Genomic DNA, 72089 nt, shown 5'->3' with positions numbered 1-72089 from the left:
AGTAATGTAATGGCTCCCCACCACTTTCTCAATGGCAATTAGAGATGGGCAATAAACAGTGACCTTGCTGGTTACGACCCAGAACCTAAAAGTACAGAAACTTGCCAAGATTGCCTGACTGGATTCATAATTTAGCTGAGATACCAGAGGCAACAAGGCTCATGGAACTCTAGTCCAACCAGGAGTCACTATCTATAGAGGACAAGTATCTTTAAGGACAGCATGCTCCTTGGCATTTCATGGATGAGTTTTGATCAATTACTGGGACTTTCCACTGCAGATTTCATTGTCATTTTTCTGTCTCTGTTAAGTGTTGGGAAATGGAGAGGATGGGGGAGCATCTCTAATCAAGAGAGTCAGTAGAAGGTAATGCTTGATGCATCAGCCCATTCTTCTTTGCTTGTCATGTTAGTACAGTATCTTATTACTATGAGTTCAAAACTCAAAGTGAATTTTATGATCAAAGTACATATATGTCACCATATACAACCCTGAGATTCGTTTTCTTGTGGACAAACTCAACAAATCTATAGAATAATAAATATAACAGGATCAATGAAAGACCATCCAACTAGAGCGTTCAACCAGAGTGCAGAAGACAACAAACTGCAAATATAAATAAATAGTAATAAATAGAGGACATGAGATGAAGAGCCCTTGAAAGTGAGTCCATTGGTTGTGGGAACAGTTCAATGTCAGGGCCAAGTGAATATGAGTGTAGCTATCCCCTTTTGTTCAAGATCCTGATGGTTGAGGGGTAATAACTGTTCACGAAGCTGGTGGTGTGAGTCCTAAAGCTCTGGTACCTTCTACCTGATGGCAGCAGTGAGAAGATAGCATGGTCTGAGTAGTTGTGATCCCTAATGATAGACCAGAGAAGTGTTGAGATTAATAATTTGGGCAGAGAGGTATTGCAGGCACCAGGCTACATTCCAGTGCCCAATAGCATTTTCCATCAAGAGACACAAACAGCCAAAAGTCCTCTTCATGACAAACACCTGAGGTAGTAGAGCAAACACCTCCTTTACATAATCCTTTTGGGAAGCCACTTGCAAAATGGATTACAAGAGCCAAAACTGGTAAGGTGTTTATGAGCTCTGTGCTGCTGGCCCATTGCCAAGTTCAAAACCACCATGAAAATATACTAAATAAGTGTTTGAAACAAATGCATCTGGAAGTGCAATTAATGGCAACAGGAAAATAATTGATAATACTGTAGATAAGAGATGAAGATTTGATAGGGTGTATGATTCATGGCTCGTTGGTAATTGGACAGCAGACAATGCATTCCAGAACCATCCCTATAAAAAATGGAAGCAGAAACTACAGTAACCTCTCACAAAAAAAAGAGGGTAATTTCTCCAAAGTTCATTAAATGGTTGTTAATTATCTCTAAATTATGTACAGAAAAATTCATCCTAGTCACAAATGGCAGTGGAGTGATTGACAACTGTAACGTCCAATCATCTCATTTTCACTATATGAGTGGAACAAGGGAAGGGATGACCAATTTAGTGGGATTATATTATATAAAGGGCTTGATGGGAATTAGTTTGTCAAATGTTTTCAAGAAAGTTTCTTCGCAAGTACATTGAGGTCCCAACTAGTGAGATTGGGATACAAGATCTCCTATTAGGGAATGAGAAATGGCAGGTGACAGAAATTTGTGTAGGCAAATCTAGCAATCACACTGCCACTAGTTTCAAGATAATTAGGGAGAAGGATAGGTCTGCTACTCAGGCTGAGATTCTAAATTGGAGAAAGGCTAATTTCAATAGTCTTAGAAAGGATCTGGCAAGTGAGGACTGGGACAGGTTATTTTCTGGCAAAGGTGTACTTGGTATGTGGGAGGCCTTCAAAAGTGAAATTTTGACAGTACAGTGTTTGCACTGTACGTTCTTGTCAGAATAAAAGGCAAGGATACTGAGGCCCTCCATTGGTCAGTATCGAGCATGAACATTGCTGTGGGGTGTAAGAGTGTTGGAGGATAGTTAATGATGTTCTATTTTTCAAGAAAGGCTCTAAAAATAAACCAGGAAATTTTACGCTGGTGAGCCTGACATCAGTCGTGGGTAAGTTAATGGAAGGTATTCTAAGGGACCAAATCTATAATATTTGGATAGACAGGAAGTAATTAGGGATATTCTACATGGCTTTGTGCATGATAGATCTTGTCTAACCAATCTTAAGAGTTTTTCGATGAAGTTACCAGGGAAGTTGATGAAGACAACACAGTGGATAACTGACTACAGAAGCTTTGCAACTGGTTATCAAATCTATCTATACTGTCCTTTGGCCTTAACAGTCACATTATTTACAGGTACAGTAAACCAGCTATCTTCCTCAGGCGCAAGTTAGTCAAGTAACATGTCCCCCTAGAGACACCTCCCTATATACCCTCTCGAGTGAGCAGGGCATGGGCGGGGTTTAATGCTCAATCTTGATTGGTTTGATCTGCATCGCCCATTCCTGTTTGGCTAGTTTGAATTGGCCTTGTTTTGATTGGTTGATTTTTAGGCCATACCCTCTTTAGGAATGGTGGTCCCAGACTGGAGCTACCTCTACACTCTTAGATCCTACACTGAAGCCCCCCCCCCCCACCTGCTCCATCTCTAGTGATTCACTAATCTTTCCCTTGTAGGTATTCTCTTCCCTGCCAAGATCGTTGGCCTCATCAAACCTTGGTCCACATGAGCATGATAGGCAGTGTTCAGTGATCCCACTTCATTCTGCTCTCAAGTTTTTTAAGGCACTCTTATGTTCTGCTGTACTGGTCTTCAATAGCCTTCCAGTCTCACCAACATAAACTTTTAGCCATGGTGATAGAAGTGAGAGTACACAACACCCTGACACAGCTCTATAGGTCTTCCACGTGCCACTTTGCTTAGCCTTCTTCTAATTGTGTCCTCTCTTTTTGCTATTAATTAGGCACCATTTTTGACAAATTCGTCTTACCTTTTCAGTTAAGCTGTATGGCACAATAACCATTCTATCTGGTGGTTGTCTTGGTTGTGGTGCTGTGATGCACTCTATTCCTTTCTCAAGTATGTGGATAGAGTAGCCATTTTTCTTGAATGCTTATCTAATCTTCTTGTCCTCTTCCTCCTTTGTAGCTCTGGTTGTGCACAAGATATTTGCTCTTAGACATGCCTTGAACAATGCCAAGCGTTGTCTTCTTTGGATGAGTAGACTGGAAATTCAAGTACTGGTCTGTGTGAGTCTTCTCACGCCATGGATGTTGTCAACATGGACTTCAGCAAGGTTTTTGACAAGATCCCACATGGGATGCATTGGTCAAGAAGGTTCAGTCACTTGGCATTCAAGATGAGGTAGTAAATTGGATTAGACATTGACTCCGCGGGAGAAGCCAGAGAGTGGTAGTAGAGTGGTTGCACTTTGACAGGACCAATCAGGGTAGATCTTGCACTGTGAACGGTAGGGCATTAAGGAGTGTGGTAGAAGAAAGGGATCCGGAAATTAAAGTTTAAAGTCTGTCCCGAGCCTTGTGGCCCATCAGGCCAGTGCTTATGCCGGTTTCTGTGGCGTGAAGTGACTGAGAGTACGAGACTCCCCCAGGATAGGACGCCAGTCTATCATGAGATTAACCCCCAGCATTTGCTGGTACCCGTTCTCAGCTGGGTGGACTGGAGCAGTGTGTGGTTAAGTGCCTTGCTCAAAGACACAACACGCTGACTTGGCCAAGACTCGAACCCATGACCTTCAGATCGTGAGCCCAATGCCCTAAGCACACAGGACCATAATTCATTGAAGCTGGCATCACCATTAGATAGGGTTGTAAAGAAAGCTTTTGGCACAATGTCCTTCATAAATCAAAGTATTGAATGCAGGATTTGGGCCGTTATGTTGAAGTTGAATAAGACTCGGGGGCCTAATATGGAGTATTGTATGCAGGTTCAGTCACCTACCTACAGGAAAGATGTAAATAAGATTGAAAGAGTACAAAGAAAATTTACCAGGATATTGCCGGGACTGAGTTCTAAGGAAAAGTTAAAGAGCTTAGAAGATTGAGAGGAGATTTGATGGAGTATACAACATTATGAGGGGCATAGATCGGGTAAAATCAAATAGACTTTTTCCACTGAGGTTGGGTGAGACTATGACTAGAGGTCATAGGTTAAAGGTAAAAGGCAAAATGTTTACGGGAAACATGAAGGGAAACTTCTTCACTCAGACGGTGGTGAGGTGTGGAACGAACTGCAAGTGGAGTTGGTGGATGTGGGTTCGAGTTCAACACAAGAGAAATTTGGAAAATACATGGATGGGAGGGGCATAGAAGGCTGTGGTCTGGGTGCAGGTCGATGGAACTAGGTAGATTAAAGTTTGGTACAAACTAGATGAGCCAAAAGGCCTGTTTCCGTGCTGTAGTGTTGAATGAATCTATGATTCTATGACCGCCATTGGGCAGGAGGGACAGCAACCTTATGTCCCATACCACCAGGATAAGGAGCACTTATTATCTTATAACCATCAGACTTCTGAACTAGCACCACCACTCTGAACTGATTCTATGATCTACAGACCCGCTTTCAAGGATTCATTACAACTCATCATCTGCATTAAATTCCATCTGTGATTCTTCAGCCTATTTTTCTAGATGGTATTATTTTTTATTTGTGTAGTTTGTCTTCTTTTGCACATTTATTATTCTAGTTTTTCATAAATTGTACTGTTCTGTTTTTTCTGTAAATGCTTGTTAGAAAATGAATCCTGGGCAATTATATGGTATCATATATGTACTTATAAATTTGTACATATATATATATGTGTGTGTGTGTGTGTGTGTGTGTGTGTGTGTGTACATATAAAAAATATATATATATGTACATATAAAAATATGTACATATATAATAAATTTACTTTGAACTTTGATTACTTCACATGGGAGTCCGTTACTGAGATGAACTAAATGACAGAGGATATATGGTCCGTCGCCTTGGAATATTCAGACTGAACTTCATTTAAAACTACAAATGAATCAGTAGACTTCAAAGAGGCATTAACGCTGTAGAATTTAATTAGAAAATAGCGCGTTGTGTAGACTGGAGCTATGTTCTGGTGGACCTGTCAATGTGTAATGTTTCAACACTGATTCTCAAAGGCATTAATTCAACTTCAAATCCTATGTTGGAGAATTATAATTACTATGTGCATTATCTGTGGTTAAGGGAATAACCACTGGCACATATGAACAGATGTTCAGAAGCACTCAACATTTCTCACAGAGTAAGGTGATACCAAGAAGATGACAGCAGCAGAGTATCACAAAACGACGAATATTGCCTGCTCTGGAGTGGAAAACGCACTATTTCCCTTGCTTACAAGTAGAAGTGACTGAGAGTGCAAGTGAAAGTGACTGCAAATATTGCCCCTTTGTCATCCAAGCCTCAAATGTCCTTCAGGAGAACAGAGCCTGCCATCTCTAATCTGGTATGGCTGGTGACACAATTACATTGATAAATGGAATTCAAGCAATCAGATAATGGCCACATTTGTAAAGTCAAACATGTCAAGGGATCTGCATCAAATGGAAATTGAGAGACATGTACATTGGGGTACACTTTCACAACAATAGATAATAAACAAGGATATATTATCAGCGAGAGGGAATTAATATATAAAAGCAGAGAGCATAACCTCTGAAACTGTTTAAGAGACTATAATGGGCACACAAAGTGTAAAGCAAATTTATTATCAAGGTACATATCTGTCACCTGAGATTCATTTTCTTGCAGGCATTCAGGGAAGATGCAAGGAAACACAATAAAATCAATGAAAAACTACACACAGAGATGGACAAACAGCCGATGAGAAAACAGACCAAGTGCATAGAAATGAATGGGGGTTGTTCACTTTGGAATTGCAACTGAAGATAAGTTCTAAAATACTCTTCCCAAACTTAGGAAGAAATATCGGTCCCTTCCAGTCTTAGCTTACACCCTAAATATCATGTTAGTTTTCATATTTGAACCACCTCCTGTCTTAATAGGGAATACCAATGATCCCACTTAAGACCTTGCCTGTAAAATAACTGGACAGAACAAATGTACAGATCCCATCAACAATAGTTTATCTTTCAGATATCATATGTACAGTAATTTAAACCTCACGTTTCCCTTTACTACAATCCACCCACTAAACTTTGTCCTGGTGGCAAATGTACCACTATTTTCAATATCTGTTCTATCAGCTACTTACAACCACTGAAACTCAATGTCGTACAACTCCTTTAAGAAATAAGAGAAAACAAGATGATTCACATGGCTATTACAAGTAATAGTTTGACCAAGCCACAAAAAGAGAGGGTAGAATTAAGAATCAAAGTATTGGTCGCAAACAGATTCAAGAAGTACTTTAAAAGGAGGATAAAGGGATATAGAGAAAGGGTCAGAAAAGGTTTTGCAAATCAGAAGATGTAGCAATCATCAGTAATGGAGCAAAGGAAATGGAAGATGAGAAATTGTAATGAAGCAAAAATCTCAGAATCTCAATCAAATTTATTATCTCTTAACACTGCTCACAGCAGGATCCGGACCATCTAGTAAAGTGGGCTGAGAAACTGCAGATGGCATTTAATGCAGGCATATGTGGGGTGTTATACTTTAGGAAGACAAACTAGAGTAGGACTTACAAAGTAAATGGTAGGGCACCGAGCAGTGTGTTAGAACGGAGAGATCTGGAAATACAGATCCATTGTTCCTTGAAAGCAGCACCACAGGTAGATAAGGTTGTAAAGAGAGCTTTTGGCATATTTGCCTTCATAAGTCAAAGTATTGAGTACAGGAGCTGGGATGTTATGTTGAAGTTGCACAAGACTTTGGTGAGGCTTAATTTCAAAGTTCAAATAAATTAATTATCAGAGTTCTTTTACATATATGTCACCATATACAACCTTGACATTCATTTTCTTGCAGGCATTCACAGTGAATACAAGTAAACACAGTAGGAAAGGAAAGGTACGTGGCATCCGGAGTTTCTCCAGTTAGTGGACGATTTCCCTCCACGCCTCTCTGACGTAGTGGGGAACCGCATATGAGGCAAGTTACAGCAGTGGTTTGCCATTGCCTTCTGCCGAGTGAGTTTCCAGAGAGATCACCAGCTCGTAACCCAGTACGGATGGAAAGCATACAGGGGAGCCAGCTGGATTCGAACTCGGGACCTTTCGTACCAAAGTCTGGCACTGATGTCACTACGCCACCAGCCGGGTCAAACACAATAGGAATCAGTGGAAAAACTGCACACATCAGGATGGGCAAACAACCAATGTGCAAATACAGAAATAAAATAATAATAATAAATAAGTAAGCAATAAATATTGAGAACGTGAGATGAAGTGTCCTGGAAAGTGAGTCCATAGGTTGTGGGAACAGTTCATTGATGGTGCAAGTGAAGTTGAGTGAAGTTATCCCCTCTGATTCAAGAACCTGATGGTTGAGGGCTAATAACTGTTCCTGAAGCAGGTGGTGTGAATCCTGAGGCTCCTGTCAGATTTATTGTCATTTCACTATATACATGTATATCATCAAAGACGGCAATGTTTCTCCAAACAAGGGTGTAAAACACAATAGTACACATAACACTCACTAACTTATGAAAGTAAGGATAGAATCTACAGATGGATTACACATAAATAAACAAATTAAAGTGCATAAATTAAATATTGTCAGGTACAGAACAGATTAACCAGTGACACTTCAAACAATGCAGCAGGGAGTTCAGGAAGCCTAATGGCCTGAGGGAAGAAACTGTTTCCCACCTTGACCATTCTTGTTGTTATGCTTCAGAGTCTTCTGCCTGATAGTAGAAAGTCAAAAAGGATGTTGGATGGATGGGTGGGATCCTTAATAACACTGAGGGCCTTGCGTTGATGCACTCCTGATAAATGTCCCTGATAGATGGTAGGGAGATCCCTATGTCCTCTCAGTAGTTCTTCCAGTCCTTTGTTGGGATTTCTGGTCTGATGCTCTGCTGCTCCCATACCAGATGGAGATGAAACTTGTGAGGACACTCTCAATGATGGCATCAGCGAGAAGAGAGCGTGGCTTGGATGGTGGGAGTCTTTGATGATGGAAGCTGCTTTCCTGCAACAGCACTCCTTGTAAATCTGCACAGTGGTGGGGAGGACTTTACCCGTGATGGACTGGGGTACATCCACTATTTTTTGTAGGCTTTTCCATTCAAGCTTATTGGTATTTCCATACTAGGTCACAATACAACCAATCAGAGAACTCTCCACCGCACATCTAGAATAGTTTGTTAAAGTTTTGGATGACGTACTGAATCTTCAAAAACTTCTAGGAAAGTAGGGACACTGCCAGTGTTCCCCCTGAGGTCCATGCACGTGCGTGTGCACATACCTTTTGCTACTAGAGCATAAAGGAATTTAAACTGCGCACAAAAAAGGTTGTTACCCTCTACCTCGTTAGCGTTTAAGAATATTTCACGATCATACACAATCACATTTCCTTTTCCAGTTTCTGATGGTGATGGTGTTGACAACATGGAGTTTGCTATCATTTTCTGTAGATTTTGGAACTGGCTTATTTATGCTGTTTTTTATTGAAGAAATTATTCAGTACGCAAGTGTTGTTGTCACTGGGCAAAAAAATTGCACAGCACAAGATTTTTGTGCACACTGGTCATTACAAGTTAAAGGGAACGTTGGGCACTGTCATGCTTTCTTCGAATTGACACTTAGGTGCTGAGCCCATTACAGTTCCTCTGAAATGATAACACTGAGGAATTTAAAGTTGCTGATCTTCTCCACCACTCATCCTCCAATGAGGACTTGTTCATGTATCTCCAATTTCCTCCTCCTGTAGTCAATAATAAGTTCTTGGTTTTGCTGACATTGAGTGAGGGGTTATTGTTGTGGCACAACTCAGCCAGATTTTCAATCTCCCTCACATTTTCTGATTCACCACCACCTTTGATTTGGCCAATGACAGCGGTGTCATCAATATACTTGAGTATGGCATTGGAGCTGTGGTTATTATAAACTGACTAGAGCAGGGGGGGTAAGCACACAGCCTTGTGGTGTACCTGTGCTGATGGAGACGGTGGAGGAGATGATGTTGCCAATCTGAACTGACTGGGGTCTACAAGAGAAGTAATTGAGGATCCAGTTGCACAAGGAGGTAATGAGGCCTAAGTCTTGGAGCTCATTGACTAGTTTTGAGGAGATGATAGTATTGAATACAAAGCTGATGTCAACTAAGAGCATCTTGATGTATGCATCATCAACGCCCAGATGTTCCAGGGTTGAGTGAAGAGCCAATGAAATAGCATTTGTTGTGGACCTGTTGTGCCGGTAGGCAAATTGGGGTGGATCCAAGTCACTTCTCAGGCAGGAATTGACATGTTTCATCACCATCCTCTCAAAGCTCTTCATCACAGTGGATGTACATGAGTGCTACTGGATTATAGTCACTGAGGCAGGTTATTACATTCTTCTATGGCACCGGTATAATTGGAGCAGGTGGGTACCTCACACTGCCAAAGCGAAAAGTTAAAGGTATGGGAGAACTTTCCAGCCAGTTGACCAGCACAGGTCTTTATTCTTTTTAAATCTTTTTATTGAATAAGTATACAAAAAGGTAAAGCATATAAACATTAATACAATGTTAAAATATAATAAAATTCCAGAAGGTATCAATACCAAAAAAAAACTACAAACAATGTAATTTAAACATAAAAAACCAAGATAACATAATAGTATACTAAATTTTATATATATATCAATAGAAAAAAAGAAAAAAAAACAAAAAAAAACCCACCGTGCAACTAACTAAAAGCAAAGCAAAGCAATGGGCTAACTTGAAACCAAACAGAGTTAAACTTAAAATCACGTCCTCAATCCCGACCTCCATTAAAAACAGTGAAAAAAAACAAGAAGGGTATGTATTACATTAAATGAAAATATCGAATAAAAGGTCCCCAAATCTGTTCAAATTTAAATGAAGAATCATAAAGGTTGCTTCTAATTTTCTCCAGATTCAAACATAAAATCGTCTGAGAGAACCAAAAAAAGGTAGTTGGAGCATTAAGCTCTTTCCAATGTTGTAAAATACATCTTTTCGCCATTAAAGTAAGAAATGCGATCATTCTACGGGCTGAAGGGGAAAGATTACTAGAAATTTTAGGAAGTCCAAAGATAGCAGTAATAGGATGAGGAGAGATATCTATATTTAATACCTTAGAAATAATATTAAAAATATCTCTCCAAAAAGTTTCCAAAGTAGGACAAGACCAAAACATATGAGTTAAAGAGGCTATCTGCCCCGAACATCTATCACAAAAAGGATTAATATGCGAGTAAAAACGTGCTAACTTATCTTTGGACATATGTGCTCTATGAACCACTTTAAATTGAATTAGGGAATGTTTAGCACAAATAGAGGAAGTATTAACTAATTGTAAAATCTGCCCCCAATCATCCACAGAAATGGTGAGCCCCAATTCCTGTTCCCAATCTACCCTAATCTTATCAAATGGAGCTTTCCTAAGTTTCATAATAATATTATAAATCATAGCCGATGCACCTTTCTGACATGGATTGAGGTTAATTATCGAATCTAAAATATATGTAGGAGGAAGCATTGGAAAGGAAGAAAGTATAGTACTTAGGAAATTTCTAACTTGTAAATATCTAAAAAAATGTATTCTTGATAAATTATATTTATTAGATAATTGTTCAAAAGACATAAGGGAACCATCTAAAAATAAATCCAAAAACCGTAAAATACCCTTAGTCTTCCAGGTTTGAAAAGCGCGATCCGTAAAACAGGGAGGAAAAAATATGTTACCTAAAATAGGAATCGCTAACCCGAATTGATTAAGATCAAAAAATTTTCTGAATTGAAACCAAATGCGCAAAGCATATTTAACTATCGGGTTAGAGACCTGCTTAAGGCATTTCGAATCAAAAGGGAGAGAGGAGCCTAAAATAGAGCCAAGTGTATAACCCTGAACAGATTGTAGTTCCAATGCTACCCATTTAGGAATAGATAGTATATCCTGATCAAGTAACCAAAATTTCATATGTTGAATATTAATAGCCCAATAATAGAATCTAAAGTTAGGTAATGCTAAACCTCCATCTCTCTTAGCTTTCTGTAAATGTATTTTACCCAGTCTCGGATTCTTATTCTGCCAAATAAATGAAGAAATTTTAGAGTCAACTTTATCAAAGAAAGATTTTGGAACAAAAATTGGTAATGCCTGAAACACATATAAAAATTTTGGCAAAAAAAACATCTTAACTGCATTAATACGACCAATCAAAGTTAAATATAAGGGAAACCATTTAGATGAAAGTTGAGTAATATGGTCTATTAATGGTAAAAAGTTAATCTTAAATAAATCTTTATATTTACAAGTAATTTTAATCCCAAGATAAGAAAAATAATTATCAATCAATTTAAATGGAAATTTATAATATAAGGGAAGATGTTTATTAATCGGAAAGAGTTCACTCTTACTAAGATTTAATTTATAACCTGAAAAAAAACCAAATTGTGCTAATAACTCTAAAACAGCAGGAATGGATTTCTCAGGATTAGAAATATATAACAGTAAATCATCAGCATAGAGTGATAATTTATGGGACTTTAATCCCCGAGTTATCCCAGTAATATTTGAAGATTCTCGAATGGCAATTGCAAGAGGTTCTAATGCAATATCAAATAATAGGGGACTGAGAGGACAGCCTTGTCGAGTACCTCGAAACAGAGGAAAAAAAGGTGAGTTTAAAGAGTTAGTACGGACTGAGGCTACAGGGGAATGATATAACAGTTTAATCCAGGATATAAATTTCAAGCTAAAATTAAACATTTCAAGCACCTTAAATAAATAGGGCCATTCTACTCTATCAAAAGCTTTCTCGGCGTCTAAAGAAATAACACACTCAGGAACATTTTGTGAGGGAGTATAAACAATATTTAACAATGTACGAATATTATAAAAAGAGTAACGACCTTTAATAAAACCCGTTTGGTCTTCCGAAATAATAGAAGGAAGTACTTTTTCTAGTCTATTTGCTAATAGCTTAGAAAAAAACTTTAGAATCAACATTTAATAAAGATATTGGTCTATAAGATGCACATTGAGCAGGGTCTTTATCCTTCTTTAGTATTAAAGAAATTGACGCTCTATTAAAAGATTCAGGAAGTTTACCAAGTTTCAGAGAAGCCTCAAAGACCCTACAGAGCCAAGGGATCAATAAAGAAGCAAAACATTTATAAAATTCAACGGTAAACCCATCCGGGCCAGGAGCTTTCCCCAGATTCATAGAAAAAATAACATTCTTAATCTCATCCATAGTAATGGAAGTATCTAATATAGAAGACATATCCTGTGAAATCTTAGGGAAGTCTAACTTATCTAAAAAATCATTCATATATTTAGAATCTCGAGGAGACTCTGATTGATATAAAGAAGAATAAAAATCACAAAAGGTTTGATTAATCCCCACATGATCCAGTATCAATCGATCATTTTGGTCATAAATCTGATTGATTTGAGATTTAACATAATTAGATTTCAATTGATTAGCCAGCAGTTTGCCAATTTTGTCACTGTGAACATAAAATTCACTTCTTGTTTTCTTTAATTGGTTTACAATCGAGGACGACAGTAATAAACTGTGTTCCATTTGAAGTTCAGTTCTTTGTTTGTATAACTCCTCAGAAGGAGCCATAACATATTTCTTATCAATTTCTTTAATCTTGTCCACAATTGCCATCTCCTCCTGCTTCTGTTTCTTCCTCAAAGCAGCAGAATACGAAATAATCTGACCACGAATATAGGCTTTAAAAGTGTCCCAAAGAGTGTTAACCGAGATATCCTCTGTATGATTAATTGTAAAAAAAAGCTCAATCTGTTCATTCATAAAGTTAACAAAGTCCGAATCCTGAAGCAACAGCGAATTAAAACGCCATTGTCTATTATTTTGTATATTGGCCATAATTTTAATAGAAAGCTTAAGTGGAGCATGATCCGAAATGGTTATAGAATCATAATCACATTTAATCACTGAAGGAATAAGACGAGAATCAATAAAAAAAATAATCAATTCTTGAATAGGAATGATGAACATGTGAAAAGAAGGAAAAATCTTTTTCCTGAGGATGCAGAAAACGCCAAATGTCCGTCGACCCAGAATCAGAAAGGAAAAAGTTAATCAAAGTTGCAGATTTATTAGGTAAGGTCCGTAAAGGAGCCAAACGGTCCAAAGCTGGAACAAACAGGTATTAAGATCTCCGCCCCAGATCAATGAAAACTCGTTCAAATTCGGAAACTGATTAAACAATGATTTATAAAATTCCGGACAATCCATATTAGGAGCATAAACATTAACCAAAACTAGTTTTTTATTAAATAGTAAACCACTAACCAATAAAAATCTACCATTCGGATCAGAAATAATATCCTGTTGATAAAAGTAACTGAGGAATCTATAAAAATAGAGACGCCTCGAATCTTAGCATTGGAGTTCGAATGAAATTGTTGTCCCTTCCAGAATTTAAAAAAACGTAGTCTGTCCCCCCTCTGTACATGGGTCTCTTGTAAAAATAAAATTTGTGCTTTAAGTCTCCGGAACACTTTAAAAACTTTTTTCCTTTTAATAGGATGATTAAGACCGTTAGTATTCCAGGAGACAAAATTAATAATAGACTCCATAAATCCTAAAGTCAACCCACATCGAGGGGGATTGACGATAGGCTCGACCCACGAACCCAGAGAGGAAACAGAACATACAAAAGATACCGGGAAAAAGGACGCAACCAGTACTTCAGTAATGTATACAGCCCAAAGAGAAAAAAACTAAAACGTGAAGCCCCTCCCACCACCCTCCGCCCCAAGACCCCAGGGCAAAATCTAAAGCAGACCCGCCGGAAAGAAGCAAGCGCTAAAACTACCCCCATGACTTCCGGTATACGCTCCCTAAAAAAAAGGTATAAATATGAAAAAGATCAGCTAATTGTAAAACAGTAAAAAAGTAAAAAAAAGGTAACTCAATTAAAATACACACACAACAGAACAAAAGCCAGAAAATATATATTAAAAAAAAACCACAATAGACCCCAAACCCATGAATAAACAAAAAAACAACAAGAAAAAATAAGATTATTAACATAAACTAGTTATAAAAAGCAAAACAAAATAAAATTTTTAAAAAACTACAAAATTTAAGGCCACACAGGAAATACGTAAGATGACAAACAGGAAGTAACCACCCAAAATCCCCTGGGAAAAGAAAGAAATGACGCAGTTAAAAAGAAAGTTTAGCAACCATATTAAGAAATCAAAAAAATAAACTTTTCTGCCCAAATAGGGCACGAAAAAGTTAAAACCAACCAATTCACAGCCTCCGATCGACGGAGATAATTTAAAAAAATAGCAATTAAGATGTTGAAGGTGACAATTGATCCAGATAACTCTGGGCATCCGATGGAGAATCAAAAAAACGAAGGACTCCATCTGACATGCGAATCCTTAGACGTGCAGGGTACAGCAGCGCTGGTCTTAAATCCATCTTATAGAATTCCGACATCACAGATCTGTAGCGAACCCGTTGGTCCCAGATTGGTTTACTGAAATCTTCCACGAATCGGAACTTAAGATCCGAAAAATCAATAAAACCTTTAGATCGAGCGAATCGAAACAGTCTCTCCTTATCTTGAAAGTAATGAAAACGCAAAATAACCTGCCTAGGTCTATCTGACCTAGACGAGTGTGATGGGATTCTGTGAACACGATCCAGTAGCGGTGGTTGGTCAGGAAATACAGTAGGGAATGCATCTTTTAAAAGTTGAGAAAAAAACTTCATGGGGTTGTTAGATTCAACAGCTTCACGCACCCTAATCATTCGTAAATTCTGCCATCGCATCCTAGATTCCAAGTCAGAGTTTTTAAAAGTCAGAAAGTCAAGTTTCTTCTTCATTACATTAACTATTTCTTCAATTTTCCCCATCTTAAGCTCACTTTGTTGCGCAGATTTTTGAAGATCAGATATAGCCGACTGATGTTCCGCAATGGATGTTTGCATCTTATCGATTGAATCGGCAATTTTCTGGAGATTAATTGAGATTTCCGTATGAATCAGGTCTTTAACAGAACCTGCAATTTCCGTACGAATCATCTCCCTAACAGAGGTTGAAATTTCCCTCTGAATTAACTCCGATATCGCTTTCAAAGTCACCGGTGATTCAGTCGGAGGAAAATCCATGCCTTTCGGTTTAACCGGAGGTTTACCATCCTTGCCGTTTTTCCCGTTCTTAGACATAGCAGATCTAAGTTCCATCCAGTTATCAGAGAGTTCAATTTAATTCAAAGTATTGTAAGAGTTGATACCTTAATGGTTAATTAAAGTATAGCTGATCATAGAAAAAAAAACTCAGAGGTAATGGAGCGAGTCAAGAACGCGACTTCACTCCATGAGCGCTACCGGAAGTCCCCTCTAGCAGCACAGGTCTTTAGTACTCAGCCAGATACCCTATCTGGACCAGATGCTTTCCATGGATTTTCCCTCCTGAAGGATGCTCTCATGTTGGCCTCAGAGACTGAAATCACAGGGCCATTAAAGGCCGTGGGAGTTCATGAAGAGCCTCCATGTTTTATTGATCAAAGTGAGCATCAAAAGCCTTGAGCTCATCTGGGAGTGAAACCTTGTTTCACATACGTTGCCTGCTTCCCCATTTTAATAGTGGGGTCACATTTCTACCTTTCATGACACAGGAACCATTCTAAAATATATGATTTGGATGAAAAACACCCACCATCTTTTTCACAAACTCTTGGATTTTGTTTTGCAATTTTAGGTTCCTTAACTACACGATGATGTTTCCTTTTTAAACTGATATCAATTTCTTCTACTTCCTTAATTGTACTAGTCCTTTGCTTTCCAGTATTCCTGTGAGGACTTTTGTTTCTTCTATAAAGACAAACAGAATGTATTTGTTCAATTCCTCTGTCATTTTCTTATCCCTCAGTCTGTCTCTAAAGGACTAATGTAATGGCCACGGGAGTGCAGTATCAGAGTGGAGGCAGTTTAGGAAGCCTGCAATAGGGGCAAATGTTTGTGGTTGGTTAAATTAGATTAGATGAAATTAGTTTACTGGCATATACACCAGGGTGCAATGAAATTCCTTGCTCACATGAAACTCACCCAGTAAACAGAATACATGATAATAATCATAACAATAAATGCAATGATAAGCACTAAACAGAAGGCTGGTTCAAAGATCATATACATTCTGAAGTAGTGCAAAAATAAATGCTAAAGTGACAACAACAGGATAATGGAGAGGCAGAGTTAAGAAGTGATTGATTTAGAATCAGAATCAACAACATATGTTGTGAAATTTGTGGCAGCAGTACATTGCAATGCATAATATAAAAAACTGTAAATAACAGTAAATATATATATACTTAAAAAGTGAAATTAAATCAATAGTGCAGAAAGAGAGCAAAAAAGTAGTGAGGTATTTTTCATGGGTTCAATGTCCATTCAGAAATCTGATGGCAGAGGGGAAGAAGCTGTTCCTAAATCATTGAGTGTGCGCCTTCAGGCTCTCTAGTCTGATAGCAGTGAGGAAGACGACTCAAGTCTGGCACTCCATCCCCTGTACTTTATCCCAAATAGCAGAGGAGAGAAAAGGAAATAGTCAAGGAGGCAGGCAGCTGTACTAGGTTTCCTGAAGCAACGTACCACAATAAGGGCTGAATGGATGGTCTGTCATGTACTGAGCTGTGTTTACCACTCCTTGCAGGTTCTGTCCGTCAAGAATAGTCTGCCTACTCATGTGGGCTAATTAAAAACTAGATGAAGTCTGAGCCTATTGTCTGTTTCAATGACTTTCCTAATGCTGCAGCAATCAGCAAACTGATTGTGGCATCCACCAGCTGTGTGCTGATATGATCTTGAGCCAATGGAGTCCAAGTATGGCCTCGGCAGTGCAGGTAACTATCTTGTTTCTTTAATAACATTTTTACATTGGTTTGATTTACATTTGAAAAATTAAAGGGATCATACCTCGCTGAATCTGTACTTCAATTCAATTCAAATGGTTTAGCAGGAATGGTAGAGTGGTGGGGTAAAAAGCTCAATGTAACAAGAGCTTATTCCCCTGTCACTAAAGGATACATACACACAGATTAACAAAACTTGAGCACTAAGTATGTGAGAACTAAAAAATTCTAGCAGTTGCATTTGATTCTGTTAACCTTTTCGATTCTTTCACAGGTGTAATATGCCCACATGGCCAATAGGTGGCAATGTCCATCACACAGGGCTTTCTTGCTCTATCAGGTGTCCAAAAGCAAAATGAAGCAAGATATTTATTTATTTATTTATTGTTTGGAGATATAGCACGGAACAGGCCTTTCTGGCCCAACAAGGCATGCCGCCCAACAGATTTGGAAAGAGGAATTAACACTCTGAGATTAACATAAGGAAAGGCTTTGGATCATCAGGGAGAAAATAATGCAACCAGTGGGGTAATGTGGATGGTAAGGAGAATATAAAGGGGAAAAAAATCAGCTTTCCAACGGACAAAGGAATTACAACACTGCTGAGTTATAAAACCAATAACAGAAATGTGATCCAAAAAGTATCAAGCAAGAGCAGCAAAAAAAAACAATTCATTTAAAAAGTCATCTATTTATTGTAGAAGTTACTCTGCATAATCTATATACTACTAAACCTCTCGTGCTTTGTCTGTCTGTGACCTCTAATTAGCACAAACGGTGCATTACAGCGGCACTTTTTTTGGCTAAATCAAATTTAAATACGCCATGTTTAGCCGACTGCTGAAGCTGTCAAGAAATTCTAAGTTACTCAACAGTAAAAACAAGTTTCAACACGAAAAGACCTTTAAATAATGAAATGTATTAAGTTTCTATTAAACCAGAGAAAGTATCCCACATAATTTAGGAGCCAAGAGGTAATGTGGCAGCTATATAGGACCCTGGCCAGGAGTACTGTGCTCAGTTCTGGTCGCCTCACTACAGGAAGGATGTGGAAACCATAGAAAGGGTGCAGAGGAGATTTACAAGGATGTTGCCTGGACTGGGGAGCATATCTTATGAGAATAGGTCAAGTGAACTCAGTCTTTTCTCCTTGGAGTGACAGAGGATGAGAGGTGACCTGACAGAGGTGTATAAGATGATGAGAGGCATTGATCATGTGGATAGTAAGAGGCTTTTTCTCAGGGCTGAAATGGTTGTCACAAGAGGACACAGGTTTAAGGTGCTGGGGAGTAGGTACAGAGGAGATGTCGGGGGTTAGTTTTTTACGCAGAGGGTGGTGAGTGCGTGGAATGGGCTGCCGGCAACGGTGGTGGAGGCGGATACGATAGGACCTTTTAAGAGACTTTTGGATAGGTACATGGAGCTTAGAAAAATAGAGAGCTACAGGTAAGCCTAGTAATTTCAAAGGTAGGGACATGTTCAGCACAACTTTGTGGGCCGAAGGGCCTGTATTGTGCCGTAGGTTTTCGATGTTTCTATAATACCTACCCCAATATTTCACAACCACAATTTTCATTTGAATTGTAAAGGTTTAAGGAAGAGATTAGCTTTGTCACAGGTACATTGCAACATGCAGTGAATTATGTGAAATCAGCTCAGTAAGGATTGTGCTGGAGCAACCCACAAATGCACCAACATAACAAGCTCACAATTTACTTCCCGTCAAACAAGGTGGTGCCAGTAAACCATGGCGACATTCTGCCGGCTACTTACAATACTTCTAAATATATGTCATTTGAATTACTCACTCAGCAATCCGCAGCATGCAATTTCCTTTTAAGCAATCTACTTTTAAATTGCCTGAATGATCTACAGATTCTATGATCTTATGAAGGACTTGGTGGACTTAACTCTCAAGCAAGCAGGAACGGCACCTTTAAACAGACTACGGTTCATCACCATGGCAGAAGCGAGGCAGGAAAGGCAGGGGGAGTGGGGAACTCCAAGCCGGGCTGAAACAGAGGAATGAGGCCCCCGATACCCAGCATCTTGTTAGCAAAATTGAAAACCTGAGGGGCAAGTTGCTGCATCAGAGGGAAATGAGAGCTTGTTGTGTTCTATGTTTGGCCAAAACATGTCTTACTTCCAGCACGCTAGATTCGGCGATTAGACCCAAAAGCTTCCCGATTCACAGGATGGACCAAACGGCTGATTCAGAAAAGGCAAAAGGTGGAGATGTGTGTTTCATGATTAACGCTCGGTGGTATTCTGACGTGGCAATTTTGTTGAACTCGAGTTCTCCGACCTTGAACACCTCATGATCAACTCCTATCTGATCTATTTACCTTGGGAGTTCTCCTCCATAATCCTGACTGCATTTTACATACCTCCATTGGCCAACTATAATCTCCTACCTGCATACAGAGCCAAAGAGCAAAAGCTCCTGAGATTAGGACAACAAAGGGGTGGTCACAGGAGGCAGAGGAGTGGCTAGGGGATTGCTTCAGGTCAGTGGATTGGGCCATGTTTAAGGACTCATCTGCAGATCTGACTATATACACCACGGTTGTCACGGACTTAATTAAAACAGCTGTAGACAAATGTGTCCCCACAAAATCATTCAGACCCTTCCCCAACCAGAATTCCTGGACGAAACATGAGATCCACAATCTGCTGAGGACCATATCAGAGGCATTCAAGTCTGGTGACCAAGAAAGTTACAAGAGGTCCAGGTACAATCTCCGGAAAGCCATCTCATGGGAGAAGTGGCATTTCCAGACTTAACTTGAATCAACAAAGGATTCTGGACAGCTGTGGTAGCGCTTGAATGCTATCACCTCTTATAAAGTAAAATCAAGTGATATAGGCTACAACAGGGCTTTACTTCCAGATGAGACCATCAAAGCATGGAAGAAGTATCACAAACTCAAACATGATTACAGTCTCTAAGGCTGATGTGCGAACATCCTTTAGGAAGGTGTACCTACGTAAAGCATCTGGCCCAGACAAGGTACCTGACCAAGACGGGTTTCAGAACCCACTTGGGGTACTGTGCTCAGTTCTGGTTGCTTCACTATAGGAAGGATGTGGAAACCATAGAAAGGGTGCAGAGGAGATTTACAAGGATGTTGCCTGGATCGGAGAGCATGCCTTATGAGAATAGGTTGAATGAACTCGGCCTTTTCTCCTTGGAGCGATGGAGGATGAGAGGTGACCTGATAGAGGTGTATAAGATGATGAGAGACATTGATCGTGTGGATAGTCAGAGGATTTTTCCCAGGGCTGAAATGGCTAGCACGGGAGGGTACAGTTTTAAGGTGCTTGGAAGGAGGTACAGAGGAGATGTCAGGGGTAAGTTTTTTCACTCAGAACGTGGTGAGTGCTTGGAATGGGCTGCCAGCAACGGTGGTGGAGATGGATACGATAGGGTCTTTTAAGAGACTCCTGGACAGGTACATGGAGCTCAGAGAAATAGAGGGCTATGGGTAACCCTAGGTCATTTCTAAGGTAAGGCACAGCTTTGTAGGCCGGAGGGCCTGTATTGTGCTGTAGGTTTTCTATGTTTCTATGTTTCTGCTAAAGACATTTGCTGATCAACTCATTGTAGTGTTTCCTGACATCGTTAATCTCTCGCTTCGGCAGTCTGAGGTAACTACCTGCTTCACGCAGACTTCAGTTATACCGGTGCCTAAGAAGAATGTGGTAATCTGCCTGAATGACTATTGTCCAGTAGCACTTACATCCGCAGCGATGAAGTGTTTTCAGAGGTTAGTGATGAAGCATATCAACTCCCGCTTGAGATGCAACTTGGATCTGCTCCAATCTGCCTACTGGAGCAACATGTACCACGTCATTGGCACAGTAAAGCAATTGCACCAACCACTACCAAGCCACAGGAGATTTGCTGCTCCTGCAGCCTTTAGCAGGTTCACTAGGTACATTAACAACCGTCAGACAGCAAATTAGCACTCCAGCCTGTGGAATATGAAGTCCAAAACCAGAGCACCATGCACAAAACCCCAAAAAGAAGGCAACCAACCAGTTCTTGATTGAGTGGAAAATACACCCAGGGCACAGGCTGTTCAGCACACCTCTCGGCAACTTCTGGGCCAGAAACTATTTTAAAGTTATAGCACAGAATGAAGCCAATCAGCCTGACATACTGATACTAGCTCTATAAAAGAGTTATCCCATTAGTTCCACAGTCTTTCTTTTACTACAATCCTGTCAAGCTTTTTACTCCAATTACTTATCCAATTCCCATTCAGAAGTCAACAAACCATATGCAACCAATGCAGTCATCCTGGCATATTGCAATATATATATATATATAAAAAGCTATGTTCCATCGCAAATTCATTTTAATTATCTGCTGCAACAGAAGAGAGTTTTTAAAAGTTATTTTATTTAAGAGGAGAGAAAGGATAAACTGCGACAACTTTAAGAACCCACACAAAAACTGCTGGTGAACACAGCAGGCCAGGCAGCACCTATAGGAAGAGGTACAGTCGACGCTTCGGGCTAGGACCCTTCGTCAGGACTAACTGAAAGAAGAGATAGTAAGAGATTTGGAAATGGAAAGGGGAGGGAGAGATCCGAAATGATAGGTTAAGACTCCAGCAGGAACCCTTGGCCTACTCACGTAATGCAATGCTGTTGAAGATAGAGAGCGACTGCTTGCCTTCCAGGAAGAGACAATATTGCAGAGAAAGAGGTACATGGATTAGTCACATTGCCTGCTCCTGTCGCCCTCCCCTGATTGCCGAAAGGAGTGGCCCACAGAGCGAAGACGCCCGTGTGTGTATTTGTTCAGCGTGTACTTGATGTTGCACTCCAAGAAGCACACAATACTTTACAAATTAACCATCTGATTCCAGTGGCATGGAAACCATGACGATTGGAGCTGATGGATTTGTTGCAGCTTTCATCCGACTTCACAGCCATTGAGTTCAAAGTAACTTACTTTACTTTATACTTTATTCTCGCCAAACAATTGATACTAGAACGTACAATCATCGCAGCGATATTTGATTCTGCGCTTTCTGCTCCCTGGATTACAAGTATTAAATATTTAAAAATATTTAAAATAGTAAAAATTAGTAAGTATTAAAAATTTAAATTATAAATCATAAATAGAAAATAGAAAAGGGGAAGTAAGGTAGTGCAAAAAAAAACGAGAGGCAGGTCTGGATATTTGGAGGGTACGAGCCACATCCGGGTCAGGATCCGTTCAGCAGTCTTATCACAGTTGGAAAGAAGCTGTTCCCAAATCTGGCCGTACGAGTCTTCAAGTTCCTGAGCCTTCTCCCGGAGGGAAGAGGGACGAAAAGTTTGTTGGCTGGGTGGGTCGTGTCCTTGATTATCCTGGCAGCACTGCTCTGACTTCGTCCGCCTGTTCCACCGTTGAGGTCTTGGCCACTTGAGAGCCCATAAGTAGATCAACAGAATGAAAAGTGTCATCCTCGACCTCGAGGGATAGCCACAGCAATGGATTAGTGATTCATCTTCCTTCATAGAAATTAAATGCAAGCAGGCAGTTTGGAATTGCCTATAACACCCACTACGGCTTCGGCCTTCGCCAAAGGAATCCTACCATGAAGCATATCTTTGCTTCCCCACCCCACTACTGATCCATTCCCCGGGATCACTCCCTCTGTCATTCCCTCGTCCATTCATCCCTCCCCACTGGTCTCCCTCCTGGCACTTATCCCTGCGAGTTGCCTAACTGCTACACCTGCCCATTTCTCTCCTCCCTCGCCTCCATTTGGGGCCCTAAACAGTCCTTCCAGGTGAGGCAACACTTCACCTGCAAATCCGCTGGGGTCGTCTATTGCGTCTGGTGCTCCCAATGTGGCCTCCTCTGCATTGTTGAGACTGGTCGAAAATTGGTGGGCCGCTTCGTCAAGCACCTCTGATCCATCCACCTGGGGTGGGACTTCCCAGTAGCCAAACATTTTAATTCCGATTCCAAATCCCGATCTGACACGTCGGTCCATGGCCTTGTCTTGTGCCAAGATGGAGCCATCCTCAGGGTGGGTGACCAATACTTATATTCTGTCTGGGTAACCTCCAACCTGATGGCATAAATATCGATTTCTCCTTCCAGTAAAAAGAAATTTTCCTCTTTCTCTATTGCCCGCTCTGCCCTTTACCACTTCTCTCCTGCCTATCACTCTGCCCGGATCCCATCCTCCTTCCCTTTCTCCTACGGTCCACTCTCCTCTCCTATCAGCTTCCTTTTTCTCCAGCCCCTTTACCTTTCCTACCCACCTGGCTTTACCTATCACCTTCCAGCTATCTTCTTTCCCCTCCCCCCTTCCTTTTTATTCCGGAGTCAGCCCCCTTCCTTTTCAGTCCTGATGAAGGGTCTCAGCCTGAAACATCGACTGTTTATTCATTTCCATAGATGCTGCCTGACCTGCTGAGTTCCTCCAGCATTTTGTGTGTGTTGCTTTGAATTTCCAACTTTCTTGTGTCTATAGCATACTTCCCTTCTGGGTGCCTGTATCAACAGCAATGTCAAGTGCTCTGATAGTCGGGCAACATAAGGCATGGTAGGGGAGGTGTATCTGGGGGCATCGTGATTAAAACTTGCACTGTGTCGTTTTAAACTACAATAGAATCACAGAGAGAAACAACAGAGAAACAGGCCCTTCAGCCCACTGAATCCATACTGACCATCAACCACGCAATTACGCTAAACATACATCAATCCCATTTTTTATTCTCAGCAAAAAGATTTATTTTTATTCTCAACAGTGGCTATTAAACAACCTGCATGCCTTGGGATGTGGAAGTAAACAGGAGAATCTGTGGAAAACCATGCAGATGCAAGGAGAATGAAGAACATGAAATGTTGTATTTACCCCACTGCCTGTTTAACCTAACCCTTCCCTTCTACATAGACCATAGCCTTCCAAATTTCCTTCATCCATTTGCCTGTCGAAGTGTTTCCTACATGTCCCTCTCACCACCCCTGGCAGTGCCTTACCAGTCCGTGTAAAAACCTTCCTCTGATCTCTCCACTCAGCTTTCCTGTACTCACCTTAAAAGAATGTCCTCTAGCATTAGCTGTTGTTGCCCTAAGGAAAAGGCACTGTCTACCCACCTCCATTCCTCTTATAATCGTATACACCCTCTATCAAGTTGCCTCTCATCCTCCTTCGCTTCAAAGAGAAAATCCCTACTTTTTGCACAAACGTACAAACTCTACACTGTTAGAGCCTGAGGTCTGGATTGAACCCAGGTCTCAAGCACTGAGAGGCAGTAGTTCCATTAACATCACCACTGTTCTACCCTTAGTTTGTGAGTGTCACTGGCAAGGCGACATTCATTACCCGTCACTAATTGTCCTTCAACTGCGTAACCTGATAACCCGATTCAAAGGACAGTTAATAATAAACAATTACTGTTAGACTCATGTTACATTAAAGGCCAATCTGTGACAGGGTGGCAGGTTTCTTTCCTCCAAAGAACTTCTGTGTAAACTGATGGATTTTTACAATATCCACTAGTTTCACAGCCATTACTACTGATAACTGATAATAGTTAGTGATTTGAAAAGTTTTTTTAAATTAGCTTTATTTGTCACATGTACATCAAAACTCACAGTGAAAGGAACTGATTACATCCAATCAAATCTGAGGATTGTGCCCACAAATGTCACTATGTATCTGGGTGGCATCAACATAGCATGCCCACAACTCACTTACCCTAACCGTACACCTTTGGACTGTGGAAGGAAACCGGAGCACCCAGAGGAAACCCACGCAGTCACAGGGAGAACGTAGAACCTCCTTACAGACAGTGGTGGGAATCGAACCCCGATCTGACAGCTAGCATTATAAAGCATTTGTGCTAACCGCTACACTACCATGCCACCCCCGAAACCCAAATTTAAATTTCACAGCTCCCATTACAGGACCTGAACATTTGACTGAGGGAGGGTCTCGATTCAAAAGCGCTGGTGGTTCATTTCTCTCCGTAGATGCTGCCTGACCCATTCAGTTCTTCCAGCAGTTTGCTTGTGTTTTTGAATCTTTCATTACACCTCTGAGCTGCTCCTACAGTAATTTGTCAGCTATCCCACCAACTACACAGTTACAATGCGCAGCAAAAATACCTTTAGTCTTTATTTATTCATTTCCAGGATGTGGCACTGCCAGCTAAGCCTGCATTTATTGCCCATCCCTAGTTGCCCTTGAAAAGGTGGTAATGAGCTGCCTTCTTGAAGGCCATGAGGTGTAGGTACACCTGCAGTGCTCTTAGGAGGGAATTCCATGATTCTGAACCAGCGGCAATGAAGGAATGGCGATATGTTTCCAAATCAGGATGGTGAGTGACTTGGAGCGGAAATAGTAGGGGACCGAGGGTCTAGTGAGATGGAGGAACTGAGGGAAATACATGTTAGTAGGGAAGTGGTGTTAAGTAAATTGAAGGGATTAAAGGCAGATAAATCCCCAGGGCCAGATGGTCTGCATCCCAGAGTGCTTAAGGAAGTAGCCCAAGAAATAGTGGATGCCTTAGTGATAATTTTTCAAAACTCTTTAGATTCTGGATTAGTTCCTGACGATTGGAGGGTGGCTAATGTAACCCCGCTTTTTAAAAAAGGAGTGAGAGAGAAACCAGGGAATTATAGACCGGTTAGCCTGACATTGGTGGTGGGGAAAGTGCTAGAGTCAGTTATCAAAGATGTGATAACAGCACATTTGGAAAGCGATGAAATCATCGGACAAAGTTAGCATGGATCTGTGAAAGGAAAATCATGTCTGACGAATCTCATAGAATTTTTTGAGGATGTAACTAGTAGAGTGGATCGAGAAGAACCAGTGGATGTGGTATATTTGGATTTTCAAAAGGCTTTTGACAAGGTCCCACACAGGAGATTAGTGTGCAAACTTAAAGCACACAGTATTGGGGGTATGGTATTGATATGGATAGAGAATTGGTTGGCAGATAGGAAACAAAGAGTGGGAATAAACGGGTCCTTTTCAGAATGGCAGGCAGTGACTAGTGGGGTACTGCAAGGCTCAGTTCTGGGACCCCAGTTGTTTACAATATATATCAATGACTTAGACGAGGCAATTAAATGCAGCATCTCCAAGTTTGCGGATGACACGAAGCTGGGCGGCAGTGTTAGCTGTGAGGAGGATGCTAAGAGGATGCAGGGTGACTTGGATAGATTAGGTGAGTGGGCAAATTCATGGCAGATGCAATTTAATGTGGATAAATGTGAGGTTATCCGCTTTGGTGGCAAGAACAGGAAAACAGATTATTATCTGAATGGTGGCCAATTAGGAAAAGGGGAGGTGCAACGAGACCTTAGTGTCATTGTACACCAGTCATTGAAAGTGGGCATGCAGGTACAGCAGGCTGTGAAAAAGGCGAATGGTATGCTGGCATTCATAACAAGAGGATTCGAGTACAGGAGCAGGGAGGTACTACTGCAGTTGTACAAGGCCTTGGTGAGACCACACTGGAATATTGTGTGCAGTTTTGGTCCCCTAATCTGAGGAAAGACATCCTTGCCATAGAGGGAGTACAAAGAAGGTTCACCAGATTGATTCCTGGGATGGTAGGACTTTCATATGATGAAAGACTGGATTGACTAGGCTTATATTCACTGGAATTTATAAGATTGAGGGGGGATCTTATTGAAACATATAAAATCCTAAAGGGATTGGACAGACTAGATGCAGGAAGATTGTCCCCGATGTTGGGGAAGTTCAGAACGAGGGATCACAGTTTAAGGATAAAGGGGAAGCCTTTTAGGACCGAGATGAGGAAAAACTTCTTCACACAGAGAGTGGTGAATCTGTGGAATTCTCTGCCACAGGAAACAGTTGAGGCCAGTTCATTGGCTATATTTAAGATGGAGTTAGATATGGCCCTTGTGGCTAAAGGGATCGGGGGTATGGAGGGAAGGCAGGTACAGGGTTCTGAGTTGGATGATCAGCCATGATCATACTGAATGGCGGTGCAGGTTCGAAGGGCTGAATGGCTTACTCCTGCACCTATTTTCTATGTTTCTATTTCCAAGTGGTGGTGTTCCCAGGTATTTGATGTTCTCGTCCATATGATTGTAGTTGTCGTGGGTCTGGAAGGTGCTGTCTTAGGAAATTTGGTGTGTGGTGGCAGGACCACAGAGCTTAGATTTGATCCATTGATTGTGGGACCACTTAGCTCTGTCTATAATTTGCGGCTTATGGTGCTTAATGAGAAGACAGCAATTCTGGCTGACAACATTACCAAGCTTGCAAAAATTACTGGTGGACTTCAATTATCCTTTAACTCTCCTATCATTAATACAGTTAATAATCAACTTTTGTCTCCTCAGCAATGCACACTTGGTTTCACAATCTCTCTCTAACTTGTGGACCAGCCAGACCTAATACTGGACCGTGGTGTTCATCGAAAAGAATCTGAAGTGATAATTGCAGACCAGATTACACTAGGTCTGGCAATGTCACTCTACAGGTCATGAACACAAACATTTTAGTGCACATCTCAGCACAACTATATCAGCTCAGCTGATGAAATAAATAAATATCAGGCAGAAAAGTCTGAAATAGTTCTCACAACATCAATACTGAAGTGGAATAAACCAAGATCCAATCAATTACATGCATATACAATACCTGCATCTTTTTCAATTCCATCATTGATACAAACATTTATTTTTTTCCAAATATAGGCCTTCATTTTATGCTGGACCCTGTAAGTTTTCCTTAGTTTTCATTCCTCCCAAGTGAATAAGGAGCTACAATCGCGGCAAATTCTACCACTGGAAATATGTAAAATTCCAAACATCACATGTATGTTCCAGATTATCTGTGGATAAACTATTGGCCATAAATAAATACTAATTCTGTTTTCCTGCCTTAGACCCATAACCCTCATTGCCTTCCCTATCTAAGGAATTGTATCTGCCTCTTTCACCTCCACCGGCAGCTCATTCCAGATGACCACCACGCTTCTGTATGAAAAACATGCCCTTCAGATCTTCTTCAAACTTCCGTCGTGTGTTAAATGTGTGCTCTCTAGTTCTACACCCTCCTGCCCTGGGAAAAGGCTCAAACAATCTGTGCTTCTCCTGACTTTACAGATCTCGCTTGTTAGGATACGCACCCAACCGCGCCAGCTTCCGGAATTCCGACATTCTAACTCTCCAGAGAATGGATAGCTGGCATGGCTCAAGGATTTAGGACCATCCCGCTAATTGGCTGCCATGTTTTGGCACCTTTTTTCCGGTATTTTAGGAGCACCTGAATGGAGGTTCAATGCTCAGTCGTAAACTCACTTGGGTTATTGCCTCATGTCTTGTGTTGCACTTAGTTCTAGTTTCAGTCTCGTATCATGTCTTGATCCGAGTCTTGGACACTCCAGCACTTGGGACCTAACAATCCTCGTCAAGGTCTCTCATCAAATTGCTAGGATCAACCCTCAGTCTCCTACATTCCAGTTAGAATAAACCCAGCTAATCCGATCTCTCCTTATAACCATGTTCCAGGCAACACTCTGGTGAGTCTCTTCTGCACTTTCTCTATTGTCAGCTCAGAATTCCCAGAGTGTAGTGAACCAAATTGTGCACCAGAATCCTAAATATGGTCAAACCAATGTTCTGTATGGCTGCAAAGATTCGAAGTACTTTTATTAACAAAGTGCGTATGCAGTATACAACCCCAAGATTGTGCTCCCCACATCAGCCAAGGAACAAAGCATCATGAAACCCATCCGAAGAAGACATTCAACACAAAGCAAAAGGAACAAATCATGCAATTGGCAAAAAAAAGTGAAAAACACTCAGGATATGAAACATCAAAATGACAGGGTCTTTGAAACTGTCTGGGAATGTTCAGTTCAGTTCAGTTTAGCACTGTGTTGCTCGTTGACTGCAGGCTGCAGACCTAGCTTGCCCTGATCATGATCATGAAATGTTGGGACATGACGTTCCAAAGTTTATTCTCAATACCTTAACCTATGCAGGTAAGCATACCAAATGCCTTCTTCACTACTTTATACATTGGTATCTCCATTTTCTGGGAGATTTTGACTTGCAACCCATGATGTTTTCTTTTTAGATCAACAATCCTAGAGTCCCTGCTAATTACTCTATATGCCTCTCGCAATTTGACTTTGCAAATTGCATTACTCATACTAATTTATAGTAAATTGTGGCTTCCAGCTGATTTATGCCCTGCCATATCCTTGGACAACATTCTACATTATCTATAACTCCACCGCACAGTACAGTAGCGTTGCAGTTAGCTCAATCACTTTACCCCGCCAGAGATCACCAGTTATGGTTTGATTCCCACCACACTCTGTAAGGAGTTTGTACCTTCTCCCCGAGAGTACGTGGTTTCCTCCTTTCCTCCGGGTGTCCCAGTTTCCTCCCACATTCCAAAGAAGTACAGTGAGTGCTCGTGAGTTGTGAGTGTGTTATGTTGGCATCAGAAGTGGGGCAGCACGCAAGTCGTCAGACGGTGTTAGTCATTGACGCAATACAGTGCATTTCACTGTACGTTTCGATGTACCTGTGAGACATAAAGTTCATTTTTATCTTTACCCATTTTTGTATTTTCACACAATTAATAAACTGATAACCTGTATTCTCATTCAAGTAATTTAAATACAGTGCATTACAAACAACATTGGTCCCAACACCAATATCTGCAGTGCACCACTTGCTACAGATTTCTAGTCAGTAAAACACCCATCTGCTATTACCCTCTTCCTCATATCACTCAGTTATTTTGGGATTCAATTTACCAACACACTCCCAAACCATTGCACCTTAATCTTCTGGAGCAGCCTCACTAACATCTAAATAAGCCAACCCTACCATTCCTCTGTCTTCAATTAAAATCAAAAACCATTAATAAAAATAGAAAATGCGAAGTAGGTCAGGCTGGTTCATCTTCGTCGAGTTTTTTTAAGTTCGTAGGGATGGTTTTGGAGGGAGAAAGGGGAATTGGGGAACAGGGTCAGGTTTAGAGACAGTAATGTTGGTAAATTAGCAGTCAGATTAGGATTTTGGGATAGGGATGTAAAAGAGTTAGAGGTCAGGCTGGAGTCTAAGCCCTCACCTCATGTTTGAAGAATAGGGCATAGATGAGTAACAAAGGACATTCAGAATCCAGGCTTCTGCTCCGCACTCGAAGGCCCAGTGATGTGAATGAGTAACAAAGGATATCTGGAATCCAAACCTTCACTCTATGCTCGAAGGCCAGCGATGTGCATAATTGGAAAAGGACATTCAGAGTGCTGGCCTCTGCTCCACGCTCAAAGCCCAATCATTTGGATGTGAGGTGAAAGACATCCATGGATGTCCAACTGTCCCAGGTCAGTGGATCCTGGGATCAGATGCCAGTGCAAGCAGGAGACACAAGGGCTACTAAGTCTGTGAGTCTGGAGCTCGAGCCTAGAGTTCGGGGCCCGTCGTCAGCTAGATTGTTGTTCACCGTTGTTGCATTGTTATTGTCCTTACATGTGTTTGTTGTTAAGGTAAATGATGCACTTCACTGTATGTTTCTAAGCGTACCTGAAAAATAAATGACTCTGAATATGAGCTCTTGATGAAAGTAAAGGGAAGTAGCTTTTATTGGAGAGATGGTGCAGATACATTACAAATCATGAATCCATCTGGCTCTTCACTCTTGCTCAGTGATTCATAAACTTGACAAGCACCCTTGGCTGTATCAAAGCATGTATTGAATAAACTAACTCCAGCTAACCTCTTTGACTCACAGCACATTTAGAATAATGTCATAAACTTAGGGGTCTTGCTTCTCTGCTGACCGCCAGCATTGAACATCCTTGGAAACCACAATGATCAGTGAGGCTTTGGGCTTCCAAGGGCACTATTGCCCAGACAACTGTTTCATAAATAAAAAAAGTTTGAAATTTAGTACTTAGAGAAATCCGTACAAAATGATACCCTTTCTGCCCTTTGGGAAATGCACTCACCCTTTTCTATGTGTTTAAGCACATTCAGTTTTTATTTTAATGAACAGTTTCTGATCTGTATTAGGTCACTTCCTGTGCGGTCAGGAAGAAGTAGTAAGTAGGAAAGCACGCTGGCTGGTAGAAGGGCAGAGATTTATGTTTGGAGTGAAAGAAGTTTCTATCTAAAGCCATCGTGTTGTTTCCCCAGCAGAAGCATTGTTTGTAAGTTGATGTTATATTGTTTAGAAGTTAATCAAAAGGTATCAGTAAGATTTTGCTGAAATACAAAGTTATTTTTTAAGTTTATTAGACACTAATCTAGATACTAATGGTTTACACATATTATTTATTTGTAGTATTTATTTGTCAGAATTTTAAAATATTTACCTTCAGGAAATTTAATGAAGTTCTTATTTAGGTGTGTATATTTATTTGGTGTGAATAGGCATGGAATAAGATCATGGATTTGCACCTTGGAAGGTTTCCAGGGCGCAGGCCTGGGCAAAGTTGTATGGAAGTCCAGGAGTTGCCCATACTGCAAGTCTCCCCTCTCCATGCCACCGATGTTGTCCAAGGGAAGGGCATTAGGACCCATACAGCTTGGTACCAGTGTCATTGCAGAGCAATGTGTGGTTAAGTGCCTTGCTCAAGGACACAAACGCTGCCTCAGTCAAGGCTCGAACCAGAGACCTTCAGATCACTAGATGAATGTCTTAACCACTTGGCCACGCACCAACACAATGTGAATAGAACAATGTGGAAATTGCACTGTATTTTGGCGTTTTTCAGTTTCATTGTGTCATGACATTGAGTCTGCAATAAAACCAGGAGCTAGGGTGCTATATCCTGACTCTCATATCATTTTTAAACAGAGTTTGGCTGACTGTCTAGTTGATGTTACAACACCTTGGCGAGGGAAGTACAATAACACATTAATCAAGTTCAACTAAACAAAAATTGCACCGCCACATTTAAGACCCTGGAAATGCTTTAATTATGCCTTTGTGATGTACTTTAAACACTTCCAACAAAGTCAGTAAGAAGATATATGATCTAAGGAGCAATGCACGCATACATAAAGAGGCTGTGAGGAGATCAGGGAGAATTTCGAGAATTGTCAGGGGTAAGTATATCCTGAACAAATAGCAAGCGGCAGGACCATTCATCCCCAGTTGCTGTATCTCTGCAACTAAATGAATCACCAAAATATGTGGGCACGTTCCAGATTACAACAGTTAATGATTAAAAACACAATATTGCTGAAATGAAATGTATTAATCAGCATGGCCCTGAAATAATTCAGTGAGTATATTAGCCATCACTCATGAAGGATTACTATTTTTACTCCACTACAGCGGAGGTGATGACCAGTTTAACATAAATAGGTTAATGATTCCTTGAAAACAACAGAAAATATTAAATAAAAGAGGGGTATAAATAGGGTAAAGGCAAGCAGGCTTTTTCCCCTGAGGCTGGGTGAGGCTACAACTAGAGGTCATGGGTTAAGGGTGAAAGGTGAAATTTTAAGAGGAACAGGAGGGGAAATTTCTTCACTCAGAGAGAGGTGAGAGTGTGAAGCGAACTGCCAATGCAGGTGGTGCACGTGATTTCAATTTCAATGTTTAACAGAAGTTAGGATAGGTACATCGATGGGAGGGGTATGGAGGGCTGTGGTCCTCGTGCAGGTTGATGGGACTAGGCAGCTTAAATGGTTCGACATGGACTAGATGGGCCAAAGGGTCTGTTTGTGTTTTAATTTCCTATGACTCTAAAGAATAACAGAAATACGAAATAGTTTGTTACCTATCCTGCTTCCAAGATTCATACAGCTTAATATTCAAATGGAAGCAAGTCAAAACATGATATTTTAATCCGTGCAATGCACACAAAATGCTGGAGGAACTCAGCAGGCCAGGCATCTATGGAAAAGTGTACAGTTGTCATTTTAGGCCGAGACCCTTCAGCAGAACTGGAGAAAAAAAAAGAGGAGTAGATTTAAAAGGTGGAGGGGGGCAGGGCACAGAGAATAACAGAAAGTGATGGGAAACCAGGAGGCGGAGGGGTGAAGTAAAGAGCTGGGAGGTTGATTGGTGAAAGAGGTACAGGGCTGGAGAAGGGGGAATCTGATAGGAGAGGACAGAAGGTATGGAAGAAAGAAAAAGGAGGAGAAGGACCAGAGGGAGGCGATGGGCAGGCAAGGAGATAAGGTGAGAGAGGGAAAAGGGGATGGGGAATGGTGAAGGGGGGCCACATTACCAGAAGTTCAAGAAATCAATGTTCATGCCATCAGGTTGGAGGCTACCCAGACGGAATTTAAGGTGTTGTTCCTCCAACCTGAGTGTGGCCTCATCACGACAGCAGAGGAGGCCATGAATAGACATATCGGAATAGAAATGGGAAGTGGAATTAAACTGAGTGGCCAGTGGGAGATCCCGCTTCTTCTAGCGGATGGAGTGCAGGTGCTCGCTGAAGCAGTCTCCCAATCTAGGTCGGGTCTCACCGATAAACAAGAGGCCACACTGGGAGCACCGGGCACTGTATATGACCCCAACAGACTCACAGGTGAAGTGTCGCCTCACCTGGAGGGACTGCTCGGGGCCCTGAATGGTAGTGAGGGAGGAGGTGTAGCACTTGTTCCGCTTCCAAGGATAAGTGCCAGGAGGGAGATCAGTGGTGAGGGATGAATGGACAAGGGAGTCGCATAGGGAGCGACCCCTGCAGAAAGCGGAAAGTGGTGGGAGGCGGGATGAGGGAAAGTTGAGCTTGGTGGTGTGATCCCGTTGGAGATGGCAGAAGTTCCTGAGAATTATGTGCTGGACACGGAGGCTGGTGAGGTGGTAGGTGAGGAGAAGATGAACCCTATCCCTGAGGGGTGGCAGGAGGATGGGGTGAGGGCAGATGTGTGCGAAATGGAAGAGATGCGGTTGAGGGCAACGTTGTTGGTGGAGGTGTAAGTAGCTCACCACATCTTCTACATGTAGGTATAAATCACGTGACCTGTGATGTATGATGTTTCTCAAGAATCAATTAAGTAAAAGCTTGACTTTACATTAAATAGTCTGTTCTATGCTTTTACCACTGGGTCCGTGCCTTCCAGAAAAGGGTACATATTCACTGGATCCCAGTTAGACTGAGTATGCAATCAAAAATACCTCTGGCTAAAGATCAATCAAAAAGCTTCACAAAAAGTTGTCTGAAAACAAAATTGTATTATGGTGTTCAGTACAATGGGGATATGCCCCATAACGTTCCCTTAAACAAAAGGGGCTGCATTTGTTGTCACTTCATAGGAATTCTACATATGCATCACTTATAGCTGGGCTGTCTCTTGATGTGCCAGCAATTCTTAACTTCTAATTTACTCTCATCAGGCAGTTAACATGGAACAAAGTGGTCACACAAGCCTGGCATGCACCTGAGTGTTGCTCATCATAGATAAGATTTCCTTCTAAATGTTGCTTTCAAGAATATAATGCAACATCACGTGATTCATATGGATAAGGTCAGACATTCAGTCGGGAGAAAACCCTGCACAAAACCGCCAACTACTTCGAAAACAAGAACAAAGTGTTCGGCTTCACTGGCTTGGTCATCTCCTTGTCTGAGAATTTACTGATTCCGTCTTAAATTTCCTTGCCAACTTTCAAGAGCCAACCTTCACAGAGCGGAGTGGAAGGAATAGCCTGGTGGTTCAAAGTTCAAAGTGCATGTATTATCAAATTATGTGCACATTATACAGCCTCGAGATTTGTCTCCTTGCAGGCCGCCGCAAAACAAAGAAACCCAAAAGAACCCATTTTAAAAAAAGACCCATCAAATACACATTGTACAGGGAGAAACAAAACAAATTGTCCATTCAATAAAAGTAAGCAATTAGCATTAAGAGCAAAAGACACAAAGCCCAGAGCAGCAAGGGCAGGCCATAGCCCCAGCCTCAGTTCAGCTCAGAGCCGAGTAAACTTCGCAGAGCAGCAAGCAGACCAAACGGACCCTTGGCTCTTGTCCCGATACCCGGCCTTTTCAATCCATCTGATGCAGCATTTACAAGGGGTGATTGATAAGTTTGTGGCCCAAGGTAGAAGGAGTCAACATAGTCCCCTCCTACATTTACACACTTAGTCCAGTGGTCGTGGAGCGTACGGATCCCTTCTTTGTAGAAGTTGGCGTCTTGGACCTCCAGAAGTGGTCCACAGCAGGGGTGATTGATAAGTTTGTGGCCTAAGGTAGAAGGAGATGAGTTATTAATTTCAAACTTTCTGCATAATCACTCAAAGAGTTGAACTGCAGGTGCATGTAACAAGAGCTGAATAACTCATCTCCTTCTACCTTGGGCCACGAACTTATCAATCATTGGTCCTGCTGTGGACCACTTTCTGGAGGTCCAAGATGCCGACTTCTACAAAGAAGGGATCCATACGCTCCACGACCGCTGGACTAAGTGTGTAAACGTAGGAGGGGACCATGTTGAAAAATGAATGTGCTTGGTTTTCTAAAATTGAACCCTTCTACCTTAAGCCATGAACTTATCAATCACCCCTCGTAAATCGCCCAGACATCAGGGCATTCCTCACACTAGGACTCGGGCCTTGTTGCATCGATACACTCTAGGCCTGGACCCCCCGCCACATTTCAGCCTGTACCCAAACTTTCAAAGTTGGCCTGATCAATCAAACCTCACTCTTCAGTGGAGCAGGTAAGATAATCAAACATCACAATTATTTGCGTATCAGAACAATGGCTTTAGATTCATCATCAACATATCCCCACTCCCCTCTCCTACCACTGTGCACCGCCCATTCTATCAAATAACTCAACTTGTGCACCTCTTGAAATGTGTTGTTACACCAGAGGAAGGAAACAAGTGGAAATATTTCTGTTCTTTCTTAGAGTTATGGACGAGGCCGGAGAAGGAGTTAGTCACTGGGGAGGGGGAGCACAAGATCAGACACTCCTAAACCTGGCCTGCCCATCAATGTTTACAACTTCATCCTTCTGCTCTAACCCAACCCCTCACACCACCCCGGTACCCAAGAACCTTCCTCAACAGGCTCTGAACAGCTCCCACAGTTCCTCAATGCACATTCCCTCGGCAGGTCTCAAATTCCCTGTCCAGACTATTCCCTCAAAACTCCAGGAACATCGCACTTTCCTTTCATACAAGAACAGAAAACACTGGAAGCACTCAGGAAGTCAAGCAGCATCTGCGGAAAAAGAAACAGCTACCATTTCAGGTCATCTGAACCCAGAAAGGGAGACAGCAAATAGCAAAGATGGTGGGGGAGAGTAAGGGAGAGAAAAAAGGGAATGCCTGTAAAAAGGTGAAATACTCACATTCTAGCCCATTAGCAATCGCCTCACACACTGAAGGCTGGCTCTACTTAGTTGTACTCTGACTGAAATGCTGCAGTGGCAAGAGATTTGTAATATGCAAGGCTTCCCTAATGACTTCCCACTTCACCACTTCTCAGCTCCCTACCACAACAAGGGAAAGGGCATGGCTTTCTCAGGAAAATACTGAACCTGACTATAAAAACAAAGCAGCAACTACACAGGAACCTGGGAAGAAAGGCAGCAAAGTGCAATTCACCTCCATAAATAGGAGATGACTGATCAGTTTTCAAGAAAATCCTCTTGTTGATGACGACTGAGACAATGGAGAAAAGTTGGCCTCAAAATTCAAATCACATGAACGTGATTGATTTGAAGTACAAACTGATTGCAAAAATTGACCTGTTCGTTCCTACAAGCAGAGTAGAAAATTAAAGAGCAGTCAAACATCAGGGGAATGCTGAAGGCTGTGCGGAGTTGGCACTGAAGGGGTGCAGAGGCCTGTGGTAAATCGGCCATGTTAACACTGATTGGTGGGGTGACTTGAAGGGCCAAGGAGCCTGTTCCTGCTCTTATTTCTCACATGCTCTTGTGCAGCTATGCACAAAGCCACCTTTCACACAACACACTTGACATTATAGCTGCAAAAATGAAGTGTAAGGACGCTGGTGAAACTGACTTGGGCCTCAACTGGAGAGCCAATTCTTCATAGCGGAGCGATATGTTCCTTGAGTGCAAGTTAAAGAGTCCATCCTTAACCAAGTTGCTGTTGGAACGCCCATTACTAATAATGGACATTTATATCTAAATGATTGTATAATTTTCTTTGGCTGCCTTTTTTCTTTGTGGGGCGGGGTAGGGAGTACAGAGATTTCTCCAGGTCTTCGTGTGATAACACAATGGCCACACTCTTGCAGTGTGTACCGGAGATCTGGGTTCCATCCTGATCTCTGGTACTAAGTGTCCTTTGTACATTGCCCCCGACTACATGGGTTTCATCAGGATGCTCTGACATCTCAGAGCATGTTGGTTGGGTGGTTTGTTAGTTGACCACTATTATTGCCCCTAGGTTGTAGGTGAATATTAGAATCAAGGACAAAATGGGTAGCAGTTGAGAATGCAAGGAGAACAAAATAAAATCAGTTTTAATTTCAAGGTACATTTATTATCAAAGTATGTATACATTATACAACCTTGAAATTCGTCTCCTTACAGCCATAAGAAGCCATTTAAAAAAGACCATCAAACACCCAATGTGCAGAGAAAAAAAACTTGTGCAAACAATAGAAGTAAGCAAATAACATTCAGAACTGAAGTTCAGGAAGGTGAGTCCACAGTCATGAAGCCAAGCCAGCAGAAGCTGTGGCCCGTTAGGTGAATTGTAGGCCGCAGCCTGAGTTCAGCGCAGAGACAGGTCAACCTCCCGCAGCATCAAGCTGAACCGGCTCATCCCTCATCTGCCCCCAACATCTTGACCATTCAAATTCAGCCCAGTACTTAAAACAATCATACCTCAGGTCTTTCCTTGCTCTTGGGCCTGGGCTCCTCCATGGCTCTGCCTTGCCTTAGTTCTGCCACATCGAATGGCCTCCAAGTCCACTCCAGCAATGGCCAAACATTGGCTCATTCCCAGGCTCTCATGCCCAGGCCAAGCTGTCTCGATTAGGCCCACACCCAGCACGCTGCAACTGTCCTGCACCTTCGAGACTTTAGTTCACATTGCAAAAATGCCAGGCCGCACAGGCGGTCCAAAAGCTGAACTCCAAACAGGTAGTTACAGGCTATTGTTGGCAGTCATCGTTTACCAGAAAAAGTGTGATTAATAAAGTCACTAACATTTTCCTTTGCTTTGTTACAAGATTAGTGTAGATGTCAGGTCGTCAGCCAGCATGCACTCGATGAGTTAAAGGGATCCACTTCTATGCTGTATCTCTCTTTAACTCCAAATCCTGAAGGCATAAAAAGCTATATCATCTGACAAAGACATGTTCCGTCTCTGACATAATAGACTTCATGCAACCAACCTATCTGAGCTTTGGTACAACATGCATCTGATGCCATTGAGGACAGCAAGGAGTCACAGCAGGGTAGGCCAACACACATTCAAATTGGCAGTGTCCACGCTCTTGGAAGTGTGAGTGGCCACTGTGCAATAAGGCACACTGAAGCCTCAGGAACTTTGGGACTCAAGCCTGTGGCTCTGTGCATCATGCTGAACACAGACCAACACGAAACAGTGCTGTGTAGTTTCAATGCATTTTTCATGTGCTATATAGTTTTTATCTCTTGCTTTTGTATTTTTAATTTGTCTCCTCCAAATCTCTCATCCCAACAAGGGGGGCTGCCCCTTTCCAAGTTAAATCACAATGGCCGTGTGATGGCTCAGCCATGCTTCACACAAATAGAGGACTCCACAGCAAATACGTTGCTGACTTTTAAGAGTCTCTTAGCACAAAAGAAAAAAGGAAGGCCATGTGGAAGAGATCAATTGATCAGAGTAAGTTAATTTATGATCAAAGTATCCATACAATACGTCACCATACATCACCCTGAAATTAATTTTCTTGCGGGCATTCTCAATATTGAATTGAATTGATTTTCTTACTTACATCCTTTGTATACATGATGAGCAAAAATCTTCACGTTACATCTCTGTCTAAATGTGCAACATGCAAGTTATAGTAATTTATAATAAATTATACGTACAACAGGATAGTCAATATAACATAGAAATACAGTTGTGTCAGCATGAGTTAAGTGGTCTGATGGCCTGGTGGAAGAAGCTGTCCCGGAGCCTGTTGGTCCTGGTTTTTATGCTGCGGTACCGTTTCCCGGATGGTAGCAGCTGGAACAGTTTGTGGTTGGGGTGACTCGGGTCCCCAATGATCCTTCGGGCCCCTTTTACACACCTGTCTTTGTAAATGTCCTGAATAGTGGGAAGTTCACATCTACAGATGTGCTGGGCTGTCCGCACCACTCTCTGCAGAGTCCTGCGATTGAGGGAAGTACAGTTCCCATAACAAACGTAACAGAATCAGTGAAAGGCCGCCCAACTTGGTCATTCAGTTAGACTGCAGAAGACAACAATGTGCCAATAGAAGAAGAAAGACATAACAATAATAAATAAATAAGCAATAAATATCAGTAACATGAGATGAAGAGTCCTTGAAAGTGAGTCCATTGGTTGCAGGAAAATTTCAATGATAGGGCAAAGGAAGTTGAGTGAAGTTAATCATAAACATAAGAAAGTTTGCAGATGCTGGAAATCCAAAGCATCACACACAAAATACTGGAGGAACTCAGCAGGTCAGGCAGCATCTATGGAAAAGAATAAAAAAGCTGATGTTTCAAACCCAGACCCTTCTTCAGGACTGAGAAGGAAGAGGGAAGATGCCAGAATAAAAAGGTGAGGTGGTGGGGTGGGGGGGGGGTGGGAAAAGCTATCTGGAAGGTGATGAGTGAACCCATGTGGGTGGGAAAGGTCAAGGGCTGGAGAAGAATCTGATAGGAGAGGAGAGTGGATCGTAGGAGAAAAGGGAGCAGTGAACAAGGAGGAGTGGAGGGAGGAGTAATAGGAATGTGAGAGGAAGCAAAAGGTCAAATAGAGGAATGTGGGGGGAGAATTTTTTTACCGGATGGAGATATCAATATTCATGCCATCAGTTTGGAAGGTACCTCCAACCTGAAGAGTGCAGTTATCCCCTTGGTTCAGGGCTCTGATAATTGCAGGGTAGTAACTCTTCCTAAACCTGGTGGTGTGAGTTCTGAGGCTCCTGTGCCTTCTTCCTGATGACAGCAGCAAGAAGAGAGCATGTCCTAGGTGGTCATGGGCAACATCATTGGCTGGAGGACCCCTTCTGTACTGTACTGTTTTATGTTCTAACTTTGAGATGTGACACTAGACAAAGCATTATAGCAGGATATTTTACCATAAACGTATCAACAACATTCTCAGATCATGCCTTCAATTTTTGCTTGCTTACATTTTTTCTGCCATACACTGTTGTAAGCTGGGCAGGATCTGTATCAATTTATCTGTGTCTCTCAATAGATACTCTCATCGGCCCACATCACTCGTCATACTGCCCAGAATTGATCCAAAGGAAAATCAGTGGGCTCCTCATAAGGTCATCTCAAGTTAGCGATCATCTGCCACTTCAAAGGATGAGAGTAAGAGGCAAGCAGGAAAATTACTTCTGTGTTCCTCAACAACATGCATCATTCTTCACTGTTGCAAAGGCAAAATGTTAGAATTCTCTTACCCATCAGCACTGTGGGCGTGACTGTAACATGACTGAATTATGTAACATTAGGTGTGAAGCGAGAATGATCCCAGGAATATCAATGTATGAGGAGCATCTGATGGCTCTGCAGAGTTTAGAGGAATGAGGGGGATCTCACTGAAACCCACCAAATTTTGAAAAGCCTAGATCGAGTGGACATGCAAAGGGTGTTTTCAATAGTGACAAAACCTGGGACCTGGAATACATGGGATGCCCAGGGAGGGGTAGCACTGCTGGTGAAGGGACTTCTTGAGTTCATTCTGGGGCAGCTCACTCACCTTTGGGACCCGCCAAATATTCAGCTTTAACCTGCGGCTCCAAGTAGCTGCTGACATCGGCCGCAGCCTGGTACATCGCCTTGACAGGCGGGTAAACCAGGTGAAGGTAGCCAGCAGACTTTATACTCTGCTAAGATAGGGACATGCCTGTTCTGACAGATGAAATCAGTTCTGGGGGACTGAGCGGATGAGATCCAATGGCCAGGAAGGCGGTTCTGCAATGTTTTGTGGAGATCGAAGGGCATGACGAGGCACATGTTCATCTACTGCAACCAAGGAAGACCCCAGATTGTGACGACTACCTGAGCGAGCGGAGCGGTCCCAGTGTAATGGCTTTCCAGCTTTTAAAAACTCTCCCACACAGGTTTCCTGCCATTGTTGGAAACGATGGAGAAATGGCAGAGTTGAGGTCAAGGGGGCACAGCATTGGAATAGAAGGATGTCCCTTTGGAATAGAAATGAAGGGGGATTTCTTAACCAGAGAACCTGTGGAACTCCTTGTCACAGATGGCTGTGCAGGCCAAGTTATTGAGAATGTTTAACGCAGGGGTTGAGAGGTTCTGGATTAGTAAGGGAATTAGTAATCCAGATTAGTTAGGGAAGTCAGGAGAATGAATTTGACAGTGAAAATAAATCAGCCACGATTGAATGGCAAAGCAGACACAATAGGTCAAATGGCATAATTCTGCTCTACGTTGACTTCTATTTATTATAAATTATCATAAATTACTATGATTGCACATTTAGATGGAGATGTAAGGATTTTTTACTCATGTGTGGGAAGGATGTAAGAAATAAAGTCAATTCAATAAGTAATTTAAGATTTCTAGCAAGTGAACACGACAATAGTGCCTTAATTTTCAAATAGATTCATCCATTTACCATTGTTAGATGAACAAAAAATATATAACCACTTCCCCTATTGTCTCCACTCTCTAGATCAGTAGTTCCCAACCTTTTTTTATGCCATGGGCCAATATCATGAAGCAAGGGGTCCATGGACCCTCGTTTGGGAACCCCTGCTCTAGATAGGTCACTTCCATGGAATGGCAATTGCTTAGGCCTCATTGTTTCTTCCATTGTGTCTAGGGTTGCCAACTTTCTCACTCCCAAATAAGGGACAAAAGTAGCAGTCAAATACGGGACACTTGCCTTTACCCTGAGAAAGACTACCATGACCATGAAGCCTTGTATGGGCACCTGTGTGCACATGCGTGACGTGCACATACGTGTGACATGCCGATTTTTTTCTACAAATCGGTTTTGGCTTAATCTTCCCGACTACGCTGTACGTACATTATTTCTACTTTATATAGGCTGTGTATTTATCATAACATTCCTGCTTTTACTGTATGTTAGTGTTATTTTAGGTTTTATGTGTTATTAATATGATTTGGTAGGTTTTTTTTGGGTCCGGTTTTGCTCAAAAATTTTTCCCATATAAATTAATGGTAATCGCTTCTGCGCTTTACGCCATTTCAGCTTATGAACAGTTTCATAGGAACGCTCTACTTTAGCGGGGGAAATACGGGACAAGGGTGGTCCCGTATGGAACAAACCAATTTAACCCAATATACGGGATGTACCGTCTAATACAGGACAGTTGGCAACCCTAATTGTATCTGACCCCTCTAGGTTCGATGATCAGAGTGCCTCAGTGTACAACCGCATCTCAAGTGACAGGAGTCCTGTTGGTGGTCAGTTTTTCAGTCAACCATAGAGTCTCAAGTTTATAGTAGTTTGATTAACTAACAAGTTTGCTACCAAGTCACAATAATTTTATCTCATTTCCTGAGATATTGGGAGATAGATAACCTTCTAACAGAAAAAGGTACTTACATTGTTCAAAACAGCAGTTCTCCTGCATGTCTGCCCCCTACAGGCAAATTAGGTCTGTGCAGCTTTTCACTGAAGCAATAAATAAACAATATGGGGAGTAAATGGTCACATGATACCTTTCTTAAAGAGGTACAACCCATTATTGCATGAATCACATCCATTATTCCTGCCGCTGTTTGTATGAAGTTTGCACGTTCTCCCCCGACTGCGTGGGTTTCCTCTGAGCGCTCCTATTTCCCCCCACAGTCCAAAGACATACTGGTTGGTAGGATATTTGGTCATTGTAGATTGTCCCGTGATTAGGCTAGGGTTGCTGGGCAGCATGACTCGAAGGGCCTATTCTGCACTGTATTTCAATAAGTAAATAAATATTTCAAACTACATTCCATGGATTGTAACGGTTCAAAAAGGCAGTTCACCGCCATCACAACCACAAACGCTTCAGTTGGACCAAAGGATCAGCAGCCAGCGACACCCACATCATGAAAATACATTTTGTAAGCTATGTACTTGTCCTGACTTTCCCATAAAACCCCATGGAATGATACGATAAATACACAGCCTATATAAAGTAGAAATAATGTACGTACAGTGTAGTCGGGAAGATTAAGCCAAAACCGATTTGTAGCCAAAACTTAGCAGCTTTTGCACAACTAACTGGGGTGAAGAATGGTACTCCTAAACGATTAATCTAGCCTCCTGGAGGGTCTGTTGTTCAGAACAAACATGAGTTTGGGGAAGAAATGGGCTCCAGGTTAAATGCACACAAGTACCGTAGAACCATTGAAACTGATGAGAAGATACATCTGTCCGCAAAATGACAAAAAGAAATATTTACTTCAATTATTAACTAAAATGGGAGAAGATGGCGGTGCACCTGCGTGTGCGCAGCCCTCCAGTGAAAAATGATGTTAAATAGGGGCCGTGGACAATTCTGATTTGATGGAGAATGGACGTGAAAGCACAGAGGAACATCTGGAGAAATTTCTGAAACGCCCGTTCGCTGCTGTCGTTACTGTGTGGTCGGGAATCTTTCGGAGGGTAGGCCCCAAAATCCCCGGCCTTGCCTGCTTTTTGGCGACCGAGAAGGAGGTCGAATCGTTCGGACAGAGATGGCACTCAGTACTCGGCGTCGGAAAGCTAATCAGAGCTCGAAATTTCCGGATGACTCAGAGTCGGATTGTGGTCAGCATGGCAGGGAGAGTTTTCCTTCCTTCTCCCGTCTGCGTGAGATGTGGGACATTTGACAGACTTTGAACTTTTACTGTACTCATGGACTTCTTCATCAAGTTATGGTATTGTTGCACTGTTTGGAACTATATGTGGTTTTTGTCAGTTTTTTCAGTCTTGGTCTGTCCTGTGTTTTGTAATATCACACCAGAGGAAATAATGTATCATTTCTGAATGCATGTATTACTAAATGACAATAAAAGAGGACTGCGTGTCTTCATAATCTAAAATGTTTCAAAATTTTCACAGTGTGTGTGTGTTTTAGTCATGCTTTTAAGTTTTTAACTTTATTCTTATTTGTTAATAAAATCTGAATTCGCATTGGAATTAACATTGTCAAGGATCCCTCCCATCTGTCTGATAATCTCTTTACCACCGTCCCCACCATCAGGCAGAACATACCGTAACATTAGGACAAGTATTGTTAGGATGGGAAAGAGCTTCTTCCCCCAGGCTGTGAGGCTACTGAATGCTCTGCCCACCACCCAGGTATCATCAGGTCTGAAGACCAATAGCATTATACTGCTTACCTTTTAACAGGTATTTGTGGTAATGCGTGACGTGCAAGTTATATATATGGTGTTGTGCACATTGTTTCATTTCATCATGTACAGGCACATGACAATAAACTTAAATGCTTTTGAAAGTTTGTCACTCACTGGAGACTGTCCTGGGGCATGCTGGCAGAAAGAATATGATGATACGGCAGAAAGCCGGAAAGTGTGGGCTCCAGATGATCTGGACTTAAAGATCCAACTGATATGATTGGCAAGACTTCAGCCCAAAGTTCAAAGTAAGTTTATCATCATATCTCCATATATAACCCTGAGATTAATTTTCTTGCAGGCATACTCAATAAGTCTATTATAGAATAATAACCATAATAGAATTGATGAAAGGCCACAAGAAAGTCGAAACCATTCGTTCATTTCAATATATGTTGCCTGAGCTGCTGAGTTCCTCCAGTATTTTGTGTATGTTGCTTTGGATTTCCAGCATCTGCAGAATTTCTCATGTTCAGACTAATCAGTCAACAAATCAATAGAGACACATATTTCTCAAATTATTTTCATTTCCCCTATTTCTGGATGACATAAGGAGATCATTCAACCCAATCTCAGAGCAATCCCATAACTCCAATACCCCCAATTATTTCCCTTTAACCTTATCCTAGTGACACCTCCTTGTTTCTCCTACTATTCATCAACAGTAGGGATAATGTACAGTAAACCAGATAATCTAACGTCCAGCCCGCTTTGAGATGTGGGATGACCATGGACACCCAGTGGAAACCAGTACATTCGCAAGGAGAACATACAAACTGCAAACAGACAGCTCTAGAGATCAGAAGATCACTGAAGCTGGGAGGCAGCGCCACTACCCCTGAGGGTAATGGGTAAAACTGACAACTCTAGCTCTCTCGGATCCTGTTGGATAACAACCTGGATCTCTGCCTCGCTCCTTGACAACAGCCAGCTGTTCATTGACGCTCCTCTACTCCTTGGCAGCTTCTTACGCACCAGTAACTAACTGCAGGAAATGTACAAAAAATCATAGAGGAATGAAAGAATTATATCCATCAGGAAGGGCTCAATAGAGTGCAATCACATCATCCTTATCATTCATATGATTGAAGAATTAAAAGGATACTTAAGGATAGTAAACGATATGGCGTCGTAGTGTCATAATGCACAGAAACAGGCCGTTTGGCCCATCTAGTGCATAGAACACAGAACACTGGAGGAACTCAGCAGGTCAGGCAGTATCTATGGAAATGAATAAACATTTTGGGCCAAGACCTTTCTTCAGGACAGGAAAGAAGGGGGGAAGGCACCAGAATAAAAAGGGTGGGGGGAGGGGAAGGAGGATAGCCAGACGTTGATAGGTGAAGCCAGGTGGGTGGGAAAGGTAAAGGCTGGAGAGGAAGGAATTTGATAGGAGAGGAGAGCAGACCACAGGAGACAGAGAAGGAGGTGGGGACCCAAGAGGCCAGAGGGGGGAATAGAAGATGATGGGAGGGGGAGTGATTTTTTTTTTACTGAAAGGAGAAATCGATATTCATGCCATTAGGCTGGAGGCTGCTCAGAGGGATTATAAGGTGTTGCTCCTCAACCCTGAAGGTGGCCTCATCATAGCACGAGAGGAGGCCATGGACCGATGTGTCGGAACCGGAATGGGAATCACGATTAAAATGTTTGGACACCATTAAGTTCCGCTTTTGGCCAATGAAGCAGAGGTGCTTGACAAAGTGGTCCCCGAGTTTATGACAGACCTCACCAATGTAGAGGAGGCTGCATCGGGAGCATCGGGCATAGCGGATTTGCAGGTGAAGTATAGCCTCGTCTGAAAAGGACTGTTTGGAGAGGAAGGAGGAGGTGAATAGGCAGGTGTAGCATTTTGGCCTCTTGTAGGGCATTGTTCTTTGAAGGAGGAACTGGAAAAGAAAGCCATATTCTGGGAACAGATGCAGCAGAGATGAAGGAACTGAGGAAAGGGAATAGCATTTTTACAGAAGACGGATGGGAAGAGGTATAGTCAAAATCACTAAATAGTCCATACCAGCCAAGGTTCCCATCTGACCTGGTCCCATTTGTCCATGTTTGGCCAATATCCCTTGAAATCTTTCTTATCCATGTACCGGTCAAAGTGACTTTCAAATGTTGTTAATGTGCGTTCTTCAGCCACTCATTCACTGTGCAGTTCTTTCCATAGAGATGATAAGGTTTACAGAGAGAAAATGTCAATAGAAAATGCCTGTAAACACTTAGGAGCTGAAGCAGAATCTGTGGAGAGGCAAATAATCAAATGATACAGATTAAAGGCCTGAGCAAACAACATTAAACGCTGGAGGAAGTCATCGGGTCTCGACTGTTGCACGCGTGCTCTCCATTTGTTCTTTGTTCTTACTACATTTTGTGTATGTTGCCCTGGGTTTCTAGCACCTGCAGAATCTCCTGTGTTTCTTATTAATAGCCTTTTATGGTTTTCAATGTTCTAAATAGTTCTGCTGATGGGCACAACTGAGAGCATCCTGACTGGCTGCATCACTGCCTGGTAAGGCAACTGTACTTCCCTCAATCACAAGACTCCGCAGAGAGTGGTGCGGACAGCCCTGCGCATCTGTAGATGTGAACTCCCCACTATGCAGGACATTCACAAATACAGGTGTGTAAAAAGGGCCTGAAGGATCATTGGGGACATGAGTCACCCCAACCACAAACTGTTCCAGATGCTACCATCCAGAAAACTGTACTGAAGCATAAAAGCCAGGACCAACAGGCTCCAGGACAACTTCTTCCACCAAGCCATCAGACTGCTTAACTCATGCTGACACAACTGTATTTTGATGTTATATTGACTATCCTGTTGTACATACTACTTATTATAAATTACTATAAATTGCACATTGCACAGCTAGACGAAGATGTATCGTAAAGATTTTTACTCATGTATATGAAGGTTGTAAGTAATAAAGTCAATTCAATGAACTGAAACATGGACTTCATTCTTCATTTCTTTTCATGCAGATGCTACCTGATCTGCTGAATGTTAACTGGAATTTTCTGGGAAGTCCTGATGAAGGGTCTCGGCCCGAAACGTCAGCTGTTCACTCTTTTCTATAGATGCTGCTTGGCCTGCTGAGTTCCTCCGACATTTGGTGTGTGCTGCTCTGTAATTTTCTGTTTTGATTTTCAGATATACAGCATTTATTTTTTTTGCTTCAAGTAAGGATGTTCCAAGGTCGGGAGACAAGACATGGGCTGTACGGTAGCGTAGCGGTTAGCACAACGCTTTACAGTACCAGCGACCCGGGTTCAATTCCTGACACTACCTGTAAGGAGTTTGTATGTTCTCCCCATGGCTATCTGGGTTTTATCCAGGTGCTCTGGTTCTCCCCACCATGGTTCAAAGAGTTACTGTTTAGAAGGTTAATTGGTCATTGTAAATTGCACTGTGATTCATCTAGTGTCAAATAGGTGGGTTGCTGGGCAGCATAGCTCGTTGGGCTGAAGAACCTGTTCCAATATGTCAGCTGTATGTCATTAAATAAATAAAGAAGTACATGCCTTAAATATTAGATAGTTATTCTTAAATCCATTAGTTGATTTATAAGGCATCCGTTAGTCTTGCGAGACCATGGATCTGGATCTGCACCTGGAAAGTCTTCTGGGCAAGGTTGTATGGAAGACCAGCAGTTGCTCATGCTGCAAGTCACCCCTCTCCACGACATTGATATTGTCCAAGGGAAGGGCACTAGGGCTAATACAGCTTGGCACTGGCATTGTCGCAGAGCAATGTTTGGTTAAGTACCTTGCTCAAGGACATAACACACTGCCTCGGCTGGGGCTCGAACTCACGACCTTCGGATCGCTAGTCCAATGCCTTAACCACTTGGCCACGTGTCCACACAATTAGTTGATTTAGACACATCAGTAGTAGATTAGGTCTCTTATGCTGAAGTGAGAAGTCTGAGGGGTAAGTTAACAGAAATCTGTAAAAGAAGAAATTTTAATACAGGAAGAATGGTCAATCAAAGGAGCTAAGACAAAGAGGAGTTGGAAGAAGTCATGTGGGGCAAATATCTCAGTAGGACAGTTAAAAGGAAAACTTGTATTTCTGTATCTCTGTTCACAACATCCCAAATTGCTTCATGATTACTGAAGTATTTATGAAACGTCAGGACTGACATGACGTAGGAAAGACAGCAACCGCATTGTGAGTGCAAACCCACTATGAGGAGCAAAGCGTTAACAACCAGATGATAAGGAATCACCATCAGGTTCATGTCAATGATCAAACATCCATATACACGAAACCTGCAGTAAAACCATTTTTATTTGGCCCTATTTTCACCCCTACCAACCCCCGCCACCCCCCCCCACACACACACACACACACACACACACACACACACACACACACACACACACAGAGATTCTAGAGGCCAACTAACTTTCCAAAGTGCGCGTTGTTGGGATAATTAAGGATACCACAGCACATAGAGGAAACCCACTCAGACAAAGGGAGAACATGCAACTCCACACCAGCGTCTCTCCAGGGTTAGGACTGAGCCACAGCAACTCCACTAGCTCTGCCACTCCAGGTTAAAACAGTGGTCAGATACAAGAGCTAATTCCTCTCTCCCTCCAGCCTCAGCAATTTTGACATCTACCCAAGATACCATACAGAACCTTGGTTAATCATCTCATTTGAAAGGACAGGACTGCCAAATCCATCACGTACCTCAGTACCGCACTGGGGGTATCAAACTATGCCTTTCAGAGCTGCAAGGTGCAGGGACGAAGGGAAGTCAGACTGGTTGAAATCCCCCCGTTTGGACAGAGGGTATTCAGCCTGAAATATTAACTGTTTTTCCCTCCACAGATGCTGCCTGACCTGCTGAGTGTTTCCAACATATATGAATAAGGCTGATGGAATAGTGGGAGCTGTCATGGACCAGGTTGCCTGAATGGCCTTCATCTGTCCTGTAATAAATAAATAAATAAGTGAAACATGTGCTTACAGGTATCTGGCACAAGGGCTATGCTAAGAGCTGAACTGTATGATTTGGGTCTCTGTTGTATTCTTGTTTTTTTTTCTTTTTTAATCTTTTTATTAGTTTTATAGAATATAAACATAACATAGCAATAATACAAAGTTGTTGGGAATAAATTGCTATACTTAACATGAGTAATTATAAAACCAAATAGTATTTAATTGACAAAACTCCCAATCATTTAAGAAGGAGTCTGAGAGTCTGAGTGGGAGTGCCGAGAAAGATATTTTTGAAATTTTCATTATTTTTTTTCCTCCAACGGCTTTCTGAGAGGCGGGACTGCGCAGGCGTGAGACGTCGGGCTGTGCAGCGCGGCAGATTTAAAAGGAACAAAGCCTCATAGAGCGGGCAGCGTAGTTTGCGGGCGGCGGAGTGAGCCGGGAGCAGAGTGAAGACCTAAGGGCTTCGGCTCATCGGGCTTAGGCGGAAGCGGGCGAGGCGAGGAAGGTTTGACATTCATTTTCTGTTGTTATTTGAGGAGAGGGGCATTATGAGTGAGAGGGCAGTTTGCTGTTCTCGGTGTCGGATGTGGAAGGCCCTGGAGTCTCCAAGCCTCCCGGACGTCTACATCTGCGCCAAGTGCATTGAGATGCAGCTCCTAAGGGACCGCGTTACGGAACTGGAGCTGCAGCTCGGTGACCTTCGTCTGATCAGGGACAGTGAGGAGGTGATAGAGAGGAGTGGAAGGCAGGTGGTCACGCCGGGCCACGGGAGGCAGACAAGTGGGTCACGGTTAGGAGGGGGAAGGGGAAAAGTCAGGTGATGGGGAGTACCCCAGTGGCTGTGCCCCTTAACAACAGGTACTCCTGTTTGAGTACTGTTGGGGGGGACAGCTTACCTGGGGGAAGCGACAGTGGCCGTGCCTCCGGCACAGAGTCTGGCCCTGTAGCTCAGAAGGGTAGGGCAAGGAAGAGGAGGGCAGTTGTGATAGGGGACTCGATAGTAAGGGGGTCAGATAGGCGATTCTGTGGACGCAGTCCAGAGACCCGGATGGTAGTTTGCCTCCCTGGTGCCAGGGTCCGGGATATTTCTGATCGTATCCAAGATATCCTGAAGTGGGAAGGTGAGGAGCCAGAGGTCGTGGTACATATAGGTACCAATGACATAGGTAGGAAAAGGGATGAGGTCCTGAAAGGAGAATATAGGGAGCTAGGAAGGGAGTTGAGAAAAAGGACCGCAAAGGTAGTAATCTCGGGATTACTGCCTGTGCCACGCGACAGTGAGAGTAGGAATGCGATAAGGTGGAGGATAAATGCGTGGCTGAGGGATTGGAGCAGGGGGCAGGGATTCAAGTTTTTGGATCATTGGGACCTCTTTTGGCGCAGGCGTGACCTGTACAAAAAGGACGGGTTACACTTGAATCCTAGGGGGACCAATATCCTGGCAGGGAGATTAGCAGGGGCTACTGAGGTGACTTTAAACTAGAATGGTTGGGGGGTGGGAATCAAATTAAAGAGGCTAGGCTAGAGGAGGTTAGTTCACAACAGAGGGATGGGAACCAGTGCAGAGAGACAGAGGGGTGTAAAGTGAGGGTAGAAGCAAAAAGTACAAAGGAGAAAAGTAAAAGTGGCAGGGCGACAAATCCAGGGCAAGCATTAAAAAGGGCCACTTTTCAACATAATTGTATAAGGGCAAAGAGAGTTGTAAAAGAGCGCCTGAAGGCTTTGTGTGTCAATGCAAGGAGCATTCGTGATAAGGTGGATGAATTGAAAGTGCAGATTGTTATTAATGATTATGATATAGTTGGGATCACAGAGACATGGCTCCAGGGTGACCAGGGATGGGAGCTCAACGTTCAGGGATATTCAATATTCAGGAGGGATAGACATGAAGGAAGGGGAGGTGGGGTGGTGTTGCTGGTTAAAGAAGAGATTAACGCAATAGAAAGGAAGGACATAAACCGGGAAGATGTGGAATCGATATGGGTAGAGCTGCGTAACACCAAGGGGCAGAAGACGCTGGTGGGAGTTGTGTACAGGCCACCTAACAGTAGTAGTGAGGTCGGAGATGGTATTAAACAGGAAATTAGAAATGTGTGCAATAAAGGAACAGCAGTTATAATGGGTGACTTCAATCTACATGTAGACTGGGTGAACCAAATTGGTAAAGGTGCTGAGGAAGAGGATTTCTTGGAATGTATGCGGGATGGTTTTTTGAACCAACATGTCGAGGAACCAACTAGAGAGCAGGCTATTCTGGACTGGGTTTTGAGAAATGAGGAAGGTTTAATTAGCGATCTTGTCGTGAGAGGCCCCTTGGGTAAGAGTGACCATAATATGGTGGAATTCTTCATTAAGATGGAGAGTGACATAGTTAATTCAGAAACAAAGGTTCTGAACTTTAAGAGGGGTGACTTTGAAGGTATGAGACGTGAATTAGCTAAGATAGACTGGCAAATGACACTTAAAGGATTGACGGTGGATACAATATATATTGTTTACAATATATATTAATGACTTGGATGAGGGAATTAAATGCAGCATCTCCAAGTTTGCGGATGACACGAAGCTGGGTGGCAGTGTTAGCAGTGAGGAGGATGCTAAGAGGATGCAGGGTGACTTGGATAGGTTGGGTGAGTGGGCAAATTCATGGCAGATGCAATTTAATGTGGATAAATGTGAGGTTATCCGCTTTGGTGGCAAGAACAGGAAAACAGATTATTATCTGAATGGTGGCCAATTAGGAAAAGGGGAGGTGCAACGAGACCTTAGTGTCATTGTACACCAGTCATTGAAAGTGGGCATGCAGGTACAGCAGGCGGTGAAAAAGGCGAATGGTATGCTGGCATTTATAGCGAGAGGATTCGAGTACAGGAGCAGGGAGGTACTACTGCAGTTGTACAAGGCCTTGGTGAGACCACACCTGGAATATTGTGTGCAGTTTTGGTCCCCTAATCTGAGGAAAGACATCTTTGCCATAGAGGGAGTACAAAGAAGGTTCACCAGATTGATTCCTGGGATGGCAGGACTTTCATATGAAGAAAGACTGGATGAATTGGGCTTGTACTCGTTGGAATTTAGAAGATTGAGGGGGGATCTGATTGAAACGTATAAGATCCTAAAGGGATTGGACAGGCTAGATGCAGGAAGATTGTTCCTGATGTTGGGGAAGTCCAGAACGAGGGGTCACAGTTTGAGGATAGAGGGGAAGCCTTTTAGGACCGAGATTAGGAAAAACTTCTTCACACAGAGAGTGGTGAATCTGTGGAATTCTCTGCCACAGGAAACTGTTGAGGCCAGTTCATTGGCTATATTTAAGAGGGAGTTAGATATGGCCCTTGTGGCTACGGGGGTCAGGGGGTATGGAGGGAAGGCTGGGGCGGGGTTCTGAGTTGGATGATCAGCCATGATCATAATAAATGGCGGTGCAGGCTCGAAGGGCCGAATGGCCTACTCCTGCACCTATTTTCTATGTTTCTATGTTTCTATGATACCAATGAATAATACAGGACAAAAAGAAAATATCTAGACAAAAATCATGAAAAAAGAAAAAAAAGAAAAAGAAAATAAAGCACCCTCAAAAAAAACTAATCTTAACAGAATTAGTCAACTAAACTGAAAAAAGTCCTGAGCAATTTTAACAACGTAAAAATGGAAGAAAAGAAAACCTTAGTGTCGACAGCTCCGTTCCTCTCAACCAACACTACAGAGAAGTAAAATAAGTTTGGAAATGGTCAAATTACATCGAATGCTGAATAAATGACCTTCAAGTTTTTTCAAATTTAATGGAAGGGTCATAAACCACACTTCTAATTTTTTTTCCAAATTTAAACACAACAGTTTGTGAAAACCAGTGAAATACAGTTAGAGGGTTAATCTCTTTCCAATTCAGCAAAATAGATCTTCTAGCCATTAAAGCAAGAAATGCAATCATCCGACGAGCTGAAGAGGTTAAATGATTTGATTCTATCATTGGTAATCCAAAAATAGCAGTAATTGGGTGAGGTAGTCTATATTCAAAACCGTTGAAATAATATCAAAAATATCTTTCCAATATTTTTCCGACAAAGGACATGACCAAAACATGTGAGTTAAAGAAGCTATCTCGGAATGACATCTTGTATTATTCTTGTAATACAATGCTAAATTTTGAGAACTCAGATAACACTCTGGAGGACTGTGCTTGGACGTTTGATAATGCCATCATTAACTTATGATTAATGTGAATGAGTATCAGATTATTGAATGAATAACACAATGAATCGCAACAGAGTAGAGATTACGATACACAAGAGATTCTGCAGCAGTTGGAGATCTAGAGCAACGCATAAAGTTTGCTGGAGGAACTCAGCAGGTCAGACAGCATCGATAGAAATGAATAAACAGTCAGAAGTCCAGATGAGGGTCTCTTTCTGAAGTGTGAGCTGTTTTCATTTCGGTAGATGCTGAGTTCCTCCTGCATTTGGTATAGATCACGATGCATTCAACATCAGTCATTTTGCAGAACAGAGGTCATTAATTGCACTCCATTTCTGAATTCAATTCTTTTTAAGGTAGTGGAATTTATTTAGGTTTTGCTTTATTTTTGGCACATGTACCAAGAAACAGTGAAAAGCTTGGTTTGCATACTGCATATGCAGATCAAGTCTTTACACAGTGTATTGAGCTAGAAAAAGGTAAAGTAATGTCGGGACTAGAAGCCTGTGACTGGTGGTGTGCCGCAGGGATCAGTGCTGGGTCCATTGTTGTTTGCTGTCTGTTTCAAAATCCTGGATGATAATGTGGTCAACTGGATCAGCAAATTTATGGATGACACCAAGATTGGGAGAGTAGTGGACAGCGAGGAAAACTATCTGAGCTTGCAGTGGGTCCTGGACCAGCTGGAAAAATGGGCTGGAAAGCGGACATACACACAAAATGCTAGAGGAGCTCAGCAGGCCAGGCAGCCTCTATGGCAAAGAGTAAACAGTCGACGTTTCAAGTCAAGACGCTCCATCAGGGCTGGAAAAAGAGATGTGGACTTCTCAACTTCTTCTTTCCCCAGTCCTGATGAAGGGTCTCGGTCCAAAACATCGACTGTTTGCTCTTTTTCACAGACGCTGCCTGGACTGCTGAGTTCCTCCAGCATTTTGTGTGTGTTGCTTTGATTTCCTGCATCCGCAGATTTTCTCTTGCTTCTGAAAAAGGCAAATAGAATTTAATACAGACAATTGTGAGGTGTTGCTCTTTGGTAGAACCAAACAGGGTAGGTATTCACAGTGAACAGTATGGCACTGAGGAGTGTGGTAGAACAAAAGCATCAGGGAAAACAGGTTCATAATTCATTGAAAGTGGCATCACAGGTAGATAGAGTCAGAAAGAAAGCTTTTGGTACATTGGCCTTCATAAATCAATGTACTGAGTACAGGAGATGAGATGTTATGTTGAAGTTGCATAGGATGTTGGTGAGGCCTAATATGGAGTATTGTGTGTAGTTTTGGTTACCTACCCACAGGAAAGATAAAAATAAGGTTGAAAGAGTGCTGTGAAAATTTACAATGGTGTTGCCGGGTCTGGAGGAGCTGAGTTATAAGGAAAGATTGAATAGGTTAGGACTTTATTCTTTGGAACATAGAAGACTGAGGGGAGATTTGATAGAGGCATACAAAATTATGAGGGCTATAGACAGGGTGAATGCAAGCAGGCTTTTTCCACTGAGGTTGGGTGGGACTACAACTAGAGGTCAGGGGTTAAGGGTGAAAGGTGAAATATTGAAGAGGAATATAAGGGGAAACTTCTTCACAAAGGGTCGTGAGAATGTGGAACAAGCTGCCAGTGCAAATGGTGCATGCAAGCTCAATTTCAATGGTTAAAAGAAGTTTAGGTCGGTACATGGATGGCAAGGGTATGGAGGGCTGTGGTCCGGGTGCATGTCGACGGGAGTAGGGATCTTAAGTGGGTCAGCACTGAATAGATGGGCCGAAGTTTCAGTGCTGTACTTTCTATGACAGAGTCCATGGAGGGAGAGATTGTTCCTGTGATGTGCTTTGTCCATGGCAGAGCAGTTGCCATACCAACCCACTGTCAGCCGTAAGCATGTTGTGCAGTTCTCACATGTAATTAAGGATGAATTTCTCTCACAGGTGAGGGACAGGTGATGGGGATTTCGGTTGCGGACATCAGGTTGTGAGTTGAGGGTTCAAACCCAGCTCAGGGTCAGAAGCGCAACATTGCCTATACTGCTGTATGTCTCAGCTGAGGAATAATGCGCTGCTTGGATAAGATGTTAACTCTTCAGCTCAGATCCTATGAAATGTCTCAAAAAAAAAGCAAGGTGGTGTCTCCTATTGAATTGGCCTGCCATTATCCAGGAAATAATAATATCACTATCATTTCAAGACTGTCGGATCTTGCTTTGAAGACAACTTTGCCTTCTAAACGTTAACAGCAATAATTGCATGTGATGCTAATATATTGTGGAAAGATCTGAATTAGCGTCATACAGAAATCTCTATCAGTCTTGTCATCCGCACATTACAGTTTCTTTATCGGTACAGGAGGTAAATCGCAAATAGCAACAGGCAAAAAGAACGAGCTGCAGTGGCAGACTGTGGCACTTAACTTCACCTCTCATCTTAAATGGTCTTACATTTGGCTTCAATCGTCAGCACAGCAAAATCGCTCAATTTAATTATTATTAACCAAAGTAAACTGACCTTGTTCGAAAAAAGATATCAAAATGGAAACCAACTCATTATTTAAGTCTTTTTATCTTTTGATCATATAATTTAATATTGAAAATTAATCCATTATGAATTGAACGCATAGCCCAAGGGTGAGCTATACCCATCTGACCCTGTTCAGTATAATTGGTTCCAGAATGACAAGTTTCAGTCCCAGACTCGGCTGGAAGCAACCATTAAAAAATAGCATTTAAATTGTTTACCAAATGTGAATTTGAATTTTTATTGAAGCTGGTTTTGGTCAGGAATACTGTAAAACTCTCTTAGGAAGATTTGCGGATAAATCTCCCTTCTAATATTAGCCCCATAGTTCCAAGATTGCTGATATAATTTTCCCTCTTGATAAAGATATTTTTTTGAAAGGCAAAATTGAATTGACTTGTGAGGCTTTGATGCTTTGTAGCACTATAAAGGCTCTTGATGTTTTCCACACAGAAAGCCATTAAATATTTTTGGAGGGAAGGCCTGTCCATTGTGTAAAACGCCTAATTCCCCATCGCATGGGACTGGACAAATGGGTTTTTATGAATCTTACTTGAAACGAACTCTGAATAGGATTTGCTGTAATTGCCACAGTAGTTGGGCAGAAGCTGGATGGAAAATCATCTTTGGCTGAGAAAGTACCTGAAAAGAACAAGTCAAAGGAGGAAAATCACTTCAGCACGAGATTCATTTAAATTTGTAAATGCTTGCATTATTTTTGAGGGGGTAAAGGCACAGACAGGAAGGAAAAAATTGAGACTGGAATGATATTTAAAGGTGATTTCATGCTGGAAAAAACTTTAGCAGATGTTGACAGTGGACATTAAAATCCTTTAGTTTGGGTCTTATGGCCTGCTACTGCATTCATTAGTTCTGCTTCTCTACAATTTATGGTAGAGGAGGACAGTGTGGAAAGGAGACAATAAAGAAGGTGAACAGGGAACAATTTTGTGGGCATGTCAGATTAAAGCTGCTGGCCCTAAATGAGAGCAGTTTAATAGTGATTATGTTCCAAAGGTACTTCATTGGTTACAGAACATTTTCAGATGGCCCAAAGCCATGAAAGGCACTATATAAATGAAAGGAGCATGACGCTATTAATTCATCTTATGAGCTTCTGAAGAGCCATTCTTGCTCTGTGAAGTTGGCTCCTCGTTTCCCAAGAAGAACATTCCTAAAAGAGTGAAATTTTGAATTATTTCGAGTGAAAGGCTACCTGTGGGACTAACTCCTCGCCACATCGGGTATTGTAGCGCACACTGCAATGAAATGAAAGTTGTAGAGCTATGAAGTAATTAACCAAAGCTGAGGTTTTCAACTTCACTGATTAAAAAAAAATCAAGGTAGCATAACAGTGAGCATAACACTATTACAGCACAAGTAACCTGGGTTCAATCCCCATCCCTGTCCCCATCCGCATGAGTTTCCTCTGGGTTCTCCACTTTTCTCCCACATTCCAAAAACATACCGGTTAATAGGTTAATAGGTCACATGGGTGTAACTGGGTAGCACCTGGAAGGGCCCATTATTGTGCTGTATCTTGAAATAAAAATAAAAGGAAACAAATAAAAAAAAACCACCTGGTTAACTCAGACGCACATTAATCCACCAATCCAAGACAGACGTTGGTGCAGCAAGAACGCAGAATCGATGCAATTTTGTTCCTTCAGTTCTGAAACCAATTAACAGGGTGTTATGCTAAGTGCGTATTTAATATGCCATTTATTAGTATACCTGCTCTGCATACAATAAAGAGAAAAAAAAAGCAAATAAATATTTGAAATGACTTTAGTTAAGGATACCGAGCGATGGTCTGTGATTGGGCGGTGACCAATTGAATGACAAGTGCAACAGTGGTCCAGGCCAAAAAATGTAGGGAAATAAAGGTTTGCCTGGAAGTAATGAAAACATTGGAAATTAATTAAATCTGAAACATCTGAAGAAGAGAGGAAAATCATTCTAAATTTTGGAAATATGAGACAAATGAGACATCTTACTTCTGGTACTTCATCAGGACCTGATGAAGAGTCTCAGCCCGAAACGTCGACTGTTTACTCTTGTCCATAGATGCTACCTGGCCTGTTGAGTTCCTCCAGCATTTTCTGTACGTTGCTTACTTCTAGTAAGATGGCAGCGGTACTTCCAGTAAGATGGCAGCACGTTTGGCTACAGCGGCTTCTATGGGGTCAACCAAAGGTGTTTTTGTCCTTTATAAACATGGTCTTTATAATTGCAAGATCATTGAGAACTTAAAGTACTGCAGGTGGTGTACCCCATCAGTGAGTTGCTTGCTGGCAGGAGAACTGAAGGAGTTGGACTGTGCGGATCGTGCTGCTGCCTTGCGTCAGAGGAGGTGTGCCGCCTAACAGGGAGTGATTGTCTTAATCGCTTTTCTTGTGAACGCAAGACCCTTTTGGACATGCTTAATGTGGAATGCTGCAAGTCCGATTCACTGATTTATTGTCGGACAGTGGGGTAGTTGTGTGATGGCGGTTGTAGCGAGTTCTAGGCCTCGTGCCATGGTGTCGCCTGTTTACAATGCCCAGGAGAGAGGTGCTGGAGTCAATGCTCTCCATCAGAGGCAGTATCACACATCATAAAAGCTGGAGCCGGTGCTGCCCCCCAGTGTTCGCTCAGCAGAAGGCAAGCAATATTGTGTTCAGCTTCAGACTCCTGCAACATTCATGGACTCAGGGTCTTGGAGTTTTTTTTGTGTGACTGTAGTTTATCGATGTCATGTACTGCATGTGCTTGCTATCTTATATGTGCTATATGTGCTTTGTGCTGTGTCTGACTGTTGGTACTGTCTTTGCACCTTGGCCCTGGAAAAGTTATTTTGATTGGCTGTATTCATGGGCATTTATGGGTGATTGAATGACAATTAAACTTGAACTTGAAATGACTGATCTGATTGATTATCTGAAATCGCTGAAATTAGGTTTGAGCACTGAAGGATACAAGTCAAGAGATGAGGTGCTGTTTCTTAAACTTCATTTAAAGAGTGCAGGAGGCCAAGGACAGAGAGATCAATTGGAGTGGGACAGCGATAAACCTCTGCTTTCACTCCCCTAGTCATGGTGTTTTCCCATTTAACACCTGCCTTTTTACCTCTTCCCATGGACCCGCAATTCTCCTTCCAGATGTAGAAATGATTCATTTGTACTTTTTCAAATTTAGTAGACTGCATTCAGTATTCCACTCCTCCCTTCTTCCTCTATTCTTTACTCTGACCTTTTACCTCTTCTTACCAGTCTGTTACCTCCCCCTGGGTCTCCTCCTTCCCTTTTCCCAGTGGTCCACTCCCTTCTCTTATTAGATTCCTTCTTCTCCAACCCTTGACCATTCCCACCCACCTGGCTTCCCCTATCACTTTCCAGCTAGCTTCCTTCCCCTTCCCAACCTCCACCTTTGTATTCTGGCATCTTCCCCCTTCCTTCTCAGTCCTGAAGATGGGTCTCAGCCTAAAATACCGACTTTTTATTCATTTCTATCGATGCTGCCTGGCCTGCTGAGTGCCTCCAGAATTTTGTGCGTGTTGCTTTTGGATTTCCAGCATCTGCAGGCTTCCTTCTGTTTAATATTCCCAATGCTGCCTTCTGTTCACTGGAGAAACCAAAGACAGAATGGACAGTCACTTTAGAGAACAGTTTCATCTAGTTCCATCTCTCTCCCATTCTAATCTCTCTGTCTTCTATACTGTTCTGAGCTCAACACAAGCTCAAAGAACAGCTTCTCACTTTCCATACTGCCACAATAGAACCCTCCAGATTCAATACTGAATTCAACAATTTGAAGTAATCAGCTATTCCAACATTACACTTCCAGCAAATATTTTCACACTGCTATTTATCACAATTGTTTCATTTCTTCCTCCTATCCACACCTCCTCTTGACATGTCTTCGTCACCCTCTTTCACCTGGCACGACCAACAATTTATTTACTTACTGCTTGTTATGCTGCTGGCGCTTCGGGTATCAAATGAACGTCCTCCATCTCTGGTGGTGTTCAGGGCTGCCTTCATCATGTCAGTAGGTTCCTCTTCCTCTTGGTTTTCACTACTGTCAGTCATGCAAATCCCAGATGGAGACTCAGGAATACCGTCGCACTCAGGTGTGGAAGGATTCTTCATTGTTGTTTCTGCAATAGTTTTGTTTAACGAGTAAAGGTTGAGAGCCCTGAGCTGAACCCCCAAACCTGGAGGACCAGTGGACCACTAGTGGTCTGGCCTCTACCCTTGGATCTGTTTGGTATGGGTGACCCTACCAAGAGTCAAAGCACAAGGTCCAGACTCCAGACAGCATCGCTCTCCGAGTCACTGAGGCATGCAAGCCTCCAAACCACACCAAGATTGTGGTCCCCTTGGAGGACCACCAACAATTGCATCATATGTTTTCTTCTGGTCACCCCCTATACCACAGACTTTTGTGCTTTCGTGCTCCCTGTCACCTCCCACCTCTTCGCTATCTCCGTTACCTAATACTTGTATCATTTCCCACCTTTCCAGTTCTGCTGAAAGGAAGATGGACTGAAAAGCTGCATTTCTTTTCTTCTCTACAGATGCTGAATCTTCCCAGTATTTTCTGATCTTAGCTTCAGTCAGAGTTCCACTGGTGTCGATGACGTACATATAAGCATTGGGAACTGTTCTCTCATTCACGCCTCTAGTAGGACCTGAGGTGAAGAATACAAGGGGAAAGAAAAATTGTCAATACATCCACCGTGTTGCAAGGGAGCAAAGACAGGAATTCTCACAGCAGGAAAAAGGCTATTTAGCTTATCATCTATAGATGCAAAATGCTTGAAGCTTTCATTAAGGAAGAAATAGCAGGACTTCTGAATAAAAATGGTTCCAACAGGTAGACACAGTGTGGATTCATTGAGGGTACACCCCGTTTGACCAACTTACTGGAGTTCTTTGAGGATAGAGGGGAAGAGGCAGATGTTGTATACTTGGATTTCCAGAAAGCGTTCGTTAAGGTGCCACATAAAAGATTTATCCCTAAGATGAGAGCACATGGAGTTGGAGGTAATGTATTTGCAAAGATAGACAATTAGTTAACCAATAGAAGGCAGAGAGTTGGGATAAATGGTTGGCAGTCAGTGGTAAATGGAATGCCACAGGGATTGATGCTGGACCCACAACTGTTCATGATATACAGTACATTAACGATTTGGAAGAGTGGACCAAGTGTAGCATATTTAAGTTTGCTGATGACACTAAATTGAATGGAAATGCAAAATGTGCAGAGGATGCAGAGAGATATGGCTAGGTTAAGTGGGTGGGCAGGGGTCTGGCAAATGCACTTTGGAAGGGAAAACAGAAGATCATATTATTACTAAAATGGTGAAAGATTGCAGCATACTGCTCCGGACATGACTTACGAGTCCCGGTGCATGAATTGCAAGAGGGTGATCTGTAGGGCAACAGGTTATCAAGAAGGCAAATAAGTGTTGGCCTTCATTGCTAGAGGGATTGAACTCAAGGACAGAAAGGTTATTCTGCAACTGTACAGGGTACTGGTGAGGCCACATCTGGAGCACTGCTTGCATTATGGGCTCTGTATCGAAGGAAAGATATACTGACTTGGGAGGCAGTGGAGAAGACGTCCACCAGGATGATTCCAAAGGTGAGGGGTCTAGCCTATGAGGAGAGATTAGGTTGCCAGTGAATATAGTCGCTGGAATTCAGAACAATGAGAGGCAATCTTATGCAGACATATAAAATTATGAAGGGGATAGAGAAGATAGAGGCAGGAAAGTTGTTTCCACTGGAAAGTGAGTCTAGAACTAGGGGCCACTGCCTCAAGATGCAGGGGAATTGATTTAGGAAGGAGAGGAGAAGAAAATACTTTACCCAGGGAGTAGCGAATCTGTGACCAGCGAAGCAGTAGAGGCTAACTGAATGAATGTATTTAAGAGACATTAGATGGACTTTAGCGTATCAGGGGAATTTAAGGTTATGTGGAAAAGGCAGGTTGATGGAACTGAGTCCACAGCCAGATCAGCCATCATCTTACTAAATGGAGGAGTAGACTCGATGAGATATAGAAAGGGTAAGTGCAAGCAGGCTTTTACCACTGAGGTTGGGTGGGACTACAACTAGAGGTCATGGGTTAAGGGTGAAAGGTGAAAAGTTTAAGGGGAACTTCTTCCCTTAGAGGGTTGTGAGGGTGTGGAGCGAACTGCCAACGCAGGTGGTGCAAGAGAGCTCAATTTCGACATTTCTGGGAGGGTTGGATAGATACATGGCTGGTAGGGTTATGGTTCCAGTGCAGGCCTATGGGAGTAGGCAGGTTAAATGGTTCAGCACGGACTGGATGGGGTGAAGGGCCTGATTCTGTGCTGTACCCTTCTATGACTATGACCAGATGCCCTACGATTGCTCCTATTTCTTATGATCTTACATAGTCCCTGTGAAAACAGACGTAACACGTTTCCATATGTATAGACATTCCATTTCTGGATGGGTAATAGGTGGCAATATCCAATTAGGTTTTCCGGGCAAGCTTTTGACAGTTACGGCAGAGTGAAATAAATTGACATGGAATAACAGGCAAACGGTGCAGTGTTTCAAGAGAGGAAATTGCCAAAGAGGTTAGAACAACATGAAACTCCCAAGGGCCAACAAATATCAGAACACCTGAGTTACTTTGAATATACTTGGAGGTTTTTTGGTCTTATAAGTGATCCATATTTTAAAAACTAATATGCAGAAAATATGGTATGTAGTTTCAAATCATGTAATTTTGTTTTCATTATATCACTTTTAAAATACATGAAGGAATCATTGGTTCGTCAGAAAAGTAAGCAGTCACGTTTTAATAATTAACAGCTCAAGTATAGCAATGTATTCTTCAAAGAGTTACGCAATTCCAGATTTCGTTTTGGTGCAGTGTTAAATTTCCTTCACAAGATGTTCTTGAACAGTTTCAAAGTACATCTATTATCAAAGTATATATAAATTATATAACCTTGAGATTTGTCTGCTTACAGGTAGCCACATGGCAAGAAACCTGAAAGAACCCAATTTTAAAAAGACCAACGCTCAATGCACAGACAGAGAGAGAAAAACAAATCATTCAAACAGTAAAAGCAAGCAACACCATTCAGAACCAGTTCACTGACAGCATAATTCGGCCCTGAAAGTAAACAATATATAACCCACTAAAAGTGGTTTTGCCATCCTATTTTTAAGTCTTTAAGTGCAATAGTAGTGGTGTAATGCTTGCAAATAAAAAAAAAATCAGATCTTGAGAGTTATACTGTCTTAAAAGCCAACCTCAAAATGTATTAAAAGGGCTTGTAGCTTATAGGCGGGCTGGTCATGTGGTTATACGTTCAATTTCTACCATGGCAAATTGTGAAAGCAAATTCAAAAATGTGATCATGTCTAGGGTTGGCCTGAAACTAAATGGATTTCCACAAAAGCAATTATTTTATGGAAGTACCTGCTACTGAGATTGAAGTCATATTTGACCTATATTATTCCAATCTCCCTCCTCTCACAATGACAGTACCTTTGTCATCACAGCAATCAAGAATGGATAATAATTATCTGCAATACTTGGTTTTGCATATGCAGAGAACAATATCAATAAAATTCCAGGAACATTTATATGTAATATAGCATTGCCTTAAGAATCCTTTGGATATAAAGATACCCAGCATGTAAGGAGCAGAGAGGGGTTTATGATATTGCCCAGACTTTCTTGGTTGCTAATTGTCTTTTAGATCATTTCCAATTCGGTAGTTTTGCTTAAATAATCTCAGAAACTGTCCTAAATTATATTACAGTATCATCGCCAGAAAGATAACTCTGATGTAATGTGAGTTTGGGAAAGCAGATATTCAACATTTGAACAATTGTACATTTTAAAACAAAGTTTAACAATGACTTAAAGAATTGTACAACTATTGTTTGATTGTATGACATCTCTATTTCAATTGAATCGCAAACATACATAATTGACAAGAGACCTTAAAAAGAAGTCTACAATCGGATGGCATAGTGGCCCAGCTTTATCACAGACCCAGTAATTTGGGTTTAAGCTTCTCTTTTGCTGCAAACGTGGAGCGTAACTGGTGTTGTGCACTGCTCTGCTATGCCCTGCACAACAAAGTTCAGAGTAAACTTATTATCAAAGTACTTATATGACACCAAACACTAGACTGAGATTTATTTTCTTACAGGCATTCACAATAAAGCAAAGAAATACAATAGAATCAATGGAAAAGCTACTCACAAATAAAGACTGACAAGCAACCAATGTGCAAAAATATTACGAACTGTGCCAATACAAAAAAAAGTAAACAAATAATACTGAGAACATGAGTTGTAGAGTCCTTTAAATTGAGTCTATAGGTTGTGTCCAGTAATCAGTTCAGTGTTTTGGTGAGTTAAGTTGTCCACATTTGTTCAGGAGTCCAGTGGTCAAAGGGAAATAATTGTTCCAGAAGGGTAGTAGAGCGAGAAAGAGAGATCGATAGAATCTGGTGGTATGGGTCGTAAGGCTCCTGTGGATCAGGTTGTACACTGATAGGTCCTTGGCCTGAGAGACCTGGATAAGTTTCAAACAATTTGGAAATCATTTAGGACATCCTCAGGTCAGGAATGTAATGGAATACTCGCCACTCACCTAGATGAATGCAGCTCCAGAAAAATGGACACTATCCAGTACAAGGCAGCCCACTTGATTGGTACCCCTTCCATACACCATTGATGAACAGTTGAAGCAGTGTGTACTATCTACAAGATGCAGTGCAACAAGACACCGAAGTTCCTAAGGCAGCACCTTCTAGACCCACAACCATCTAGCAGGACAAGAACAATAGATACCTGGGAACACAACCACTTGGAAATCCCCCTCCAAGTCACTCACCATCCTGACTTGGAAATATATTGCCGTTCCTTCATTGTCGCTGGGTCAAAATCATGGAATTCCCTCCCTGACAGCACTGTGGGTGTCCCCACAACTCAAGGACTGCAGCGGTTCAAGAAGGCAGCACCTTCTCAAGGGCAACTAGGGATGGGCAATAAATGCTGGCTGAGCAGGCATGCCCACATCCAGTAAGGGAATAAATTTAAAAAGAAAAATCTGTCACATAAAATCGGCCCCTTCCAGGTATGTTAGGCATTGAGAAACCGTAAGGGGAGCAGGAGCAGAAGGAAGGGGAAAGAGAAAGGTCGGTGCAGTGGTACGGCTAGCAGAACCATTGCCTCACGACACCTGAGATTTGAGTTCCATCCTGACCTCGGGTGCAGTTTGTGTGGAGCCTGCATGATCCCCCAGTGTCCGAGTGGGTTTCCTCTGGGTTCCTCCCATATTCCAAAGATGCGTGGATTGGTTGGCAGATCAGCCATTGAAAACTGCCTCCAGTCTGGGGGTGGCTGGTAGAATTTGGGATGAGTGGATGGAATTGTGGGGAAAATAATGTGTATTATTGTAAGCTTAGTGGCATTTGCTTGGCGGTTAGCACAGACTCAGTGAGCCCAAAGACCTGGTTTGATACTGTAAGACCCTATAGCTCCAAATTAATGTGAATATATTATGCAATTACTGTAATGTAGAAAGAAATTATTTTTGGAGATATAAATACTTGACTGGACTGAGCTTATTATGACTTAATTAAAAATGACATACATAATGTCTTACCTCTGTTCCTCTTGCTGAATATCCCAAATAAATTAAAATACCAGATAAAGTAATATCTAGGGTTGATCTTTCACTGATAGCCATTCCACTTTGAATTCTCTCCAGCTCATTCAGATTCCTGCCAATTTTTCACACAGGAGTACCTGATACCTGACTCGTTCCAGTAATAAGAGACAAATTGTTCTCGTTATTACGTGGGGGACATGACAAATGTGTTCGCAGGAAACACGTTTACGATTTCACTGGCCACACTAACTTTTACTACAGAGTCTCTCACCAGAAAATTCACCTTCCTACTCATCCTATGTCAAACCTGGGGTTTGTAAAGATTAAAATAAATATTGTAATAACCGAATATCTGAAATCACAACAGGTAATATTAGAAGTCTGCATCTGAAAGAAAAAAGATGGGGCAAGTTTAGAATGTGATTAAATAGCTTAGGCCTGAAATATAAATCATTTTTATTTTTTCTGTCATACTAGTGTATATTTCAAAGCATTTTCTGTTTCTGGCTGAAAATCCTACACATGGTGCTCAATTGGAAAATACCTTGTGCTCTGGAACAAATAGAAAACAAAATTACACAGCCAGTACAGTTCAAACTCCTGCACAAAGTGGGTCCTCAGAGCAGTGAACTATGAACTCCAGAAGAACTAGCCCTATCATAACATTAGCCTAAACCAAGGTGATATGAGAATGTGAAAAATAGTCCCATGACCCATAATTGACTGGGCTAGCAAAACAATTTGCTCCTGAAACGCAAATAGATGGAGCAGCTTTTCCCATGTGCAGCAATGTGGAAAGTATTTCATTCAAACCAAATTAGATTATGCCATGACCTCAGAGGGGTTGTAATATGTGAGCAAACGGCAATTATCCAATGTTTTTCAACATTCACTTAAAGGGAAACTACATTCCAGGGAGAAAAAAAAAGACATGCAATTTTTAAGGATTGACGTCACTTATTTAATATATTGTTTGTGAATTAATTAATCCACTGTCTGAAAGTCTTCCCTCAAATACATCATAAATAAAGGAGTTTAAATCTGAAAAACAGTATCAGGCAGCATGACTTCAGTCCTTTTTCCTTTGTTTGCAGGCATCCGACAAGCTAAATTAACATCAAAGTACATCGTCACTTTATGGGTATCTGGTATCATTGCTATGAATTGCACGATCTATTTCCTCTAAAGTTAAGAGGCTTGCCTGAAGTTTCTTTTCCACCAAAATCCCCCTTCAGCAACACACACAAAATGCTGGAGGTACGCAACAGGTCAGGCAGCGTCTAGGGAAAAGAGTGAGCAGTTGACGTTTCAGGCCAAGACCCTTCTTTTCAGGACTGAGAAGGAGGTGCAAGATACCATAATAAAAAGATGGGGGGGGAGGGGAAGAGGGTAGTTGGAAGGTAATAGGTGAAGCCAGGTGGGTGAGAAAGGTCAAGGGTTGGAGAAGAAAAAATCTGATAGGAGAGGAGAGTGGACAATAGGAGAAATGGAAGGTGGAGGGAGACCAGGGGGAAGTAACAGACTGATGAGAAGAAGTGAAAGGACAAGTAGGGAATAGAGGAAATGGGGAGGTGCAGAGGGAAATTTGTTCACTGGAAGGAGAAATGAATATTCGTGCCATCAGGTTGGAGGACCCCAGAGGAACATTCCTTTGACCTGAGTCTGGCCCTTTTAACATCCTCATCTGTTCAATGATCTGCGAGTGTAAAATCGAGATAAAAATTGCAAGGCAACTGGTATTTGGTTACCGTTCAACAAACATCCACGCCATTTGGTAATGTGTCACCAGTTTGAGACATTAATGAGACCTGCTTCATGTAGCTCTGTTGCAGAACAACCAGATGCATAAATGATTCATTGGTAAATATGACTTAAGAATTGCAAAACCTAGTTGGTTTATACAATGTTCCATGTAGCATCCTGTCTGAAAAGTTTAGAAAAAGCTTCAAAGAAAGAAATAATGTGTATTTCCATATTTCAGACATCACAAGTAATTAAACTTTTGCAGTTATATTTGCCAGGATATAATTTTCATCTGTAAAATATTGCTATCACTGCACAATCACAGATCAGTGAAAGACTTTTCATCATTACAATTAGGATTCAGAATCAGAATCGGGTTGAATATCACCGGCATATGTTGTGAAATTTGGTGTCTTTGTGGCAATAATACGCAATAATAAAGAAAAAAAAATGAATTACAGTAAATATTTATATAAAATAGTTAAATAAGTAGTACAAATATAAAAATTAAAAAGTAGTGAGGTAGTGTTCATGGGACCAATGTCTGTTCAGAAATCAGATGGCAGAAGAAATGAAGTTGTTCCTGAATTGTGTGGCTTTCAGGCTTCTGTACCTCCTTCCTGATGGTAGCAATGAGAACGAGGCATGACACGGGTGATGGGGGTCCTTAATGATGGATGCCTTTTGGAGGCACTGCTCCTTGAAGATGTCCTGGATACTACAGAGGCTAATGCCCATGGAGATTACTTAGCTATCATACAGAACTTTTAAAGCGGTGTGGACAGCCTGAAAAGGATCATTGTATTTTTGGATTTTTCTCATAATTCTAACATTGATTTCTATACAAATGCAATTATTTAATCCAAGTAACAATCATCTTATCGATTTATGTCTATTGTCTGTTCATTTTTTGAATTATACCATGCTTTCAACAATATATGGTAATTGAAATAATGGCAGCCTCCACATTCCTAATTTTGTACAATACTGAAAAATTCAGATTAATAAAAATTGAGATAATTAACTAAAAATGAACCAATCTTATGTCACTGTTATTAAAATAAAAATAATCTGCCACAATTAATTGCAGAAAAATGCTGAGCCAACATGTAACCACAACCCAGATAATCTGCTTCAGTGATGTCCATGAAGGGATGAACTTTGCCCATGTCCAATTCTGAAAGACTACAATAGTCATTTCTCAACTAACTTTATCAGGAGAAGATCACCCAAAAGATTAAGGAATCATTTTGGATTTGGAACAATGTTTTTCTTAATAATGTACAATTGTTTTACTTTTAGAAAGTCAGAGCTTAAAACCAGACTGATTATCATCCCAAAGCACTTTGCAGAATAGAAATACCAAGGCATGACCATAAGATAATGGAGCAGAATTAGGCCATTTGGCCCATTGAGTCTGTTCTATCATGGCTGATCCATCATCCCCCTCAACCCCATTCTCCTGCCTTCTCCCCATAACATTTGATGCCTTGATTAATCAAGAACTTATCAACCTCCACCTTCAATATACCCAATGATGTGACTTGCACAGCCATCTGTGGCAACGAATTCCACAGATTCACCAGGCTCTGGCTAAAGGAATTCTTCCTCATCTCTACTCCATTCTGAGGCTGTGCTCTCTGATCCTAGACTCCCCCACTATATGAATTATTCTGTCCACATCCACTCTATCCAGACCTTTCAATATTCGATGGGCTTCAATGAGATCTCCCCTCATTCTTCTAAACTCCAGCAAGTACAAATCCAGAGCCATCAAACGCTCCTCATATGTTAACACTTTCATTTCTGGGGTCATTCTCATGACCCTGCTCTGGCCCCTCCCCAGTGTCACCTTAAATGCATGTCCTCCAGTACTTGACATTTCTACGATGAGATAAAGATTCTAACTGTCTAACCTATCTACCTAATGCTTGCACAATCTCTTCAACCACCTCTTTCAGAACTCTGGGGTGTAGTCCATCTGGTACAGGTGACCTTCAGGCTTCTCAGCTTCCCAAGCACCTTCTCCTTAGTAACAGCAATGATACTCACTTCTGCCCCGCACCTCTCGCATTCAAGCAGTGCTAGAGAAGACTGATGACTTAGGAAAATACAGGGGAATCACTTGAATGACCATAACAACAGGTGCATTTTATTAAAATGAAACATATCAAAATTCAATTAATTGAAAATAACAATAAAAATTACAGTAAGCAAAGAGAATATACTTTAAGAAAAACTTTGTTGACAACTCAAAATCTAGATTAAGAAAGCTTCAGACATTGATGATACATGTATGAGTAGAGCTACTAGGACTTGATGTTTCAATCCCTATAGTAAGTCGGCACTCTCAATATTGGCAGTGGGCTTGGAGTGGTTACAAGCAGGGTAGGTACGTCATCGTGGTCATCAGGTGGGCACCCTCCTTCTTTGACATTTCTTTGATAAGCCCACGACGTCTCCAGAGGGCTCAACGGTGCAACCTGGCATCCCAGATACACCCCCCTCAGTTCCATACCCTTCTGTCTTCATCTTGCAGCCCAATTGTTGTCTTTCCTCTTAATACTGTTACTAAGTTTTATTAAGTATATCCAGCACATAAGCCCCAACCTATCAGCTTCCCTCTGGTGTCTATGTTCTGCAAAACTCACCACTCATCCTTATACATCTAACCTTGACAACAATTTCTTCTATTCATTTCTCCCTAATGTACCTATTTATGGGTGGTGGGGTGGATATATTTCTCTACCAAAGGAGGTGTAAGGTGCTCCTCCCCTCTGCTGGCCTGCAGGTCACCCTTGGGCAAGGTGTAGATCTGCTTAGATCCAGGGTCCAGTGAAGCCATGGGAGCAGGTGGTGGATGGTCGTATGAGCAGCTGGTGCAAATCACCACTGATGCCAGGCAGACAATCTCTGAAGAATATTGGTAATGGCTAGGGTCACCCATCTGTAAGACACTGCCCAGAAGACATCAATGGCAAACCACTTCAGGAGAAAAAAATTGCCAAGAACAATCATGGTCATGGATAGAGAAAGGAATGGGAAAGGCAGCGTGAGGGGGTGGGGTAGTCTTCCCCACAGACTGCGATCCCTTGCATATTAGGAACAGATGGAAGACCATGATTGCCCACATGATAGGACACCTTACATAACGATGATGATGGTGACACACTTACTTAGCCCCATCTCAAGCACATCTATACTAATTTCCTCAGTTAATTTATGTGACTGCAAGTTCCACATATCCATTGGGGTCTTGGTAAAGAGGTTTCCCTTGTATTCCGTTTTAGTCCATTACTGACCCTCATATTTATGATCCACAGTTTTGTCTCACGGTAGGAGCTTTCGTTTCCACACTTTCCTTTTGCAAACGTATAGGTTTTCCCCTTTCTTTTCCAGAGAATGCGCTGTATGCACTCATGGCCCACAACAGCTATGACTGGAAAACGCATTATTGAAACAAGTCACATTTAAATGTGGTAACTCCTCAGCATCTTTGGAATAAGAAAACTAGGTTACATCTGGTTCACCTCTCTTCCTCAAGCATTACCATATCTGTAATGAGTTCTTCGGGCCCATGCGGGACGTTGGAGAGCTCTGGGCTCCAAGGTTTTTAAAGCACCTGAACTGGTTTATTGTTGTTTAATGACAGTTGTTAATAGTTTAGAGTTCCTTGTGCTTTTCTTGAGCGACTCACTGTTTGTAATGCAGTATCCTGGTGCTTTCTGTTTAAACTTGTTAAGTTTATTTTGATAGGCTCCGGGATTCCCTGTTACTTGTGTTATTTAAGCGAACGTCCGATTAACGCTGATAGCAAGGTCCTACTTTTGAGAATGGTGTTGCTCGGTCAAGCCATCAATGTTCATTTAGAATTACTATGAATAAACTCTCGTTGCTGTTTCAACATCAAGAGACTGTCTTTCCTCTGCACTTGGTTTCCGATATTGCCAGCCACACCGTGACAATAATTTTGAACCACTTTTAATGAAGTCGCAACAGAAGTGTTGAATAGTTGATTTTTTTTTCAAAATTATTGATCAAATGTGTATTGCCATAATTATTACTCTAGTTTTCAAAGACACATCTCTCCTTTACTTATTTATTAATGAATTTCTGGTTAATGACCTTATATCTCTGCCAAGCCACAAAGAAAGACCAATCCTTTGTGAGTTGTGTTTCAAAGGAGGACTTTAATTTTAAGACAAGCTCACTATTATTTCTGGTCTAAGCCAGTTCAAGGTTCAGTCTAAGGTCCAGGGATAGTAGGGTGGAGTCATGTTACATGCTGAATGAAAGAGCCCCTACCCTTGAACTGCAGATAACCCCAGTCTGGCCATGTGTCTCACGTTAAAAAAGAGTTTTTGAGGCTTGGTTCAAGAGGCTCCTACTTCTTTGAGCTGACATGCTATATTGTAAGTTTTATTTTTGTCAAGGACAAACATTTCTTGGCCAGTCTTCCTTGGATAAATGTATTGACAGTGGTTGAACGGTAAATTAGTAAGCTCTGCAGACTCTGCAATTTTGAAGAAGTGTTGCACTGGTAGGGGTGCTGTCTTTTGTATTAAACGTAAATGTAAGCAAAGACGTAATGC

This window comes from Mobula hypostoma, chromosome 8 (assembly GCF_963921235.1).
Source record: "Mobula hypostoma chromosome 8, sMobHyp1.1, whole genome shotgun sequence".
NCBI classification, from domain to species: domain Eukaryota; kingdom Metazoa; phylum Chordata; class Chondrichthyes; order Myliobatiformes; family Myliobatidae; genus Mobula; species Mobula hypostoma.
This window is presented reverse-complemented; position numbering follows the sequence as displayed.